Here is a 72,089-nt window from a genome sequence, read left to right as displayed (position 1 = left end):
TGCTCTCCTTACCATATGTCATCTCTCTCTCCCTTCTCCCAGGTTCATTTTTTGACAGTAACATTTCCCTACCTTGGTAGTGTCTGCTGTGGTTTGGAACTGAATGCTTTCATTAAAAACAATTGATTGGGCACCTCCTCTCTTTCCCCGCGGCTGTTTAGTGTTCAGAGGAAGGCTGAGCAGCGGAGTGATCCTCTGTGTGTGTGTGTGTGTGTGTGTGTGTGTGTGTGTGTGTGTGTGTGTGTGTGTGTGTGTGTGTGTGTGTGTGTGTGTGTGTGTGTGTGTGTGTGTGTGTGTGTGTGTGTGTGTGTGTGTGTGTGTGTGTGTGGTGTGTGTGTGTGTTTGTGTGTTTGTGCATTTGTGCAATAAGATCTTACCGATTTGACTTCAGACTCCGTTTCTCCATATCTCCAAACGTCAAATTTCAAAGTTGCTCCAAACGTCAAATTTCTCCTCTTGCCTCTTGGCTGGTTAAGTTTAGGCGTTCATTCTGAGCGGCTAAGTTAGTCTTTCAGGTTTGGGATAGGTAAAAAAAACAATAAAAAAAAACAACAACAACTGCCTATCACTTGAGCCCCCACTCCCGTACCTCATCGACCTATCAAAGCCCAAGCCTACTTCCTGGTAATAGCGTTCCCCGTTGCCTTCAGTGGCCGGCTTTTAAAGGCATCTCCCCACATCCTGGGTATCTGAAGTGGATCTTGAGAGACCTGGCTGGTGTGTGTGTGTGCGTGTGTGTGCGTACGTGTGTGTGTGTCAGAGGAGGTTGGTGGCACCTTGATTGGGGAGGATGGGCTCATGGTGATGACTGGAGTGGAATAAGTGGAATGGTATCAAATACATCACACACGTTGGTTTCCATGTATTTGATGCCATTCCATTTGCTCTCATCCAGCCATATCTTTAAAGTTACAGTGCACTTATTTTGACCAGGGCACATAGGGTAGTGCACTATTTGTGACACACCCGTGATCCTTCACAGATTAATATCCACAACAGATACTGTACTAACAGACTGGGTGGGTATTGATGACATCACTGTAGAAATATAATTACTAGAACATATACTGTACTAACAGACTGGGTGGGTATTGATGACATCACTGTAGAAATATAATTACTAGAACAAATACTGTACTAACAGACTGGGTGGGTATTGATGACATAACTGTAGAAATATAATTACTATAACATATACTGTACTAACAGACTGGGTGGGTATTGATGACGTCACTATAGAAATATAATTACTAGAACAGATACTGCAAGGTCAAACTTTGGCTAATGGTAGGTTAAAACTATTATATAAAAAGGTGTGAAGTCAGTTGGGAAACTGTTCTGTTTTATAGTGTCTGTATATTTGTGGTCCCCTTAGCTGTAAAAATGAATATTGGCAATATGCCTTACTCTAAAACTACAGATCAAAGGGCCTTGCCTGGGGCATCCTCTAGCTTAGTGCCATCAGATGTCCTTGAAACGCCTTAGCCTCAAACTATGTTTAATGAAACTATGTTTAATTGAGCAAATTCTAGCCCGAAATCAGATGACCTAATGTGGTTACACATAGTGGAGTCCAATTGAAGAAGGAAAAATATTGTAGTAGGGGCAGCTCTGCCTCCAGGGCAGAAACGGATGTCTTTGGTTAAGTTTCGGCAAGACGTGATTGGTTAGGTTTAGGCAAGACGTGATTGGTTAGGTTTAGGCAAGATGTGATTGGCTAGGTTTAGGCAATACATGTGATTGGTTAGGTTTAAGCAAGACGTGATTAGTTAGGTTTAGGCAAGATGTGATTGGTTAGGTTTAGGCAAGACGTGATTGGTTAGGTTTAAGCAAGATGTGATTGGTTAGGTTTAGGCAAGACGTGATTGGTTAGATTTAGGCAATACATGTGATTGGTTGGGCTTAGACAAGACGTTATTAGTTAGGTTTTGGCAATACATGTGATTGGCTAGGTTTAGGCAAGATGTGATTGGTTAGGTTTAAGCAAGATGTGATTGGTTAGGTTTAGGCAAGACGTGATTGGTTAGGTTTAGGCAATACATGTGATTGGTTGGCCTTAGACAAGACGTTATTAGTTAGGTTTTGGCAATACATGTGATTGGTTAGGTTTAAGCAAGATGTGATTGGTTAGGTTTAGGCAAATAAACAGGATACACAGTGTATGGAGACTTAATGGTTGGCCCTTCCTCTCATTTGGAAATCTATATGGCTTACATATGCCCACCCAGGTTAAATTAAAGGTTGGAAGGTCAATAGCCCACCCAGGTTACATTAAAGGTTGGAAGTTCATATGCCGACCAAGTTAAATGAAAGGTTGGAAGGTCAATAGCCAACCCAGGTTACATGAAAACTTGGAAGGTTATATGCCGACCAGGTTACATTTTACATTTTATTTAACCTTTATTTAACTAGGCAAGTCAGTTAAGAACAAATTCTTATTTACAATGACGGCCTACCCCGGCCAAACCCTCCCCCAACCCGGACGACGCTGGGACAATTGTGCGCTGCCCTATTGGATTCCCAATCATGGCCGGTTCTGATACAGCACAGGATTGAACCAGGATCTGTAGTGATGCCTCTAGCACTGAGATGCAGTGCCTCAGACCGCTGCTCCATTCAGGAGCTGAACTGAAATGAGAGTTGAAATGGAAGGTTGGAAGGTCTTACACATATTGTACATAATGGATCACTCATCTATGTTGTAGATTCATATTATGTTAATTAGTTCATTATTTAGATACCTGCTGTCAGGAAGTGTTCCCTTTATGAGCAATAGGGTGTCATTTGGGATGAACAAAGGTCATTATACGATCATTTAAAAAAGTTAACACTTTATTTGGACAGTCCATTTGTAGACGCTCTACAGACTATCTACAGGCTATCAGTAACATAACTATTAACCCTAACACTAAACTTAACCCTTACCCTAACCCTAATCTTTATTCTAACCCTAACATTAACCATAACCTTAGCAAGCAGTTGCTTATCAACAGATAGTTTGTTGACGGTATTACCATCTGTAGAGCATCTACAGACAGACTATCAGGACTAATAAAGTGATACCTAAAAAAATAGCTACTCAATAATTTACCAGACTATTAGTGTTGTAACTCGTAAATTACATTTACCAATTATAATGATTTATTAGAATACATTGGAAAGTTCTTTTGTTGGCCTCATTGAATAAGGTGACTTTAATTTGTAAAGGGGAAACCTGTATGTAATGACAATCGTAACCTTGATAGACTGGACTCCAGCTCCAATTAGACCTTATGTGATTGGCTCACCACTCCAATTAAAGCTAATGTAATTGGCTCCTGATGTTACACAGCATTTCAATCGCTCCAACTCAACCTCTAAGGTTGAGACATTTGTTGTAACTGCAGGCAACAGTGATTCCAGTCTGTAGAATATGGAGTATAGCTGTCAGTCAAACTGTGAAACCGAAATTAACCTGTCTGGGCCAGTGGGACGCTTGCGTCCCACCCTAATCAACAGCCAGTGGAATCGCGTCGCGCTAAATGCAAAACCTCATAAATGCTATAACTTCAATTTCTCAAACATATGACTATTTTACACCGTTTTATAGATACAACTCTCCTGAATCGAACCACGTTGTCCGATTTCAAAAAGGCTTTACAGCAAAAGCAAAACATTAGATTATGTCAGCAGAGTACCCAGCCAGAAATAATCACACAGCCATTTTCAAAGCAACTAGCATGCATCACAAATACCCAAAACACAGCTAAATGCAGCACTAACCTTTGACAACCTTCATCAGATGACACTCCTAGGACATCATGTTACACAACACATGCATTTTTTGTTCGATAAAGTTCATATTTATATATAAAAACAACATTTTACATCGGCGCATGACATTCAGAAAATCTTTTCCTTCAAATGCTTCCGATGATCAGCGCTACAATTTACAAAATTACTATTCGAAAACATTGTTAAAATGTAATATTGTCATTCAAAGACTTATAGATTAACATGTCTTGAATGCCATCTCTTTGCCAGATTTAAAAATAACTTTACTGGGAAATCACACTTTGCAATAAACGACGTGGTATGCCCAGAAAAAAAGTCTAGGCTATAAATGTTGGAGCCATCTTGGAACGATCAACCATAAAAAATACTATTGTAAATAATCCCTTACCTTTGATTATCTTTATCAGAAGGCACTTCTAGGAATCCCAGGTCCATAACAAATGTAGTTTTGTTCAAAAAAGTTAATAATTTATGTCCCAATAGTGTTAGCGCGCTCCGAAGGCTAGTGAAAATGTACCGTGTGCGTCTGACTTGTCGTCAGGAATGAGCAAAAAATATATATTTAAGTTCGTTCAAACATGTCAAACGTTGTATAACATAAATCTTTAGGGGCTTTTTCAACCAGGGCTTCAATAATATTCCATTGGGACGGTTGCATTGTCTTTCAAAACGTTTCGAAAAGGGAGAGTACCCATGGGCGCCGGCGTCACAATGGTAATGGCCCATCCCCTGTGACCAAGGTAAACATCCTCTCTTTCAGTCAATTTTGATGGTAGGAGGCTCAAACCACTTTGTAAAGACTGGGGACATCTAGTGGAAGCCATAGGAAGTGCTAAATGAATCACAAGCCCCTGTGTGTTTCAATGGCAAATGTTTGAAGTGATATCCACACATCAGATTTCAGTTTCCTGTCAGGATTTGTCTCAGGGTTTTGACTGCCATATGAGTTCTGTTATACTCACAGACACCATTCAAACAGTTTTAGAAACTGTAGGGTGTTTTCTATCCAAATCAAACAATTATATGCATATTCTAGTTACTGGGCAGGAGTAGTAACCAGATTAAATTGGGTACATTTTTTTATCCGGCCGTGCAAATACTGCCCCCTAGCCCTAACAGGTTTAATCTCAATGTTAAGTTTTGTTATCAATATTATTAATATTCTATATTAACGTAGGCATGCTTCTGACTGGTTAAGGTTTGGGTTAATACTGAAAAATGCACATTTCCAAATTTGTACCTAGCAATGGGATTGGACCCGCAATGTTCGGAGCTGTAGCTTGCGGTTTTAGCCCATCCTCACCCCAATCCCCAAAACCCTAGATCAGTGGTGTCAAACATGCCGAAGGGGGTCCAATCCATCCCGCAGGTGGTTTGAGGTGGGAAACAAAGTCAACATACTTAAAATGACTAAAACCAAATCTAAACAGTGTAGAGATTATACTTTATCTATATTCATACAGTTTATTGACTGTCCATCTCGCTAATGATCACTAGACAGTCAGGGAGAATCCAAAATTCCAAAAAATGTAATTCCTGCTCCCGCTCACCCCCCCCCCCCCCCCCGGCACTCGTGGGTGCCAGGTTGCCCTGCACTACGCCCTCCTTCCACCATCATTACAGACACCTGCTTACCCTCGTCACGCGCATCAGCGATTTTGGACTCACCTGGACTCAATCACCTGTTTATTACCTCGCCTATATTTGTCAGTTCCCCAGCTCTGTTCCCTGCTGCTGCATTGATTGTCGTCTGTCTTTGTGTTACCCAGTTTTGACACTGTTCCTGTCCTGTTGCATGTCCGTTCCAAATTAAATGTCAACTTCCCGTACCTGCTTCTCTTCTCCAGCATCGTCCCTTACAGAATGCAGCAGCCATCAAATGAAGCATCAGGGAGTGCTGGCGGTTCGGATGGTGGTGACATCGGGTTCGGGGACTGCCACTGATGGAACCGGGGGTGCCTTAGCTGGATCGTTGGGTTTCCATGCCCTAGCCGGCTCCAGAGGTTTCTTTGCCCCGGTTGTCTCTGAAGGCGCACATCCCACATCAGGCCTCACCCAGATCATCAGGTTTTATGCCCAGCCGGCTCGTCAGGCTGCTACGCCTCAGCCGGATCATCGAGCTCCCACGCCTCAGCGGGATCGACAGGCTTTCACGCCTCAGCCGGATCGTCAGGCTCCTGTGCCTCAGCCAGCTCGCCAGGCTCCCACGCCTCTTGCTGATTCGTCAGGATTTTACGCCCAGCCTGCTTGTCCAGTGCCCGTGTCTCAGCCTGCCCGCCAGTCTCGACCAGGTGGGACGCCTGGTTGCCCCCCTAGAGGGGGGGTGCTGTCACGCCTACTCACGCTCTTCCCCCCGGCGCTCGATGGCGTCAGGCTGCCACCTGCATTACGCACTCCTGAGATCATCATTACAGACACCTGGACTCAATCACCTGTTTATTACCTCGCCTATATTTGTCAGTTCCCCAGCTCTGTTCCCTGCTGCTGCATTGATTGTCGTCTGTCTTTGTGTTACCCAGTTTTGACACTGTTCCTGTCCTGTTGCATGTCCATTCCAAATTAAATGTCAACTCCCCGTGGCTGCTTCTCTTATCCAGCGTCGTCCCTTACAAAAACAACGCATAGAGGACAATTTTTTGTACATTTTGACCTCGTTGAAGACCGAATGCCGTAGGTCAAAATGAGCTTAACACCCCTGCCCTAGCTCATCACGAGCCTACTAGATGGTAACAGGCACTTGCATATGCCCCTAGTGGATGGTTGTAAGTTGCCATGGAAATATAATGCCAAGCCATGACGTAACGTCATCATTGCAATAACGCCTGGACGGCTCATGGACACCTAATCCACTGGAGTTAGGGCTCTTGTCATTCTGTTATCGCCATCTTGTATGTTGATATAAACTAATTTACTGTATGATATAATAATATACCCCATTGAGAAGACGCTTTTATCCAAATCGTCTTACAGTCATGCGTGCATTTTACATAAGGGTGGTCCCAAGGAATCGAACCAACTATAATGGTGTTGCAGGCGCCATGTTCTACCAATTAAGCCAGAGAGAACCTGTATGTGGAATGTGTTTCACATACACTTTCACAAACTCGTTCAGGCACTGTAATTGTTTATTATAAGGAAACAGCTCCCTTATCAATACTATACTTCCTTAACTAACTTTACTGACCTTTAACCCTCAATGTTGGTATTCTGACTGGCACTGATGACAGTCATGTTGGGTAATGAGAAACACTCTCCCTGTAAAATCCCTGTCACACACATACGCAGGCAGGCACGTGTACTTACACACACACACACACACACACACACACTTCCTCCATATCATATTACAGCATCTCTCCCTGATTGTAGATGTCCCCTCTCCTGTGAACTGAGCCTGAAGACAAGGCTGCTGGGATGGTTTGAATCCATCACAGCAGATCTGATAACGCAAGCTATCGGTCATGCTGTTAGAGATGTGACCTACCAGACTACAACCTAATATATAAATAATACTTTTCATAGATCATAAGTGAGATGACTCAGAAAAGACCACTAAAGGATTCTTGAAAAGTACATTTATTTTGTAACTTTTGTGCCTCAACATGATTAAACTCAGACAGCGTACGCTAATTAAAAGGAAGACTTTTAATAAGTGAGGCTTGATTGGGGTAATCGAACACTCTTTATCCTTGATTGCAGTTGTAATCATTGTCCTTGAAAATGTACACTACAGTTATTCAGCAATTCATATTTAGATTGAAAACAGACAGAAAGAGGGAAGCTTCAAACTCGTGCTGTTAAAGGCAATGTCACTTAAATACGAATTCACATGGTTCATGTTGTCATGTCAGTGTTGAACCATGAGACACACCAGTAAGATGTACGGATAGAAGATTCATCACCATACATACAGTATTACCTTCCATCAAATGGAATAAACAGAACAGGTGGAGATGTTTAGAAGGTAATTTCATCCATCTTATTCAGCTGTCAGTATTGTGTACATGCAGTACATTGTCACGTCCTGACCAGTAAAAGGGGTTATTTGTTATTGTAGTTTGGTCAGGGCGTGGCAGGGGGTGTTTGTTTTGTGTGTTTCGGTGTTTTTGGTTTATGTTCTATGTTATCTATTTCTATGTGTTTATCTAGTTTTCTATTTCTATGTTTGGTTTTTGGCAATGACCTCCAATTAGAAGCAGCTGGCTGTCTTTGTCTGCAATTGGAGGCCATATTTAGTTGGGTTTGTTTCCAGTATAGTCTGTGCACCTTACTGGACTGTTTTCATCGTCAGTTTATTTTGTTTAAGTGTTTTCTTTAATAAAGAAAGAAGATGAGCTCTTTACCCGCTGCGTTTTGGTCCAATCCTTACAACGCCTATGACATACATAGAGTTGTTACGAACCGGCTCGTAGCCCGTAGCAGCTCTCTGTACTGTAAGGGCATGTATCTAGCAGTGTAGCAGCTCTCTGTATTGTAAGGGTCTGTATCTAGTTGTGTAGCAGCTCTCTCTCTGTATTGTAAGGGTCTGTATCTAGCTGTGTAGCAGCTCTCTCTCTGTATTGTAAGGGTCTGTATCTAGCTGTGTAGCAGTTCTCTCTCTGTATTGTAAGGGTCTGTATCTAGTTGTGTAGCAGGTCTCTCTCTCTGTATTGTAAGGGTCTGTATCTAGCTGTGTAGCAGTTCTCTCTCTGTATTGTAAGGGTCTGTATCTAGTTGTGTAGCAGGTCTCTCTCTCTGTATTGTAAGGGTCTGTATCTAGTTGTGTAGCAGGTTTCTCTCTCTGTATTGTAAGGGTCTGTATCTAGCTGTGTAGCAGTTCTCTCTCTGTATTGTAAGGGTCTGTATCTAGTTGTGTAGCAGGTCTCTCTCTCTGTATTGTAAGGGTCTGTATCTAGCTGTGTAGCAGGTCTCTCTCTGTATTGTAAGGGTCTGTATCTAGCTGTGTAGCAGTTCTCTCTCTGTATTGTAAGGGTCTGTATCTAGCTGTGTAGCAGCTCTCTCTCTGTATTGTAAGGGTCTGTATCTAGTTGTGTAGCAGGTCTCTCTCTCTGTATTGTAAGGGTCTGTATCTAGCTGTGTAGCAGCTCTCGCTCTCTCTCTCTGTCTCTCTGTCTCTCTCTGTCTCTCTCTCTGTATTGTATTACGAACCGGCTCATAGCTCGTAACAAAGAGGGAGACAACACGGAGATGAAGAAATAACAAACATATATTTATTAAATAAAGTAAACTATATTCAGATATCAATGGTGTACGTAGTCAGTAGTGTAAGTGAGTGGATGCGTGCATAGATGGTGATAATACGGGATGTTGAGAGGTGCCAAAACAAACAAACAACAAGTAGCCCAAAATGCCACAACCAAAAACAACAGTGTGTCTGCGTGGAGGGAATCTCCTAGATGTATGGGGGAAAGGTGTATTTATCCCAGGGACACAGCCGAGCCCAGGTGTGTCCCATTTCGCTTCGCCCACCGTCGTCCTTTTAAGGAAGACAAGAGTAAAGAGAAAGAATTCGGCAGACAGAGTGGGAATGTCGCAGTGGTCTAAGGTACTTAAGTAAAAATACTTTAAAGTACTTCTTAAGTTGTTTTTTGGAATATCTGTACTTTATTTTACTATTTGTACTTTATTTTACTATTTATTTTTATTATACTACTTTTTACTCCATATAACGTCCCTGACACTCAAAAGTACTCATTACATTTTGACAGGAAAATGGTCCAATTCACACAATTATCAAGAGAACATCTCTGGTCATCCCTACTGCCTCTGATCTGGCGGACTCACTAAACACAAATGCTTCGTTTGTACATGATGTCTGAGTGTTGGAGCGTGCCCCTGGCTATCCGTAAATTAAAAAACACAAGAACATCGTGCCGTCTGCTTTGTTTATATAAAGAATTTGAAATGGTTTAAACTTGCACTTTTACTTTTGATACTTAAGTGAATTTAAAACCAAATATTTTTTTTACTGGGTGACTCACTTTTACATGAGTCATTTTCTAATAAGGCATCAATACTTTTACTCATGTATGACAATTGAGTCCTCTTTTTAAAAGAATGTTTAAAATATATATATGTTTTAGGCTTTTTGTGGGGGTTTTATGCCTCAATTCGTTGAGTATTTTTGTCAGTGCTCATGTAAAGTACTTTTTTTACATAATATCTGTGAGGAGATCGACGTTTATATTCCAACGTTTATGATATATACATTCTGAATAAAAGCCTTCTAAATTGTATTCAATTGAGATAAGCTTTACTACTGTAACACAAGGAGGTATACTTCAATGCCCACTATACATAGTATTTGCAGAAGATGGAGTGAAGAGGCAATGTAATGTGAAATGTGATTTGGACACATCCTGGTATGTGAGCTGCCTGTGGGTGGCCAATGCTCCTCACTGATTTCCATTCCGTTCCAAACGGTTCAGCAGAGTGGGTAAATGCTCCTACAGGCCACCTCTCATGTAAGTGTATAATGAACGTAGGTGGATAGGCTTTTGCTTCTGGCTGTTTTAGCCATTCCTCCATATCAGCAGCACACTGCCACCCAGTGGCGTTACACACCAGTTTTGTTTTAGTTAACGCCAGAGTTCATTTTCTTGAAGTGTTTCACAGTGTGTTGCTTATCTATCAATCTGTCCTCTCTGATTATTCTCCAGTGAGGGTTATCAGTGATGAACACCCTTAAACACAAATAATACGTCCCAAATGGCACCCTATTCCCTGTATAGTGCACTGCAAAATGACACTATTATCTCCATCTGCTTCACAGCGTTGCATTAAACACCACATAGCTCCATTCCAAAACTACTGTTTTTCCATATTTACCAAGACAGAACAAATAAAGGAGATAGATCAGTCACAGAGATATACAGCCTGAATTCGGTAGTGGGGGATAATTGACTACAGCTTAATGGGGAGGTAATGGGGACCTGTCCCAGACCTGCTGTTTTCAACTCTCTAGAGACAACAGAAGCGGAAGAGATACTCTGAATGATCGGCTATGAAAAGCTAACTGACATTTACTCTTGAGGTGCTGACCTGTTGCACCCTCGTACAACCACTGTGATTATTATTATTTGACCCTGCTGGTCATCAATGAACATTTGAACATCTTAGCCATGTTCTGTTATAATCTCCACCCGGCACAGCCAGAAGAGGACTGGCCACCCCCCAGAGCCTGGTTCCTTGCTAGGTTTCTTCCTAAGGTTCCTGCCTTTCTAGGGAGTTTTTCCTAGCCAGCGTGCTTCTACCTCTGCATTGCTTGGTGTTTGGGGTTTTAGGCTGGGTTTCTGTACAGCACTTTGTGACATCAGCTGATGTAAGAAGGGCTATATAAATACATTTGATTGATTGATTGATTGATTGAGGTAGAATCTGATCTCTTTTAATGGCACGTGTTGGGTTGGGTTTTCCTGGATCAAAGCCAGCGTTCACAGAAATGTGATGCAACAACTATGGGCTATAACATGAAGCTCTAAACTTGATGCTCTCCAGGTCTCCTACATATACCGCACAGGTCAGTCCCTCTGGTATCTGGTTGATAAGAACTTAGTAAAAACAAGAGCACCACTTAGTATCTGAAAGCATCGTTGACGTTGAGGAAAGATGGCAATATCACAAAAACACACAAGGCTTTGATTTCAGTAGCATCACTCAAAACAAGGTGCATCTTACAGATGATATAACTATGTTTTGAGGCCTCAGACCACCACCACCACCACCACCACCACACACAAACACTCCTTACATGTGAAATCATTGGCTTGATGTGTGTTAATGATGGTGAATATTTGTGAAGCCACCAACTCCTCAGTCAGTGACTCAGAAGGGTCATTATTTTGTTGGTACTACAGAAGCCACTCCACAGAACAGCTGTCTGTATACCACACACACGCAAGAACACACACACACACACACACACACACACACACACACACACACACACACACACACACACACACACACACACACACACACACACACACACACACACACACACCCACACACACACACACAAACACATATACAACAAAGCTGTTAATAATAAACAAAGCATAGCAGTGTGAATTACCCTGGGCAAAATTATACTTTCTCCCCTTTCCACAAAACATTAGAATCTCAGAAGTTTAGAACACCAGAACATTAGAACATCAGAACATCAGAACATTAGAACATTAGAAAAACAGAACATTAGAACACCAGAACATCAGAACATTAGACCACCAGAACATTAGACCACTAGAACATTAGACCACCAGACCATTAGAACATCAGAACATTAGAACATTTGAAAACCAGAACATTAGAACATCAGAACACTAGAACATCAGAACATTAGATAACCAGAACATTAGAACACCAGAACATTGGAACATCAGAACATTAGAATATTCGAACATCAGAACATCAAGACATCAGAACATCAGAACATTAGAACATTATATAACCAGAACATTAGAACATCAGAACACTAGAACATCAGAACATTAGATAACCACAACATTAGAACACCTGAACATTAGAACACCAGAACATTAGAACATTTGAAAACCAGAACATTAGAACATCAGAACATTAGAACATTATATAACCAGAACATTAGAACACCAGAACATTGGAACATCAGAACGTTCGAACATTAAAACATCAGAACATTAGAACATTAGAACACCAGAACATCAGAACACCAGAACATTAGAACATTTGAAAACCAGAACATTAGAACATCAGAACATTAGAACATTATATAACCAAAACATTAGAACACCAGAACATTGGAACATCAGAACGTTAGAACATTAAAACATCAGAACATTAGAACATTAGAACACCAGAACATTAGAACATCAGTACATCAGAACATTAAAACATTAAAACATTAGAACATCAGAACATCAGAACATTAGAACACCAGAACATTAGAACATTAGAACATCAGAACATTAGCACATAAGAACATTAGAACATCAGAACATCAAGACATCAGAACATCAGAACATCAGAATATTAGAACATCAGAACATCAGAACATTAGAACATTAGAACACCAGAATACCAGAACATTAGAACATCAGAACATCAGAACATCAAGACATCAAGACATCAGAACATTAGAACATTAGAACATCAGAACATCAAGACATCAGAATATCAGAACATTAGAACATCAGAACATCAGAACATCAGAACATCAAGACATCAGAACATCATAACATTAGAACATTAGAACATCAGAACATCAGAACATCAAGACATCAGAACATCAGAACATCAGCACATCAGAACATCAGAACATCAGAACATTAGAACATCATAACATTAGAACATCAGAACATTACAACATCATAACATTAGAACATCAGAACATCAGAACATCAGAAAATTAGAACGTCAGAACGTTAGAACATCAGAACATCAAAACATTAGAACATTAGAACATCAGAACATCAGAACATCAAGACATCAAGACATCAGAACATTAGAACATTAGAACATCAGAACATCAGAATATCAGAACATTAGAACATCAGAACATCAGAACATCAGAACATCAAGACATCAGAACATGAGAACGTTAGAACATCAAGACATCAGAACATCAGAACATTACAACATCATAACATTAGAACATCAGAACATCAGAACATCAGAACATCAGAAAGTTAGAACGTCAGAACGTTAGAACATCAGAACATCAGAACATTAGAACATTAGAACATCAGAACATTAGAACATTAGAACATTATAACATCATAACATCAGAACATCATAACATTAGAACATCATAACATTAGAACATCATAACATCATAACATCAGAACATCATAACATTAGAACATCATAACATTAGAACATCAGAACATCAGAACATTAGAACATCATAACATTAGAACATCAGAACATCAGAACATCAGAAAATTAGAATGTCAGAACGTTAGAACATCAGAACATTAGAACATCAGAACATCAGAACATTACAACATCAGCACATTAGAACATCAGAATATCAGAACATTAGAACATTAGAACATTAGAACATCAGAACATCAGAACATCATAACATTATTACATCAGAACATCAGAACATCAGAACATTAGAACATTAGAACATCAGAACATCAGAACATCATAACATTAGAACATCAGAACATTAGAACATCAGAACATTTGAACATCAGAACATTTGAACATAACATCAGAACATCATAACATCAGAACATCAGAACATTACAACATCAGAACATCAGAACATTAGAACATTAGAACATCAGAACATCAGAACATATGAAAGCGTTTGCCTCATGTCAATGTGGGCCTGAGGGAATGTTGTGCTAGAGCCACTCAATCAATCATCAATGAAAAATGGAAAACAAACATTTTGTTTGAAAGAAAACATTTACATTTGAATTGAATTTAAATGTATTACATTTATTTAACAGGGTCACTCAACGCCCAACTTCCAATCAACAATGCAAATCAATATAATGTCAGAGTGATATACTGTATTTGAGGTCTCTTAATGTACTGCTCTCCTCTGTATAAATGAGTGAAAAATACACTGTCTGTAAACAATGCTGTTGTAATACTTGACAAATGTAATCTATCTTGACTACCATTTAATGTAAAATGTCAGTGATAAATTGTAACTATAACCAAGCAATTTTTCAAATGAATTCTGTTCTGGAGAGACTGGGAGTCTGGGTGATTTGTGTCTGAGGGAGTAAACAACTTTGATAAATGTACCCCGATCTATTTGTCATCCCTTTTGCTCCATCATTTTCATGGTTAAATGAAGCAATTTGTTTCTCTGCAGCGCAATCTGGTCGGGGTTGATTATCCAAGCTGGTGATGTCCTCGTACGATAAAAATAGAACGCCATAGTCTGCTTCCCAAATGGCACCCTCCTTCCAACATAGTGCACTACTATCAAGCAGGCCCATAGGGTCCTATGCAGGGAATAGTCTGCCCATTTGGACGCAGTTGTATAAAGGCTAGCCGCCCACTTCATCTGCCAATAGTAGACTTTGTATTCTGCCTGCCTGGGATAATTGCATAATGTGACTTTTGCGGAGAATGTGAGAAAGCACCGTTTTAATGACAGTAATGAATCTTGTTGGAGAGGCATTGAACTGTGGCATTCATATGGTTCCAAACAGGGGCCATTTTCTCTCATCCATCACCAGCCAGTGTTAATTTAATCAACAAAAATAGTGACTAAAATATTTGTGAAACACCTACAGTTTTTTTTTAGGCAATTTACGAGACTAGAAATGACTAAATAGACCCAGAAAAAAAAGATAACTAAAAGAAAACAATAAGAAATTATCTCTGGGACTAAAATCTGACTATTAAATTGACTGGTAAATAGACTTTGGATTGAGAGCTTTTCAGTGATAAGCACAATTAATATTAGCAGCACAGATGCACAGCGCAGTTCTGTTCAGCAGTGGGAAGGATGCGACACACCCTGCACACAGCCTACATCAGCTGATGAGCTGCAGGGGAGCAAGCGATGAGTGTTGGCAGACAAGCACTCAGGCTCCGCCCCAGCTCCGCCTCTGATTATATACATCGCAGAGGCGACTGTCTTACTTCCCCGTAGCTAACCAATCACCACCAGCCTTCTAGTTAGCTACTCTTTGCCTGGTTAAGAAACACAAGCTCCGTGGCCTCCCGAGTGGTGCGGCACTCTAAGGCGCCAATACAGACCCGGGATTGTTCCTTGGCTGTTTCATAACCGGCCGTGATCGGGAGTCCCATAGGGCGGGTCACAATTGGCCCAGCGTCGTTAGGGTTATGGGAGGGTTTGGCTGTGGGAGAGCTTTACTTGGCTCATCGCACTCTAGCGACTCCTTGTGGAAGGCTGGGCGCCTGCAGGCTTACATCGGACGTCAGTCCTCCGACACATTGGTGCGGCTGGCTTCCGGGATAAGCGGGCGGGTGTTAAGAAGCGCGGTTTGGCGGGTGATGTTTTGGAGGACGCATGACTCGACCTTCGCCTCCCGAGCCCATTGGGGAGTTGCAGCAATGAGACAAGATCGAAATTGGGGATAAGAAGTGGGTAAAATAAAAAATAAATAAATAAATAAGAGCAAACACAAGATGCTTTATTAAGTTAATAAATACAATAGCAGCATTGAGTGTAATAATAAAACAACAATCTAGCTAGAGTATGTTTTTCTCTCCCTTGAGAACGTTTTTTAACTGAACGTGAGCCTGGTATAAAGCAGTATAAACCAGGAGCCTATATGAAAACATTTGGTGGCACAGAAAGAAAGGAAAAGGTATAGCAAACAACTTATTGACTAAATTAATCTTACTGTATTTTTTTCGAGGACTAGGACTCAGCAACAGGGACTCATAACTCGACTAGGTTCGTTGACTCGACTACATCAATGGGCGAAACAGTCATAAGCTCACATTCAAAGACATTAGGCCCCTTTCTACTTTTGGGTATCAATGTGGCTGAGGCGTCTGTGGAACGTTGATAACAGATGTGTTTTGTACAGTATGCAATGTGCAATACCTATGTAGACTGAATTAGGAATTTACATAGCCAGATCCCACTGGGCGCACACTGGTTGAATCAACGTTGTTTCCACGTTGTTTCAATTAAATTACATTGAACCAACGTGGAATAGATGTTGAATTGACGTCTGAGCCCAGTGGGAAAGTACTTATGTATGTATTCTACATGTTTGTCATATTTCTGCTGTTGGGAAGACAATAGACTGTTATGCAGAAAAAAGATGTTGGTAGGAAAAGGCTAGGTATGTTTGTGCACATGGAGGGCAGTGATATATGTTTACTATAGGTTAAAGAGGTCATCCAAATGTGATGTGACTAAAATGTGACAAAAATTAAAGGGCATTTAGTTTACTAAAATGGCTCACTGTTTTTGTCACAATAACTAGACTAAATTATTTTTCAAATGACAAAAATGTAACTAAGACTGAATTATATTTTAGTCAAAATGACTAAGACTAGATTAATACAAAAAAAGAGTGCCAAAATTAACACTTCATCAGCCTAAAAATTACAATGCTTTGTGGAGAGGGAGATAAGGGAGGTGGAAGAGGAGAGGAGAGCAGGATTTCACATATGAATTATGACATTAAGATGAGGAGGAGGCCTATGCTTCTTAGGGCTAGGCCCCTTTTTTCTCCACTTCCTCTCTGAATGACGTGCCCAAGGTACACTGCCTGTTGCTCAGGTCCTGAATATAATTGTTACCATTGGAAAGAAAACACTTTGCAGTTTGTAGAAATTATAAAATAATGTAGGAGAATATAACACAATTAATATGGTAGGAGAAAATCCAAAGAAAAACCAACCTGAAATGTTTTTTTTTTTTAGAGACTATCCTCTTAGTAATTCAAGAGAAAGGTAATATTGAGAACTAGCTCCCTGGGTGCAATTCCAATGGCTTCGACTGGGTGTCAGCAAACTATGTTCAAGGTTTCAGGCTGGTAACTTCAAAAACGAATAAGAAATATCAGTTTTAACAGAAGGACACAGTCTTAGAAATTTGTGTTTGCGCGCTTTGAAGACATTACACACCTGCTAAAATCAGATTACATTTTAGGGTATCTGAGGAGGAAATAGAAACATATTTTGACTAGTTGAAACAAAGTTTAGGTGTAGATTTTCAGAATCCTTTCTCTGTATGTTGAACGAGTGGATTACTCAAATCGATGGCGCCAACTACAGACTTTTCGGGATATAAAGAAGGATTTTATCTAACAAAACGACACTACATGTTTTAGCTGGGACCCTTTGGATGACAAATCAGAGGAAGATTTTCAAAAAGTAAGTGAATATTTAATCGCTATTTGTGAATTTATGAAACCTGTGCCGGTGGAAAAATATTTTGATGTGGGGCGCCGTCCTCAAACAATTGCCTGCTTTTGCTGTAATAGCTACTGTAAATCGGACAGTGCAGTTAGATTAACAGGAATTTAAGATTTCAGCTGATATAAGATAAATGTTTAAAATCCATAATATGTATGATTATTTAATTGAATTGCGCACCCTCCAGTTTCACCGGAAGTTGTCCCGTTAGCGGGACTCCTAGCCCTAATCGAAGACGTTCCTAAGGATCTTGGAGGGTAATTCACACACACGGGGAGGGAGGTGAGGGAGAGAGGGAGAGATTAAATAATGAAGTATCCTCGTTTTCATTGCACTTCATTTGACAGCTAACTTGAAAATGGTAATTAGTGCTTGAATTGCTATTATCCAACATGGTATTGGAATTATTGTGCCATAGGAAAGTTTTCAGACGCCTTGACTTTATCCACATTTTGTTACAGCCTTATTCTAAAATGTATGAAATAAAAAAATATACACCCAATACCCCATAATGACAAATCAAAACAGGTTTTTAGAAATGTATACCTCTGTAGACTGCTCACATAATAATATGGATACCGTACAAACTCTTCCTAATATAGATACCATATCCTTGTAAAAGGGACACCACACTCTGGCATCCATACCTCTGTAGGCTGCTCACATATGACTACAATAGAGAGGAGATTGCCAAATCATCCCTGTCACTCACAGGCTACTAATTAATTACACATGCACTCACACATACTGTGGCCGTATTCACATTCTCATAGCTGAGGAATTCAATTAGGAATAATGAAGTATGATTTTCCTAATGGCTAAACTGTTAGTCCTGTTGAGGATGTAGTCGTTGCCAAAAGTGCTAACAAAGCTCTGAGAAAAGGGTCTGAATACTTATGTAAATGTGATATTTCCGTTTTTTATTTTTAATAAATTAGATAAGAAATATAACCTGTTTTTGCTTTGTCATTATGGGGTATTGTGTGTAGATTGATGAGGGGGAAAACAATTTAATAGATTTTCGAAATAGGCTGTAATGTAACAAAATGTGGAAAAATACTTTCAGAAGGCGCTGTATACCATCCATTCCCCCTGTAGAATACTAATATAATATAGACACCATCCATTCCCCCTGTAGTCTAGTAACATAATAATATAGATACCATCCATTCCCCCTGTAGTCTAGTAACATAATAATATAGATACCATCCATTCCCCCTGTAGTCTAGTAACATAATAATATAGATACCATCCATTCCCCCTGTAGTCTACTAATATAATATAGATACCATCCATTCCCCCTGTAGTCTAGTAACATAATAATATAGATACCATCCATTCCCCCTGTAGTCTAGTAACATAATAATATAGATACCATCCATTCCCCCTGTAGTCTACTGACATAATAATATAGATACCATCCATTCCCCCTGTAGTCTACTAATATAATATAGATACCATCCATTCCCCCTGTAGTCTAGTAACATAATAATATAGATACCATCCATTCCCCCTGTAGTCTACTGACATAATAATATAGATACCATCCATTCCCCCTGTAGTCTAGTAACATAATAATATAGATACCATCCATTCCCCCTGTAGTCTACTGACATAATAATATAGATACCATCCATTCCCCCTGTAGTCTACTAATATAATATAGATACCATCCATTCCCCCTGTAGTCTAGTAACATAATAATATAGATACCATCCATTCCCCCTGTAGTCTACTGACATAATAATATAGATACCATCCATTCCCCCTGTAGTCTAGTAACATAATAATATAGATACCATCCATTCCCCCTGTAGTCTACTGACATAATAATATAGATACCATCCATTCCCCCTGTAGTCTAGTAACATAATAATATAGATACCATCCATTCCCCCTGTAGTCTAGTAACATAATAATATAGATACCATCCATTCCCCCTGTAGTCTAGTAACATAATAATATAGATACCATCCATTCCCCCTGTAGTCTAGTAACATAATAATATAGATACCATCCATTCCCCCTGTAGTCTAGTAACATAATAATATAGATACCATCCATTCCCCCTGTAGTCTACTGACATAATAATATAGATACCATCCATTCCCCCTGTAGTCTACTAATATAATATAGATACCATCCATTCCCCCTGTAGTCTAGTAACATAATAATATAGATACCATCCATTCCCCCTGTAGTCTACTGACATAATAATATAGATACCATCCATTCCCCCTGTAGTCTAGTAACATAATAATATAGATACCATCCATTCCCCCTGTAGTCTACTAATATAATATGGATACCATCCATTCCCCCTGTAATCCACTCACTGTCAAGTCACAAGGTGAGACCCAGATGCAGACACAGGAGGCAGATGGTTGGAGTCTTACAATGTTTATTCATCCAAAAGGAGTAGGCAAAATAATGGTCGTGTACAGGCAAAAGGTCAAAACCAGTTCAGAGTCCAAAAGGTACCGAAGGGCAGGCAGATTCAAGGTCAGGGCAGGCAGGATGATCCGGCAAGCGGGAAAGTAGTCCAGAGTCAGGCAGTGGTCAAAACCAGGAAGACTAGCAAAAGAGAATAGAAAGGAGTAAGGGAAAAACACGCTGGTTGACTTGACTAAACATACAAGACGAACTGGCACAGAGAGACAGGAAACACAGGGATAAATACACTGGGGAAAATAAGCGACACCTGGAGGGGGTGGAGACAATCACAGGGACACGTGAAACAGATCAGGTGCGTGACACTCACATAATATAGATACCATCCATTCCCCCTGTAGTCTACTGACATAATAATATAGATACCATCCATTCCCCCTGTAGTCTACTGACATAATAATATAGATACCATCCATTCCCCCTGTAGTCTACTGACATAATAATATAGATACCATCCATTCCCCCCAAATAGGAATAATGAAGTATGATTTTCCTAGTGGCTAAACTGGCGATATTAGCCCTGTCGAGGATGTAATCATTGCCAAAGGTGCTTTAACAAATTACTGAGTAAAGTGTCTGAATATTTACAGTTGAAGTTGGAAGTTTACATACACTTAAGTCGAAGCCATTAAAACTCGTTTTTTCAACCACTCCACAAATTTCTTGATAACAATCTATAGTTTTGACAAGTCGGTAACGACATGTACTTTGTCCATGACACAAGTAATTCTCCCAACAATTGTTTACAGACTATTGTTTACAAATTATGTCACTTATAATCCACTGTATCACAATTCCAGTGGGTCAGAAGTTTACATACACTAAGTTGGCCTGCCTTAAAACAGCTTGGAAAATTCCAGAAAATTATGTCATGGCTTTAGATGCTTCTGATAGACGAATTGACATCATTTGAGTCAATTTGAGGTGTAAGTGTGGATGTATTTCAAGGCCTACCTTCAAACTCAGTGCCTCTTTGCTTGACATAATGGGAAAATCAAAAGAAATCAGCCAAGACCTCAGACAAAAAACTGTAGACCTCCACATGTCTGGTTCATCCTTGGGAGCAATTTCCAAACGCCTGAAGGTACCATGTTCATCTATACAAACCATTGTGCGCAAGTATAAACACCATGGGACCACGCAGCCGTCATACCGCTTAGGAAGGAGACGCATTCTGTCTCCTGGAGATGAACAAACTTTGGTGCGAAAAGTGCAAATCAATCCCAGAACAACAGCAAAGGACCTTGTGAAGATGCTTGACCAAGTTAAACAATTTAAAGGCAATGCTACCAAATACTAATTGAGTGTATGTAAACTTCTGACCCACTGGGAATGTGATGAAAGAAATAAAAGCTGAAATAAATAATTCTCTCTACTATTATTCTGACATTTCACATTCTTAAAATAACGTGGTGATCCCAACTGACCTAATACAGGGAATTTTTACTAGGATTAAATGTCAGGAATTGTGAAAAATTTAGTTTAAAAGTATTTGGCTAAAGGTGTATGTAAACCTCAACTGTAGATTCCATAACCTTGTTGTAAAATGGACACCATACTCTGGCATCCATACATCTGTAGGCTGCTCACATACGACTAAAATAGAGAGGAGATTGCCAAATCCTCCCTGTCACTCACAGGCTACTAATTAATTACCCATGCACTCACAGGCTACTATTTAATTACCCATGCACTCACACATACTGTGGCCGTATTCACGTTCACATAGCTGAGGAATTAAATTAGGAATAATGAAGTATGAAGTATGATGGAGATCACTGTGTTCTTGGGGACCTACAATGCTGCAGAAATGTTTTGTTACCCTTGCCCAGATCTGTGCCTCAACACAATCCTCTCTCGGAGCTCTACGGACAAGTCCTTTGACCTCATGGCTTAGTTTTTGCACTGACATGCACTGTCAACTGTGGGACCTTATACAGTGAGGGAAAAAAAGTATTTGATCCCTGCTGATTTTGTACGTTTGCCCACTGACAAAGAAATGATCAGTCTATCATTTTAATGGTAGGTTTATTTGAACAGTGAGAGACAGAATAACAACCAAAAAATCCAGAAAAACGCATGTCAAAAATGTTATAAATTGATTTGCATTTTAATGAGGGAAATTAGTATTTGACCCCCTCTCAATCAGAAAGATTTCTGGCTCCCAGGTGTCTTTTATACAGGTAACGAGCTGAAATTAGGAGCACACTCTTAAAGGGAGTGCTCATAATCTCAGTTTGTTACCTGTCTAAAAGACACCTGTCCACAGAAGCAATCAATCAATCAGATTCCAAACTCTCCACCATGGCCAAGACCAAAGAGCTCTCCAAGGATGTCAGGGACAAGATTGTAGACCTACACAAGGCTGGAATGGGCTACAAGACCATCGCCAAGCAGCTTGGTGAGAAGGTGACAACAGTTGGTGGGATTATTCGCAAATGGAAGAAACACAAAAGAACTGTCACTCTCCCTCGGACTGGGGCTCCATGCAAGATCTCACCTCGTGGAGTTGCTATGATCATGAGAACGGTGAGGAATCAGCCCAGAACTACACGGGAGGATCTTGTCAATGATCTCAAGGCAGCTGGGACCATAGTCACCAAGAAAACAATTGGTAACACACTACGCCGTGAAGGACTGAAATCCTGCAGTGCCCGCATGGTCCCCCTGCTCAAGAAAGCACATATGCATGCCCGTCTGAAGTTTGCCACTGAACATCTGAATGATTCCGAGGACAACTGGGTGAAAGTGTTGTGGTCAGATGAGACCAAAATGGAGCTCTTTGGCATCAACTCAACTCGCCGTGTTTGGAGGAGGAGGAATGCTGCCTATGACCCCAAGAACATCATCCCCACCGTCAAACATGGAGGTGGAAACATTATGCTTTGGGGGTGTTTTTCTGCTAAGGGGACAGGACAACTTCACCGCATCAAAGGGACGATGGACGGGGCCATGTACTTTCAAATCTTGGGTGAGAACCTCGTTCCCTCAGACAGGGCATTGAAAATGGGTCGTGGATGGGTATTCCAGCATGACAATGACCCAAAACACACGGCCAAGGCAACAAAGGAGTGGCTCAAGAAGAAGCACATTAAGGTCCTGGAGTGGCCTAGCCAGTCTCCAGACCTTAATCCCATAGAAAATCTGTGGAGGGAGCTGAAGGTTTGAGTTGCCAAACGTCAGCCTCAAAACCTTAATGACTTGGAGAAGATCTGCAAAGAGGAGTGGGACAAAATCCCTCCTGAGATGTGTGCAAACCTGGTGGCCAACTACAAGAAACGTCTGAACTCTGTGATTGCCAACAAGGGTTTTGCCACCAAGTACTAAGTCATGTTTTGCAGAGGGGTCAAATACTTATTTCCCTCATTAAAATGCAAATAAATGTATAACATTTTTGACATGTGTTTTTCTGGATTTTTTGGTTGTTATTCTGTCTCTCACTGTTCAAATAAACCTACCATTAAAATTATAGACTGATCATTTCTTTGTCAGTGTGCAAACATACAAAATCAGCAGGGGATCAAATACTTTTTTCCCTCACTGTATAGACAGGTGTTTCCTTTACAAATCATGTCCAATTCATTGAATTTACCACAGGTGGACTCTAATCAAATTGTAGAAACATCTCAAGGATGATCAATGGAAACAGGATGCACCCGAGCTCAATTTTGAGTGTCATAGCAAAGGGTCTGAATAATTATGTAAATAAGATATTTCTGTTTTTATTTTTTATACATTTGGAAAAAAAATCCTAAAACCAGTTTTCACTTTGTCATTATGTGGAATTATCTGTAGATTAATGAAGAAAACATTTCATTTTATCTATTTTAGAATAAGGCTGTAACGTAACAAAATATGGAAAAAGGGAAGGGGTCTGAATACTTTCTGAAACACTGTATATGTTGTTTTATATTTTGTTTTATATATATATATATATATATATATATATATATATATATATATATATAGTTTTATATACTGTTTAATATATTGTTTTATATATTGTTTTAAATACTGTTTTATATATTGTTCATATATGTTTTATATATTTTTTATTAATATACTGTTTAATTTATTGTATAATATATACTGTTTAATTTACTGTTTAATATATTGTTTTTTATACTGTTTTATATATTGTTTTATATACTGTATTTTATTTTTATGTGAGACTAAGGCCCCAATTTAACCAATTGCAGTTAAATGTTTGCCAAACCTGATCTCCACTCAATGTAATATTTAAGCATTTTTCCAAAGTAACAAATGATGTAGAGGCTGGGTTTACTACACGGTGGGTTCATTCTGAAAGTTTGTGTGGTGTCTGGACTGTATTTTTTCAACTATCAACAAAAAACAACTTAGCATTTTGAAATGTTCGGAAAAATATGTTCGGAAAAACATAGTTAATTTGACTACAAAAGGAAAGGGATGATGCCCTGCCCACATTCAGGTAGACTTGGAACAACATCTCACTGCTGCAGTAAACTATTTTGTTGTTTTTAAGGAGTTCCAACTTCTGCTTCAATGAGATTGCAAGCAACACGTCAGCATTTGTTTTTGAAAAAAGCTTAGGAACTTGGCAAGGAGATCAAACGTGAAAGTCTGTGATTCGCAGGGTAGCGTCTATGCGTGAGAGATTTCATGAGAGAAGTCTTTTCATTTACCATGGAAGGAAAGGGAGACAAATCCTACCCGGCAAGGCCGACCAAATTTATTGTATTTTCATCCAAACCAAAATTTGGACAGAGCCCAGTTTTTAACCCTCATCAGAGTTTTTTGGATTACAGCCACTGAATATTAAATTGGCTGATAATCTTCCCATCAAAATGAGAAGCATTGTTTTGAACCCCAGATGGCTCCAGAGTCATACAGTACTACACTAGTTCCACAGTGGTAGCCTAGTGATGCATATTTTTTCCTACAGTGTCTTTTACCTTTGGGTTCCCCCGAGGCTTCCCGACCGGATTTAGATGACAATTCATTAATGAGGAATATTTATAAAACGCCCTCATGTAGACCTAACTTTCTTGTGAAGTTTTCGAAGACCATTAGAAAACAGAGGCTGTAATGACAGATTTATCACAATCTCTCTACTTTACCTGAGATCAATGTGCATTTCCCATAATATTGACAGTGGAAACCACAACAGAATGATATATGTTACTTTGAGATATGCAAAACATTGATAAAGGTTGTATGGCACAGTATGCTCAGAATAAGAGTATTTGTCGAACTCTGGAAACACCTGGATACCCGTTTGGCTTCAATATGACCCTACAACTATCCAAGCACAATATTTGATTATTCTGGAAGAAGTATCATAAGGTTACCCATGAATACCTGTTGGAAATCTGCAAGGGCAGGACGTAAAAACATTTTTTGAGGGAAATATGTTTCAGTCTTCTGACGAGACCTGTATTGGCTTCAAATTGCTTTCTGTGACACCCGGCCCTAGTTATATTACCCAGGGGAAAAAACCATCTCAGGGAAAGAGTTGTCACCTTCAGAGTGATCTGTCCTACTGTCTGCCTGACAAAATGCACTCTTTCTTTATCTCTCTCTTTCTCCCTATCGCTTTCACTGTCCATTTCTCACTGTCCATTTCTCTCTCACTGTGTATTTCTCTCTCTCTCTCTCTCTCCATTCTGTATAGATCAAACTGCTGCTGTGATGCTGCTCTCTCTGATTTTCAATCAATTCCAGGAGCAGAACCTTTAGCAGGTGTCTGCCTGCTCTGTCAGTCTTCAACGTTCCAACGTGATGGCTGGGGAGAAAATGGATGTTCAGCAGGGCTGGTGGGAGTTCGATTTCATTCAGCATTTACATTACATTTACATTACAGTCTACCACAGTTGCAACTATAAAAGGTCAATGCTAATACTTTTTTTCAGTCCAGTAAGATCTTGATGTTTCTATGTAGTTATGCAGTGGTTTTGCACAAAGATGTTTTCTAAGACTACAAGAAAGTCTGAAGCTGTATCATTGTGATAACACTGTCTTGTAGCTGATCCCCTATAACAGAGAGGGACTATCTGACATTGTGTTAGCACTGTCCTGTAGCTAATCCCCTGTAACAGAGAGAGACTATCTGACATTCTGTTAGCATTGTCCTGTAGCTAATCCCCTGTAACAGAGAGGGACTATCTGACATTGTGACTGTCCTGTAGCTAATCCCCTATAAACGCGAGGGACTATCTGACATTCTGTTAGCCCTGTCCTTTAGCTAATCCCCTGTAACAGAGAGGGACTATCTGACATTCTGTTAGCACTGTCCTGTAGCTAATCCCCTGTAACAGAGAGGGACTATCTGACATTGTGACTGTCCTGTAGCTAATCCCCTATAACAGAGAGGGACTATCTGACATTCTGTTAGCACTGTCCTGTAGCTAATCCCCTGTAACAGAGAGGGACTATCTGACATTATGACTGTCCTGTAGCTAATCCCTGTAACAGAGAGGGACTATCTGGTCTGGACACTCGTTAGTTTATCCATGGTGCTCAAGACATGCCCAACTTCCCCATGGTTTATCCTCTACATTGGAGGCAGCAGACTGATTCCCCATATAGTACACTATTTTTGACTCGAGGCCCATAGGGAAAACCTGCATTAGAAGGGTGTGGCCATGCCGTCTAATTACAGACAATCTGCTTGAATCTCAAGAGCCAGCGAGAGACTTGCTACATGTCCTCCCTCAAATGCAGAGAGAACAATCCTTTTGGCCTCGAGTGTGATTAAGAATTGAAAACAAATATTACAGAAATGCTTTTTCTTGTGTGCGGGTGAGTGGGGGTAATTGGGGGGTAGTGGGGTCGGTGTGTGTGTGTGTGTGTGTGTGTGTGTGTGTGTGTGTGTGTGTGTGCTGCCAGAAGACGCAGTGACTAAGACACCCTCAGCAGCACAACGAAGAGTAACATCTATTTTTATGCTAACTGAACCAAGGGGCCATTCCCCTAATTGTCAGTTTGGTCATGTCAGAGTAGTTAGCTACTTAATCAGCCAGTGATTGCATCCCAAACAGCACCATATTCCCTACACAATGCACTACTTTTGACCAGGGCTCATTGTAGTAGCCCAAAGTAGTGCACTATATAGGGAATAAGATACCATTTGGGACGTACACTGTGAAGCAACACAAACATAGACACATGCATACAAACACACCATAAGATACACACTTACACATTAACACACCCTGATCTGTTTCACCTGTCATTGTGCTTGTCTCCACCCTTCTCAAGGTGTCGCCCATCTTCCCCATTGTCCCCTGTTCATTTATAGCTGTGTTTTCTGTCTGTCTATTGCCAGTTTGTCTTGTTTAATAAAAAGTTTCCAGGACGTGGCCGATTGTCACAACCTAGCATTGGACGCTTTGCGGGAGCAATTCCGTGGGTTGCTTACAAGGCAGACTACCATGGCGGCAACCTCTCTGTAACCCGGCTGATAGCAGCACTGTCACCCCGGTTTACCGGGAACCCCGCTTAACTCCCCTGGAGCGCTACGATGGAGATTTCAGAACCTGCCAGGTTTTTCTCTCCCAGTTCTTCGTTCCCCTCGATCCGCTCAAAGATAGCGTACATTACTACGCTGATGTCCGGGAGGGCACTCGCCTGGGCCACGGCATTATGGGAGCAACAATCTGTTGTCTGCCTCAGTCTGGAGGTATTCGTGGCGGAGGTGAGAGGTTTTTGAGGCTCTGATGTCCAGGAGAGAAGCTGGAGTAACTTCCGGGAGAGAGGCTGCCCGGAAGTTACTCCAGCTTCGGGAGACCTCCTTTAGTGTGGCAGACTATGTGGTGGAGTTCCACACGCTGGCAGCGGAGGGTGCCTGGATCCCGGAAGCGCTGTTCAACACGTTCCTGCACGGATTATCAGCAGAAGTAAAGGACAAGCTTGCAGCCCGGGAACTACTGACGGATCTCGACTCACTCATCGCCTTACCCATCCAGATCGATGGATGGTTATGGGAACGTAGGAGGGAGAAGAGGTCTGAATACGGTCCCAATCGCTCACTCAAGGATCCCACCTCGCATCTGATTAACTCCGGAAGTCCCCGAGAGGTATTGGGATTCTCTTGGCTCCAGTGACACAGTCCCTCCATTGACTGGGCTACTGGTGCCATCATTGGCTGGAGCCCGTCCTGCCACACTCCTTGCCTGAAGTCAGCTCTGCCTGCCCAGGGACTTCTTCCTGGGGGCTTGGAAATTGCCCTGGACCGCACCGCAGAGTACCAGGACCTCCAGGAGGGGTTCAGTAAGACCCGGGCCACTTCGCTTCCGCAGCACCGACCGGTATCTAAAAAGGTCAAGCCTGAGGCACTGGCACGCCACTATAGGCTACTACCCTAGAAGCCGAGACATTTCCCCTCCCGTTCCAAGATCATTAGCCCCTCTGCTGTTTGTCCTCTGTTGCCCCGTACCCTCCATATTTTTCCAACCTTTTCTGTGTCTAGAGTTAAAACCATGTCTGACTGCCCCTTGTCTTCTGTTTTCAGGCCCACCCCTCTCCCTCGTCTCATCGACGGCCGACCGGCGCACATGGTGAGAAGCCTCCTGAAGCTTCGACCTCGGGGAAAAGGATTTTCCTGTACCTGTTTGACTGGAAGGGTTATGGCCCGGAGGAGAGGTGCTGGGTGTCCGCTAGGGACATCCTGGACCCAGGACTCATCCCAGCATTCCAGCGCCGACACCCTCCTCAACCAGGTATGTGCCCAGGTGTTGTCCCTGGGGGGAGGGGTACTGTCACGCCCTGATCTGTTTCACCTGTCCTTGTGCTTGTCTCCACCCCCCTCCAGGTGTCACCCATTTTCTCCATTATCCCCTGTGTATTTATAGCTGTGTTTTCTGTCTGTCTGTTGCCAGTTCGTCTTGTTTGTTCAAGTCTACCAGCGTTTTGTCTCAGCTCCTGTTTTTTCACTGGTCTCTCTTTCTCATCCTTCTGGTTTTTGACCTTTGCCTGTCCTGACCCTGTACCTGCCCACCTGACTGATGCCTGTCTCTGACACTGAGCCTGCCTGGTGTCCTGTACCTTGGCCTCTGCTCTGGATTATCGACCCCTGCCTGCCTTGACCTGTCGTTTGCCTGCCCCTTTGGTTACAATAAGCATTGTTACTTCACAGTCTGCACTTGGGTCTTACCTTGATTCTTGATACACATGGATTTTGTGTTATAGATATGTGGTATTATACAGCGGGTGGGTCTAATGCTAATTGGTTAAAACTGCATTCCAGTCAGTGTGCATTCCACAAGTTACCGGTTAATTTGTGGAATATGCTTATTTACTCTGTTCCATCAGCCCAGCCAGCCACTTTATTAACTTGATCTCCACATATTCAGCGGGGTTGGGTTAAATGCGGAAGACACATTTCAGTTGAATGTGTTAACTTGTACAATTTCCTATTAAAAAATTATCTAGACATCATCTCGCATTTCTTTAAGACCAGTGGTTCACAAACTTTTTATAGTCCCATATCCCTTCAAACATTCAACTTCCAGCTGTGTACCCTCTCTAGCACCAGGGTCAGCGTACTATCAAATGTTTTTTTTTACCATTGTAAGCCTGCCACACACACTATTCAATACATTTATTAAACATAAGAATGAGTGAGGTTTTTGTCAGAACCCGGCTCGTTGGAAGTGACAAAGAGCTCTTATAGGACCAGGGCACAAATAATAATAATCAATAATTTCGCTCTTTATTTAACCATCTTAGATATAAAACGTTATTTGTTCATCGATGATTGTGAATAACTCACCACAGGTTAATGAGAAGGGTGTGCTTGAAAGGATGCTCATAACTCTGCAATGTTGGGTTATATTGGAGAGTCTCAGTCTTAAATAATTTTCCACACCTAGTCTGTGCCTGTATTTAGTTAAAAAAATATATATTAAAAAAACACATCTTTTTGTCTTTGTATTATCTTTTACCATATCTAATGTGTTATATTCTCCTACATTAATTTCACATTTCCACAAACTTCAAAGTGTTTCCTTATAAATGGTATCAAGAATATGCATATCCTTGCTTCAGGTCCTGAGCTACAGGAAGTTAGATTTGGATATGTCATTTTAGGTGAAAATTGAAAAAAAGGTGTGGATCCTTAAGTGGGAGTTAGAGAGAATTTCGCAAGCCAAAGCTAATTAGCGTTAGCGCAATGACTGAGACAGCAATTATGCTAACGCTAGTTAGCAACTTCCTTCAAACTCTACGCAAAGACATAACAATGGTATCCACAAGTTCATCTGACTCTGGGGAATTAGGTAAAGGGTTTATTTGCTAACATCCTGAAGTAGCCTCTCCATTGAAATCATGCTGTATGGGTTATAGGCAGATGTAAGAAGCCATATTATTCTGTCTTCGGGAGATATTCATTTGCCAATTAACTCAACATGTAAGGTTTATAAGAAGAGGAAGGATTAGGGCCCAAATCCTTTGTAATTGGCTCCGTTGGGCCAAAGTTTTAGAAACAACAGGGTTGCATTCCAAATGTAACCCTATTCTCTATATGGTGCACTACTTTTGACCAGAGCCCCATAGGGAATAGGCTGTTATTTGGGACGCAGCCTTAGAAATAACAGGCTTCGGAAACAAGGCAGACTTCATTAAGGGTAACTTGACATTAAAGGGTGGGGGCCTGGGTAAGAAAGAAAACATGTTATCCAATACAGTGCTGCATAAGGTGTTGACAACAAAGTGGAATGTCAGTTTGTATTTCCGTATTTCCATGAAATCGAGCTCACTTTGTGTGCTGTATGTCATGCACGTGTTGGCCCAGTTATAGCACTCTTGGTTATGACAATCAGGACTCTGTTGGGAGTCTTTCATTGGCTCTGCACAAAGCAGATAGTTGTGTAAAGTCAGTCTGATGAGAGTCTGGATATCCTTTAAAAAGCTGTTCCTTTCCATCAGCCTCAGTCCACGGCCATGTACCTCAACCACACATCCTCGTTCTACTGCGGAGTCAACACCTACCTGAAGCTATGTGCTTCATCCAAAGTAATTCTCTTGGTCCCCGGCTTCGGTCTCAACATCTTTATCCTGACCTCGCTGATCTCCTGCCTGCTCAGCCGACGCAGTAAGATACGGAGCAACGTGGCCGTCTTCATCCTTGGCAGCACCACCTGTAACCTGGTCAACCTCAGGTGAATTTCCCCCTTACTATGTGAAGCACATTAACTACGTTTATACAGACAGCCCAATTCTGATATTTTGCCCAATGGTACACCAATTTGTGTCAAAAACAGATCAGAATTGGGCTGCCTGTGTGAACGCAGCCTTTAAGCTACTGGAAAAGTGTTAAATAAACCCAATAAATTATGACTATTTTTTATTATTAGCCTTTGGCCCCTGATTATCCACTGGAGGACCCATGGACGTTGGGCTCTGGGCGAGGGACTCTGTGAGGTCATGGTTAGTGCCAAGCAACTGACTTCCTCAGGTATTCCTTAAATGTGATGTGTGCTGTTATTGTTTTGAAATGTATAACCACTTTCTACCTTTTCACTTAAGTCACATTTTCATTTAGTCATGCATTAATGTCAATGGCAGACTAAGTCAAAATTTGACTGGAAGTTAGGATTCGCTCCTTGATATTATTTCCGTAGCCGTGGAATGCTGAATGTCAATGATTCTATATTTTGTTCGGTCTGTATTTTGTATTTTCTTGCAATAATTGAATAAAAACATCTCTTCTTCAGCTTCCTACCACTACGTCTCCTTCATCTCCTTCTCCATCTACCTGACGGTGGTGTGTGACTGTGGTCGTCTGGTGAACAGCAGGGCGCTCCTGGCTCTGGAGCTGCTCTTCCCCCTCCTCCCTGTGGGGTTGAAGGAGCTGATCCAGTGGGTCCTAGGGAGCAGGGTGGAACACCTGGACCCCGTCAACCACACATGCTTCTCCTATATCAATGATAGAGTCATGAGGGTTCTCATGCTGGTCAAGGTATTTATCAGTGTTGTTGTATTGTGGTATTTATTGATGCTACCTGATGCTATGTTGTCTATCTATCTTCCTATCTACCTATCTACATATTTATCTACCTACCTATTAATTCAAGATCGCAGTGTTCCTGCCGTTGAACCTCTATTTCTACGCTCATGTGCTGCATACGATTTTCAAGAGCGCCAAGGTGATGCACCGGAGCCAGGCAGTCAATAAGAAACTGGCCAAGGTGTTTAGTGTCATATCTCTGATTACGCTACTGGCACATCTTCCTGGTGAGTGACTGATAGCTAACTAGTCGCTTGTCTTCTAATTGACCTGATAACTAACTAGTCTCTTGTTTTCTCCTTGACCTGATAACTAACTAGTCTCTTGTCTTTTCCTTAACCGAGACAAGTTTTTTGTGGAGATTTTATCGTGTGCCTTATGTGCTGCATTGTATTGGTTAGAACTATCACTGTATTGTCTTGTATTGGTTAGAACTATCTCTGTATTGTCCTGTATTGGTTAGAACAATCATTGTATTGTCTTGTATTGGTTAGAACTATCACTGTATTGTCTTTTATTGGTTAGAACAATCACTGCATTGTCTTGTATTGGTTGGAACTATCTGTCACGTCCTGACCAGTAAAATGGGTTATTTGTCATTGTAGTTTGGTCAGGGCGTGGCAGGGGGTGTTTGTTTTGTGTGTTTCGGTGTTTTTGGTTTAGGTTCTATGTTTTCTATTTCTATGTTTAAATCTAGTTTTCTATTTCTATGTTGGGGTTTTGGTAGCACCTCCAATTAGAGGCAGCTGGTTGTCGTTGCCTCTAATTGAAGGCCATATTTACTTGGGGTTTGTTTCACTTGTGTTTTGTGGGTGGTTATTTTCTGTATAGCCTGGGAGCCTTATGGAACTGTTTTTTTGTCGTTTGTTTATTTTGTTTAAGTGTTTTCTTTAAATAAATTAAGAAGATGAGCACTTTACCCGCTGCGCCTTGGTCCAATCCTTATGACGCCCATGACACTATCACTGCATTGTCTTGTATTGGTTAGTAATATCACTGCATTGTCTTGTATTGGTTGGAACTATCACTGCATTGTCTTGTATTGGTTGGAACTATCACTGCATTGTCCTGTATTGGTTGGAACTATCACTGCATTGTCTTGTATTGGTTAGTAATATCACTGCATTGTCTTGTATTGGTTGGAACTATCACTGCATTGTCCTGTATTGGTTGGAACTATCACTGCATTGTCTTGTATTGGTTGGAACTACCACTGCATTGTCTTGTATTGGTTGGAACTACCACTGCATTGTCTTGTATTGGTTGGAACTACCACTGCATTGTCTTGTATTGGTTAAAACTACCACTGCATTGTCTTGTATTGGTTAGAACTACCACTGCATTGTCTTGTATTGGTTAGTAATATCACTGCATTGTCTTGTATTGGTTAGTAATATCACTGCATTGTCTTGTATTGGTTGGAACTACCACTGCATTAGACATATTTTCTTTTTGAAGACCTTTTCAGTAGATACTGTGATAAACCTGTATATTACATTCTGAGCGATGCAGAAACTTTGAAACTGTTGACCTCTTTCTCTGTAGGTGGGATATTCACTCTGATGAAGGAACCCACAGTGTGCCAGGAGATGGTGGAAGAGTTTCTGCTGGACCTTCCTCTCTTCTCCAGCCCCATCGTACTGCTATGTATGAATAAAGAGCTGCAGACCCACTGTGTAACACTGCTGAAGCGTAAACCTGTGTCCTGCAGCAGGAAAGACAAGACAGGGATCAAGACTGATGAGCAACACAAGAGTTTGACCATTGGAGAAACAGGGGTTACCAGTGAGTCTGGTATGTGAGGAATTGGTATTTTTTTCTTCCAAATGTACTTAATAAAAAATAATATGAAGGAAAATAATAGAAAACATGAATCCGTATGTTTTAATTACTGTCCTAAAAGTGTAGAGTTTGTAGAATGTTTGTATAATATATTTGTTACATTGTAACATATAATTGGTTAAGATTCCATTAGAAATGGTGCAACTATACAAAAGACAACCTCTTGAGAGAATCAAGTGATGAGAGAGCGCTTGCCTCTGCTACTGGTTATCCTTCAGTGGTCATATAGTGCACTCTAGTGGAAACAGATATAGACTTAATGTCCACGGGAAACCTCATGGAGTATCCTGTTCATGTTTATTTGATTGATGTGGATGAAGCGACACTATTCCTTCTAGATTGTATCACTGGGTTTTACTGCATGGCCTTTGTCAAATGTACTTCAGAAAGGGCTATGAGAGAAATTGTTATAAATACAGATTATTATACTGTATTACCATGAAGCAGTAATAATGTTCTGTTTTGGAGGCTGACAGCAGTGGTGGAAAAAGTAACCAATTGTGATACTTGAATAAAGACACTTAAATAGAAAATGACTCAAGTAAAAGTTAGTCACCCAATAAAATACAACCTGAGTAAAAGTCTGAAAGTATTTGGTTTTAAGTATACAGTACTAGTCAAAAGTTTGGACCCACCTACTAATTCCAGGGTTTTTCTTTATTTTAACTATGTAGAATAATTTTAGAAAGTAGTGAAGACATCAAAACCTTGAAGTAACACAAATGGAAATATGTACTAACCAAAAAATGTCTTAAACAAATCAAAATATTTTTTATATTTGAGATTCTTAAAAGCAGCCACCGTTTGGCTTGATGACAGCTTTGCACAGTCTTGGCATTCTCTCAACCAGCTGTGTTGTGACAACTGATTGGCCTCCAACTGCTCTTAAACGCTAGTACAACTAAATACATGCTCTTCAACCTGATCGCTGCCCGCACCCGCCTGCCCGACCAGCATCACTACTCTAGACAGTTCTGACATAGAATATGTTGACAACTACAAATACCTAGGTGTCTGGCTAGACTGTAAACTCTCCTTCCAGACTCATATTAACCTGTCTGGGAACCTGGGACGCTTGCGTCCCACCCTTGTCAACAGCCAGTGGAATCGCGTCGCGTGAAATACAAATACCTCATAAATGCTATAACTTCAATTTCTGAAACATATGACTATTTTACACCATTTTATAGATACACCTCTCCTGAATCGAACCACGTTGTCCGATTTCAAAAAGGCTTTACAGCAAAAGCAAAACATTAGATTATGTTAGGAGAGTACCCAGCCAAAAATAATCACACTGCCATTTTCAAAGCAACTAGCATGCATCACAAATACCAAAAACACAGCTAAATGCAGCACTAACCTTTGACAATCTTCATCAGATGACACTCCTAGGACATCATGTTACACAATACATGCATTTCTTGTTCGATAAAGTTCATATTTATATATAAAAACAGCATTTTACATCGGCGCGTGACGTTAAGAAAATATTTTCCCTCAAATGCTTCCGGTGAATCAGCGCTACAATTTACAAAATTACTATTCGAAAACATTGTTAAAATGTAATATTGTCATTCAAAGAATTATAGATTAACATCTCGTGAATGCAACCGCATTGCCAGATTTAAAAATAACTTTACTGGGAAATCACACTTTGCAATAAACAAGGTGCTATGCTCAGAAAAATAGGCTAGGCGATACAGGTTAGCGCCATCTTGGAACCATCTAAAATCAAATATACTATTGTAAATATTCCCTTACCTTTGATTATCTTCATCAGAAGGCACTTCCAGGAATCCCAGGTCCACAACAAATGTAGTTTTGTTCGAAAAAGTTAATAATTTATGTCCCAATAGCTCCTACTTGTTAGCGCGTTCCGAAGGCTACTCATAATGTACGAGGCGCACGGGACTTGTCGTCACGAATGTGCAAAAAATATATATTTACGTTCGTTCAAACATGTCAAACGTTGTATAACATAAATCTTTAGGGCCTTTTTCAATCAGAGCTTCAATAATATTCAAGGCGGACGATTGCATTGTCTTACTAAACGTTTCGGAACAAAAGGGTACCCATGGGCGCCCGCGTCATAGTAGTAATGGCCCTCCCCCTATGACCAACTTTCCAGGCCTCTCGTTCGGTCAGTTTCTACCGGAGAAGACTCAAACCACTTTGTAAAGACTGAATCCTAACTCACGGTGTGTTTCATTGGCAAAGTGTTGAAGGTGATTCCACAAATCAGATTTCCACTGCCTGCATGGAATCTTCTCAGGTTTTGGCCTGCCATATGAGTTCAGTTATACTCACAGACACCATTCAAACTGTTTTAGAAACTTTAGAGTGTTTTCTATCCAAATCTACTAATTATATGCATATTCTAGTTACTGGGCAGGAGTAGTAAGCAGATTAAATCGGGTACGTTTTTTATCCGGCCGTGCAAATACTGCCCCCTAGCCCCAACAGGTTTTAAGCTCTATGGGCTAGGTGGAACGCTTGCGTCCCACCTACTCAACAGCCAGTGTAATCCCGTGGCGCGTTATTCAAATTCCTCAAAAATGCAAAAACTTCAATTTTTCAAACATATGACTATTTTACACCATTTTAAAGATAAGACTCTCGTTAATCTAACCACACTGTCCGATTTCAAAAAGGCTTTACAACGAAAGCAAAACATTGGATTATGTCAGCAGAGTACCCAGCCAGAAATAATCAGACACCCATTTTTCAAGCTAGCATATAATGTCACATAAACCCAAACCACAGCTAAATGTAGCACTAACCTTTGATGATCTTCATCAGATGACAACCCTAGGACATTATATTATACAATACATGCATGTTTTGTTCAATCAAGTTCATATTTATATCAAAAACCAGCTTTTTACATTAGCATGTGACTAGCATGTGACTAGCATTCCCACCGAACACTGCCGGTGAATTTACTAAATTACTCACGATAAACGTTCACAAAAAGCATAACAATTATTTAAGAATTATAGATACAGAACTCCTCTATGCACTCGATATGTCCGATTTTAATATAGCTTTTCGGTGAAAGCACATTTTGCAATATTCTCAGTAGATAGACCGGCATCACAGGGCTAGCTATTTAGACACCCAGCAAGTTTAGCACTCATCAAAGTCAGATTTACTATAAGAAAAATGTTATTACCTTTGCTGTCTTCGTCAGAATGCACTCCCAGGACTTCTACTTCAATAACAAATGTTGGTTTGGTTCAATATAATCCATAGTTATATTCAAACAGCGCCGTTTTGTTCGTGCGTTCAAGACACTATCTGAAAGGTTAAATAAGGGTGACGAGCATGGCGCAATTCGTGACAAAAAAAATTCTAAATATTCCATTACCGTACTTCGAAGCATGTCAACCGCTGTTTAAAATCAATTTTTATGCCATTTTTCTCATAAAAAAGCGATAATATTCCGACCGGGAATCTGCGTTTAGGTAAACAGACGAAAGAAAATAAAGCATTCGGTCGACTCGGGCACACGCCTAAACCCATAGTACTCTGATCGGCCACTTGCCAAAAGCGATAATGTGTTTCAGCCAGAGGCTGCCTCGATATTGTTCAGCTTTTTCCCGGGCTCTGAGAGCCTATGGGAGCCATAGGAAGTGTCACGTTATTGCAAAGATCCTCAATCTTCAATAAAAAGAGCAAGATGAAACACAATTTGTCAGACAGGCCACTTCCTGCATGGAATCTTCTCAGGTTTTGGCCTGCCATATGAGTTCTGTTATACTCACAGACACCATTCAAACAGTTTTAGAAACTTTAGGGTGTTTTCTATCCAAAGCCAATAATTATATGCATATTCTAGTTACTGGGCAGGAGTAGTAACCAGATTAAATCAGGTACGTTTTTTATCCGGCCGTGTCAATACTGCCCCCTAGCCCTAACAGGTTAACCATCTCCAATCCAAAATCCGCTTCCTATTTCGCAACAAAGCCTCCTTCACTCACGCTGCCAAACATACCCTCGTAAAACTGACTATCCTACCGATCCTCGACTTCGGCGATGTCATTTACAATATAGCCTCCAGCACTCTACTCAGCAAGCTGGATGCAGTCTATTCAAAGCCCCATATGCCCCATATACCACCCACCACTGCGACCTGTATGTTGTCATTGGCTGGCCCTTGCGACATATTCGTCGCCAGTCCCTCTGGCTCCAGGTCATCTATAAGTCTTTGCTAGGTAAAGCTCCGCCTTATCTCAGCTCACTGGTCACCATAACAACACCCACCCGTAGCACGTCTCCAGCACGTATATCTCACTGGTCATCCCCAAAGCCAACACCTCGTTTCCTTCCAGTTCTCTGCTGCCAATGACTGGAACGTATTGCAAATATCGCTGAAGTTGGAGACTTATATCTCCTCCACAACTTTAAGCATCAGCTATCTGAGCAGCTTACCGATCGTTGCAGCTGTACATAGCCCATCTGTAAATAGCCCATCCAACTACCTACCTCATCCCCATATTGTTTCTACTTTTTTGCTCTTTTGCACACCAGTATTTCTACTTGCACATCATCATCTGCACATCTATCACTCCAGTGTAAATTTGCTAAATTGTAATTACTTCGCTACTATGGCCTATTTATTGCCTTACCTCCTTACTCCATTTCCACACACTGTATATATATTTTTCTATAGTGTTATTGACTGTACTTTTGTTTATCCCATGTGTAACTCTGTGTTGTTGTTTTTTGTCGAACTGCTTTGCTTTGTCTTGGCCTAGTTTGCATTTGTAAATGAGAACTTGTTCTCAACTGGCCTACCTGGTTAAATAAAGGTGAAATAAAAAAAAATATATTAAAAAAGGGGTGGTATACAGAAAATAGCCATAGTTGGTAAAAGACCATGTCCATATTATGGCAAGAACAGCTCAAATAAGCAAAGAGAAAAGACAGTCCATCAAATACTGTAAGAAATGAATGTCAGTCAAGCCGGAAAATAACTTTCAAAGTTTCTTCAAGTGCAGTCATAAAAACCATCACGCGCTATTATGAAACTGGCTCTCATGAGGACCGCCACAGGAAAGGTGGAGTTACCTCTGCTGCAGAGGATAAGTTCATTAGAGTTAAGTGCACATCAGATTACAGCCCAAATAAATGCTTCAGAGTTCAAGTAACAGACACATCTCAACATCAACTGCGTAAATCAGGCCTTCATGGTCGAATTGCTGCAAAGAAACCACTACTAAAGGACACCAATAAGAAGAAGAGACTTGCTTGGGCCAAGAAACACAAGCAATGGACATTAGACCAGTGGAAATCTGTCCTTTGGTCTGATGAGTCCAAATTTGAGATTTTTGGTTCCAACCACTATGTCTTTGTGAGACGCAGAGTAGATGAATGGATGGTCTCCGCATGTGTGGTCCCCACTTTGGAGCATTAAGTAGGAGGTGTGATGGTGTGGGGGTGCTTTGCTGGTGACACTGTCTGTGATTTATTTAGAATTCAAGGCACACTTAACCATGGCTACCACAGCATTCTGCAGTGATATGCTATCCCATCTGGTTTGCGCTTAGTGGGACTATCATTTGTTTTTCAACAGGACAATGACCCAACACACACCTCCAGGCTGTGTAAGGGCTATTTGACCAAGTGGGAGAGTGATGGGGCGCTGCATCAGATGACCTGCCCTCCACAGTCACCCGACCTCAACCCAATTGAGATGGTTTGGGATGAGTTGGACCGCAATCAACAAGTGCTTAGCATATGTGGAAACTTCTTCTAGACTGTTGGAAAAGCATTCCAGGTGAAGTTGGTTGAGAGAATGCCAAGAGTGTGCAAAGCTGTCATCAAGGCAAAGGGGGCTACTTTGAATAATCTAAAATATATTTTGATTTGTTTAACACTTTTTTGGTTACTACATGATTCCATATGTGATATTTCATAGTTTTGATGTCTTCACTATTATTCTACAATAAAATAAAATAAAGAAAAACCTTTGAATGAGTAGGTGTCCAAACGGTGGACTGGTACTGTACTTACGTATGAAAAGTTAAGTTAAGTTAAAGAAGAGAAGTTAAGTTAAGTTAAAGTAAAAATATGAATTATTTAAAATTGCTTTTCTTAAGCAAACCAGACAGCACAAATGTGTTTTTTTATTTGTATTACAGATAACCAGAGTCACACTCAAACCCTCAGACATCATTTACAAATGAAGCATTTGTGTTTAGTCAGTCCGCCAGATCAGAGGCAGTAGGGATGACCAGGGATGTTCTCTTAATAAATTGACCATTTTCCTCTCCTGCTAAACATTCAAAATGTAATTAGTACTTTTTGGGTGTGATTGGAGAACGTATGGAATAAAAAGTACATTATTTTCTTTAGGAATGTAGAGAAGTAAAAATCAAAGTTGTCAAAAAAATAAGAGTCATGTAAAGTACAGATACCCCCAAAAACTACCTAATTGGACTTTAAAGCATTTTTACTTCAGTACTTTACACCACTGCCAATTATATACCAAGGGTTGGCTGGCGTTCTCTAGTCACTCGTAGGCTCAGTCACTGGTATACTTTTATTTACAAAGCCATTTTGGGTTTACTACCATTTTATTTGGGCATTTTTATTGTTCAGAAATGTGGTGGGTACTCTCTTTGTTTGCTGGACTTTATCCTGCTAACTGTTACAAATGTCCAAACTGAATTTGGTAAAAGGGCTTTTATGTACTCTGCGCCATCGGCTTGGAACGCCTTACTTTTATACTGGAAGAACTTGTCCCGATTGGTGTTTTTAAATCACTGATGAAGGACTTTGAGGCTGATTCCATGACCTGTCAATGTTTTTAATTTGCTGTTTTATGATTTTGTTATACTCTTGTGAATTCTATGGTTTTTACTAGATTACTTGTAGTTTTCATGTCTGTCTGTAATTGTGTAATGACTTGGTGCTGCCTATCCTGGCTAGGACGCTCTTGAAAAGAGATTTCAAATCTCAATGAGACCTTCCTGGTTAAATAAAGGTTAAATAAAAAATAAAAATCAACAGTTGTTCATTCGGACTGGGCCTACACCTGATCCATCGACACGGATCTAAGGTCGCCTAATGGTTTAGGACAGGAATTGAGGAAGATCATCTGATCTAAGATCTGTACCTAAAGACAGCTTATTTTGCCCAATTCTACGGATGCATTGTTGGATATATACACTAGATGGTGTTGTCTACCTAATATTGAGACTTGCTCATGGTCAAGGTGTCGATTTACACTGAATGTATATAAAACATTAGGAATCCATAACCCACACAACTATACAATGGTTTCCTTGTGGTTGATACCATTCCATTCACTTAGCTACTATTATGAGCCGTCCTCCTCTCACCAGTCTCCTGTGGTGTCGATAATAAGCCACCAGTAGCCTGTGTGACCCTTGACCCTGTTAATTTCCCATGGGACCTCTCTAACAGACACAGTATACAGAATATGGTAATTAATGACCACTGTGTTGCTAACCTACATATTATGTTAACTAGCTGAACTGCAATTCTAATATTATGAAGGTACTATAGCTGGGAACACGTTGGTTTACAATATTATGAAGGTACTATAGCTGGGAACACATTGGTTTACAATATTATGAAGGTACTATAGCTGGGAACACGTTGGTTTACAATATTATGAAGGTACTATAGCTGGGAACACATTGGTTTACAATATTATGAAGGTACTGTAGCTGGCAACACATTGGTTTACAATATTATGAAGGTACTGTAGCTGGGAACACGTTGGTTTACAATATTATGAAGGTACTATAGCTGGGAACACGTTGGTTTACAATATTATGAAGGTACTATACCTGGGAACACGTTGGTTTACAATATTATGAAGGTACTATAGCTGGGAACACATTGGTTTACAATATTATGAAGGTACTGTAGCTGGCAACACGTTGGTTTACAATATTATGAAGGTACTGTAGCTGGACCCAAGTTGGTTTACTATATTATGAAGGTACTGTAGCTGGACCCAAGTTGGTTTACAATATTATGAAGGTACTATAGCTGGGAACACGTTGGTTTACAATATTATGAAGGTACTATAGCTGGGAATACATTGCTTTACAATATTATGAAGGTACTATAGCTGGGAACGCATTGGTTTACAATATTATGAAGGTACTATATCTGGGCACACCTTGGTTTACAATATTATGAAGGTACTATAGCTGGGAATACATTGGTTTACAATATTATGAAGGTACTATAGCTGGGAACGCATTGGTTTACAATATTATGAAGGTACTATAGCTGGACCCTCATTGGTTTACTGCAGTAGATGATTGGTGCAGTGCAGCTGTAAGAGAGAGAGTAGCCAAAGCACGTGAGGGACAGGAAGAAACATGGGTTACTGTCTTGTTGTGTGTTTGAGGAAGTGTCTCTTGTGGTTTTTATTCAACACACCAAAGATGTTTATACACTTAACACAAATAGAAATGCAACATTTAAAGAGTTGGTCCCATGTTTCATGAGTTGAAAGAAAAGATTCCAGAAATGTTCTATAGACACAAAAAGCTTATTTCTCTCAAATTTTGTACCCAAATTTGCTTACATCCCTGTTAGTGAGCATTTCGCCTTCCCCAAGATAATCCATCCACTTGACAGGACTGTTATATCAAGAATCTGATTAAACGTCATGATCATTACACAGGTACACCTTGTGCTGGGGACAATAAAAGTCCAGTCTAAAATGTGCAATTTGTCACACAACACAATGTCGCAGATGTCTCAAGTGGCGCAGCAGTCTAAGGCACTGCATATCAGTACAAGAGGCAACACACGCTACCCCCTGGTTCGAATCCAGGCTGAATCACATCTGGCTGTGATTGGGAGTCCAATAGGGCAGTGCGCAATTGGCCCACCATCGCCGGGGTAGGCTGTCATTGTCAAGAATTTGTGCTCTTTATTTTTTATTTATTTCACCTTTATTTAACCAGGTAGGCAAGTTGAGGACAAGTTCTCATTTACAAGTGCGACCTGGCCAAGATAAAGCAAAGCAGTTTGACACATACAACAACACAGAGTTACACATGGAGTAAAACAAACATACAGTCAATGATATAGTAGAAAAATAAGTCTATATACAAAGTGAGCAAATGAGGTGAGATAAGGGAGGTAAAGGCAAAAAAGGCCATGGTGGCGTGGTAAATACAATATAGCAAGTAAAACACTGGAATGGTAGATTTGCAGTGGAAGAAAGTGCAAAGTAGAAATATAAATAATGGGGTGTAAAGGAGCAAAATAAATAAATAAATAAATATATATAGATATAAATAATATATAGTAGGGGAAGAGGTAGTTGTTTGGGCTAAATTATAGATGGGCTATGTACAGGTGCAGTAATCTGTGAGCTGCTCTGACAGCTGGTACTTTAAGCTAGTGAAGGAGATAAGTGTTTCCAGTTTCAGAGATTTTTGTAGTTCATTCCAGTCATTGGCAGCAGAGAACTGGAAGAAGAGGCGGCCAAAGGAGGAATTGGCTTTGGGGGTGACCAGAGAGATATACCTGCTGGAGCGCGTGCTACAGGTGGGTGCTGCTATGGTGACCAGCGAGCTGAGATAAGGGGGAACTTTACCTAGCAGGGTCTTGTAGATGACCTGGAGCCAATGGGTTTGGCGACGAGTATGAAGCGAGGGCCAGCCAACGAGAGCATGCAGGTCGCAGTGGTGGGTAGTATATGGGGCTTTGGTGACAAAACAGATGGCACTGTGATAGATTGCATCCAATTTGCTGAGTAGGGTGTTGGAGGCTATTTTGTAAATGACATCGCCGAAGTCAAGGATCGGTAGGATAATCAGTTTTACGAGGGTATGTTTGGCAGCATCAGTGAAGGATGCTTTGTTGCGAAATAGGAAGCCGATTCTAGATCTCATTTTGGATTGGAGATGCTTAATGTGAGTCTGGAAGGACAGTTTACAGTCTAGCCAGACACATAGGTCTAGATGTCCACATAATCTAAGTCAGAACCATCCAGAGTAGTGATGGTGGACGGGCGTGCAAGTGCTGGTAGCGATCGGTTGAAGAGCATGCATTTAGTTTTACTTGCATTTAAGAGCAGTTGGAGGCCACAGAAGGAGAGTTGTATGGCGTTGAAGCTTGTCTGTAGGTTAGTTAACATAGTGTCCAAAGAAGGGCCAGAAGTATACAGAATGGTATCGTCTGTGTAGAGGTGGATCAGAGATTCACAAGCAGCAAGAGCAACATTATTGATGTACACAGAGAAAAGAGTCGCCCCGAGAATTGAACCCTGTGGCACCCCATAGAGACTGCCAGAGGTCCGGACAACAGGCCCTCCGATTTTACACACTGAACTCTGTCTGAGAAGTAGTTGGTGAAGCAGGCGAGGCAGTCATTTGAGAAACCAAGGCTGTCGAGTCTGCCAATATGAATGTGGTGATTGACAGAGTCAAAAGCCTTGACCAGGTCTATGAATACAGCTGCACAGTATTGTCTCTTATCGATGGAGGTTATGATATTTATTTTAAGGTTTATGTGACCAACAGATGCATATCTGTATTCCCAGTCATGTGAAATCCATAGATTAGGGCCTAATGAATTTCTTTAAATTGACTGATTTCCTCATTTGAACTGTAACTCAGTAAAATCCAAGAGAGGATATGTCAGTGCCAGGGTAGCAGATATATGGGTACACTGCATTAGCTGCCTGGCTGGTCTCTTCTCATTCTCCAGCTTCCTCCCTGTATTGGTCTACAGTGAGGGAAAAAGGATTTGATCCCCTACTGATTTTGTACGTTTGCACACTGACAAAGAAATTATCGGTCTGTAATTTTAATGGTAGGTTTATTTGAACAGTGAGAGACAGAATAACAACAAAAAAATCCAGAAAAATGCATGTCAAACATTTTATAAAATGATTTGCATTTTAATGAGGGAAATAAGTATTTGACCCCTCTGCAAAACATGACTTAGTACTTGGTGGCAAAACCCTTGTTGGCAATCACAGAGGTCAGACGTTTCTTGTAGTTGGCCACCAGGTTTGCACACATCTCAGGAAGGATTTTGTCCCACTCCTCTTTGCAGATCTTCTCCAAGTCATTAAGGTTTCGAGGCTGACGTTTGGCAACTCGAATCTTCAGCTCCCTCCACAGATTTTCTATGGGATTAAGGTCTGGAGACTGGCTAGGCCTTAATGTGCTTCTTCTTGAGCCACTCCTTTGTTGCCTTGGCCGTGTGTTTTGGGTCATTGTCATGCTGGAATACCCATCCACGACCCATTTTCAATGCCCTGACTGAGGGAAGGAGGTTCTCACCCAAGATTTGACGGTACATGGCCCCGTCCATCGTCCCTTTGATGCGATGAAGTTGTCCTGTCCCCTTAGCAGAAAAACACCCCCAAAGCATAATGTTTCCACCTCCACGTTTGACGGTGGGGATGGTGTTCTTGGGGTCATAGGCAGCATTCCTCCTCCTCCAAACACGGCGAGTTGAGTTGATGCCAAAGAGCTCCATTTTGGTCTCATCTGACCACAACACTTTCACCCAGTTGTCCTCTGAAACATTCAGATGTTCATTGGCAAACTTCAGACGGGCATGTATATGTGCTTTCTTGAGCAGGGGGACCTTGCGGGTGCTGCAGGATTTCAGTCCTTCACGGCGTAGTGTGTTTTCTTGGTGACTATGGTCCCAGCTGCCTTGAGATCATTGACAAGATCCTCCCGTGTAGTTCTGGGCTGATTCCTCACCGTTTTCATGATCATTGCAACTCCACGAGGTGAGATATTGCATGGAGCCCCAGGCCGAGGGAGATTGACAGTTCTTTTGTGTTTCTTCCATTTGCAAATAATCGCACCAACTGTTGTCACCTTCTCACCAAGCTGCTTGGCGATGGTCTTGTAACCCGTTCCAGCCTAGTGCAGGTCTACAATCTTGTCCCTGACATCCTTGGAGAGCTCTTTGGTCTTGGCCATGGTGGAGAGTTTGGAATCTGATTGATTGATTGCTTCTGTGGACAGGTGTCTTTTATACAGGTAACAAGCTGAGATTAGGAGCGCTCCCTTTAAGAGTGTGCTCCTAATCTCAGCTCGTTACCTGTATAAAAGACACCTGGGAGCCAGAAATCTTTCTGATTGAGAGGGGGTCAAATACTTATTTCCCTCATTAAAATGCAAATCAATTTATAACATTTTTGACATGCGTTTTTCTGGATTTTTTTGTTGTTATTCTCTCTCACTGTTCAAATAAACCGACCATTAAAATTATAGACTGGTCATTTTTTGTCAGTGGGCAAACGTACAAAATCAGTAGGGGATCAAATACTTTTTTTTCCTCACTGTAAATGTTAGCGAACTTCCTTATTAATAAGTGTAATTATATCTCACTTTGCTGTGTAATACAAGTGTGCTACTGGCTATTTGCTGGGGGAAAATTACATTTCCTGAGAGAAAGAAATACATGACCAAAGGTATGTGGACACCTGCTCGTCGAACATCTCACTCCAAAATCATGAGCATTAATATGGAGTTGCTGCTATAACAGCCTCCACTCTTCTGGGAAGGCTTTCCATTAGATGTTGGAATATTGCTATGTGGACTTGCTTCCATTCAGCCACAAGAGCATTAGTGAGGTCTGGCACCGATGTTGGGCGATTAGGCCTGACTCGCAGTCACCGTTCCAATTCATCCCAAAGATGTTTGATGGGGTTGAGGTCAGGTCTCTGTGGAGGCCAGTCATGTTCTTCCATACCGATCTCGACAAACCATTTATGTATGGACCTGGCTTTGTGCACGGGGGCATTGTCATGCTGAATCAGGAAAGGGCCTTCCCCAAACTGTTGCCACAAAGTTGGGAGCACAGTATCATTTACAATATCATTGTATGTGTGAGCGTTAAGATTTCCCTTTACTGGAACTAAGGGGCCTAGCCCTGAAAAACAGCCCCAGAACATTACTCCTTCTCCATCAAACTTTATAGTTTCCACTATGCATTCGGGCACGTAGCATTCTCCTGGCATCCGCCAAACCTCATCACTCGAGAGAACGTGTTTCCATTACTCCAGAGTCCAGTGGAGGCAAGCTTTACACCAATCCAGCCAATACTTGGTATTGCGCATGGTGATCTTAGGCTTGTATGCAGCTGCTCGGCCATGGAAACCATTTCATGAAACTCCAGACGAACAGTTCTCATGCTGACGCAACTTCCAGAGGCAGTTTGGAACTCGGCAGTGAGTGTTGCAACAGAGGACAGACGATTTTTACACGCTACGCACTTCATCACTCGGGGTCCCGTTCTGTGAGCTTGTGTGGCTTACCAATTCACGCCTGAACCGTTGTTGCTCCTAGACATTTCCACTTCACAATAACAGCATTTATAGTTAAACGGTGCAACTCTTGCAGGACAGAAATTTGACGAACTGACTTGTTGGTAAAGTGTGATCTTATGACGGTGCCACGTTGAAAGTCACTGAGCTCTTCAGTAAGGCCATTCTACTGCCAGTGTTTGTCTATGGAGATTGCATGACTGTGTGCTTGATTTTATACACCTGTCAGCAACGGGTGTGGCTGAAATAGTCAAATCCACTAATTTGAAGGGGTGTCCACATACCTTTGAATATTTAGTGTAACTACATTACATCAACACCGTTCTCGCTTTGCCTTGTGACTGAGACGTTTACACATCCGTCAGAACACCAAATCTCATTTTCTTTTGAATTCAAATTACATTTACAATTTTAGATAATCATGTGAAATTTCTTCCCTGTCAGGGGGTTACATAAAATCTTTCTTCGAATCAAAGAATAATTTTCAGGCACCGACAGCAAGTGTCTTCAGTTGCCTAGCAACTCAGTCTGCGGTGCGGGCTAACTTGGTGAAATGGTCTGGTTGGTTTGAGGTAAATTGGTGGGGGGGGGGGCAATCTGATTTTAAAATAGGTTGTATGTAGGAGGATAAACTCAAACTTTACAACAGCACAGTATAGTATCGGACAGTTCTCCCAATTAGGATTTGGATACCTATTGCTAAATAACATACAGATTCTATGTTTGAGATATTCCGAGATATTCATAGTGCCAGAATAGAACAGATGACTGATTGTCAGCGGATGGACATTTCCTTTACTATTGGATGTATATTGGCCATTGTACACTTTTATCCAGTAAGGTATAAAAAGGAAGATGGCAGTGTAACAGATAGAAAAATAGCTATTGCTCGAACACACATATTTGCCTAAAATAGATGTGTATCGGAGTATAATGCACATTTGTCAAGCAAGAGAAACAAAGAGGATGACAGTGGAACCTCAAAAATATTGTTCTCTCCAACATGTAGATGGTAAAACAGGCCTTCATATCCATCATACATATAGATGGTAAAACAGGCCTTCATATCCATCATACATATAGATGGTAAAACAGGCCTTCATATCCATCATACATATAGATGGTAAAACAGGCCTTCATATTCATCATCTTAGTTTACATCTCAGGCTGTAGAATTAACCGAGATTGCTACCTCTTACCATCATGTCTTAAGGCCAGTAACATTGTCTAACTGTTACCATCATGTCTTAAGGCCAGTAACATTGTCTACCTGTTACCATCATGTCTTAAGGCCAGTAACATTGTCTACCTGTTACCATCATGTCTTAAGGCCAGTAACATTGTCTACCTGTTACCATCATGTCTTAAGGCCAGTAACATTGTCTACCTTTTACCATCATGTCTTAAGGCCAGTAACATTGTCTACCTGTTACCATCATGTCTTAAGGCCAGTAACATTGTCTAACTGTTACCATCATGTCTTAAGGCCAGTAACATTGTCTACCTGTTACCATCATGTCTTAAGGCCAGTAACATTGTCTATCTGTTACCATCATGTCTTAAGGCCAGTAACATTGTCTACCTGTTACCATCATGTCTTAAGGCCAGTAACATTGTCTACCTGTTACCATCATGTCTTAAGGCCAGTAACATTGTCTACCTGTTACCATCATGTCTTAAGGCCAGTAACATTGTCTACCTGTTACCATCATGTCTTAAGGCCAGTAACATTGTCTAACTGTTACCATCATGTCTTAAGGCCAGTAACATTGTCTACCTGTTACCATCATGTCTTAAGGCCAGTAACAGTGAATCTAGCTGTGTGTGAGCCATGGAAATGCAGCCATGTCTTTGTTTAATTGTATGTGTAATTTATTAATAGGCTGCGTCTCAAATGTCACCCTATTCTCTACAGTATATAACACATTTTGTCCAGGGTCTATAGGGCTCTGGTCAAAAATAGTGCACTATATAGGCAATAGGGTACCATTTCAAACATACTCATGGAACGACATTTGAAAGGCATTTAGATGCCCATAGCGATTCTTCTTCTTCTTCCTGTCATCTCCAGGTGTCTTCTTGCTTTTCGTCATGCTTCTCTAAAACAATTCCACATGGCTTTCAGCAAATCAACTTCTCTGTGCAGCTTCCCTCCCTCTCTCCCTTCCTCTCTCCCCTTCCCTCTCTCCCTTCCTCTCTCGCTCTTCCTCTCTCGCTCTTCCTCTCTCGTTCTCTATTCGTGTATTCATTCAAGTTTCATGCTTGATGTTTACTTTGATAGGATATGCATATTGTATGGCAGGTTGGTGGAGCCAGGTTACATCACAGAGCGGAAAAAACTCAAGACCTGAAGGCCACATCCACATGCCTGTATCATATCAATGATGTTTCTGAGACATCATGACAGAGTAAAAAAAAAGCTTTTATTGTGAAGTTCACACATATCGTAGCATATAGCGAATGATCCGACATGTCTTATCAGGAATGCTATTTGAATATCCGTAGAATGTCCTGCTTCCCATTCAACGTTGGCGGGCTGCATTAGAAATACACGTGCAATCTGTGAGATGTGCCATGTCGTGGTTGATGATAAAATCTGTGAGATGTGCCATGTCGTGGTTGATGATAAAATCTGTGAGACGTGCCATGTCGTGGTTGATGATAAAATCTGTGAGACGTGCCATGTCGTGGTTGATGATAAAATCTGTGAGATGTGCCATGTCGTGGTTGATGATAAAATCTGTGAGACGTGCCATGTCGTGGTTGATGATAAAATCTGTGAGACGTGCCATGTCGTGGTTGATGATAAAATCTGTGAGATGTGCCATGTCGTGGTTGATGATAAAATCTGTGAGACGTGCCATGTCGTGGTTGATGATAAAATCTGTGAGACGTGCCATGTCGTGGTTGATGATAAAATCTGTGAGACGTGCCATGTCGTGGTTGATGATAAAATCTGTGAGATGTGCCATGTCGTGGTTGATGATAAAATCTGTGAGACGTGCCATGTCGTGGTTGATGATAAAATCTGTGAGATGTGCCATGTCGTGGTTGATGATAAAATCTGTGAGACGTGCCATGTCGTGGTTGATGATAAAATCTGTGAGACGTGCCATGTCGTGGTTGATGATAAAATCTGTGAGACGTGCCATGACGTGGTTGATGATAAAATCTGTGAGATGTGCCATGTCGTGGTTGATGATAAAATCTGTGAGACGTGCCATGACCCATAATTCCCCGCGCCAGGACAAGACGGAAGAAAGAATCGGCCGCAAGAGAACAATGTTTTGGCTATAAAACTTCAAAGGAAAAGAACAAGGGAAGAAAATACTAACTTTTAAAGAATGTCGCAGTCATATGTAGGGACATATGCAGGATGTTACCCTCCACAGCATGGCCTTCGCTCCAGATCAAAACTCCAAACCTACAACCTAATTTTGGACAAAATTACCAGGAGGGATTACTGCTACCAAGGATTCATTTTTTCCAAGCTATACGGAGGGTGCTCTGGCAAACAAACAGCAGAGACCTGAGGACACCATCCAACCTGGAACTGAATGAGTAGTGTTTGGTCTGATACTATTTTGAAAGCCAAGAAGAAGAAGAAAAATGAAAATTAAAGTACATTACAATGATATATTTTTCTTTATGGGGACTGAATGCTGAGTTGAGGCTACCAGGCTTGCTAGGGCAGACCAGATATAACTTCAGTTAGCACTGAGGTGTGTAAAGTGAGAGGTGTTGAGGCCTTTGGACCCAACAAGTGACAGGAGTCTCACGCAGCCTTCTCCACCCAAATCCAGAGGCCTTTGAAGCCCCCTCCCGCTGTTCAGAGACCATCCATTGGTATTTTCTACAATAAATCTTCCTCCAGAAATAAAGGCTTCTCCCAAGTGAGTGTGACACCTACTCCCGTTGCCCGCTGCACTGCTGCTTGGATTCCACCTGGCGAGCTATTCACCGTCTGCCCTGGCCTGTCTCCCCCTGTCTGGTACAGGTACCCCCACCACACTCCACCCTCTCCCCCGAGGTTACGCTCCACCCTCTCCCCCGAGGTCACTCGCCCCAACACACACTGTTGGGGCGAGTGACTCTGAACTTACAGCCCCAAGTCGTTATGTTTTAAAAAATTATTGTGCATTTTGCTATTTTGCTATTTGCCTCATGACTTCTCTATGCATTGTTGGCTATGAACTTTCTTGTTTACCCAACCGTGGGACAGACTATGTTTGTTCCCACACTCGAGACAATGACTCTCTATTGGTTACACAGACTTTTGGCCTCCAATCCTCTTCTAACCACCTCTCGCCGGCTTTGTATTCATGTTAACTGATGAAATTGCTGTACAATATAATCTTGTTGCCATTTAATGCACATTCAAATGTCATAAATCAACACTGCAGAGCTCTCCCTGTCCTCTGCTGTGCCTTGATTGTATGACTGCTGATGATATCTGGAAATGTGCAAGTACTCCCTGGCCCAACTACTGTTGCTAGCCCTAATTCTGACTTGTGCTCTGATATCTGCTTCACTGATTTATTCTCTCGTAAAAGCCTGGGTTTTCTGCACGTTAACACTAGAAGCTATTACCTAAAATGGATCAATTGAAAGCGTGGGTTCACAGCACCAATCCAGATGTGTTGGTCAATACTGAGATGAGGTTAATTAACTTTTTACGGCTGAAATCCCATAAACGGGATCGATATGACAGCAGCCAGTGAAAGTGCAGAGCGCCAAATTCAAAACAGCAAAAATCTCATAATTAAAATTCCTCACACATACAAGTATTATACACCATTTTAAAGATAAGATTCTCATTAATCCAACCACAGACTCCGATATCGGAAAGGCTTTACAGCGAAAGCACACCAAACAATTATGTTAGGTCAGCACCTATTCACAAAAAACATACAGCCATTTTCCAGCCAAAGAGAGGAGTCACAAAAAGTAGAAATAGAGATAAAATGAATCACTAACCTTTGATGATCTTCATCAGATGGCACTCATAGGACTTCATGTTACACAATACATGTGTGTTTTGTTCGATAAAGTTCATATTTATATCCAAAAATCTCGGTTTACATTGCCGCGTCATGTTCAGTAATGTTTTGCCGCCAAAACCGCCGGTGACTTTGCAGAGAGCCACATCAATTTACAGAAATACTTATCATAAACTTTGATAAAATATACAAGTGTTATGCACAGAATTAAAGATACACTTCCCCTTAATGCAACTGCTGTGTCAGATTTCAAAAAAGCTTTACTGCGAAAGCAAACTTTGCAATAATCTGAGTACAGCGCTCAGATATCAAAACAATCCATACAGATACCCGCCATATTGGAGTCAACAGAAGTCACAAATACCATTATAAATATTCACTTACCTTTGATGATCTTCATCGGAATGCACTCCCAGGAATCCCAGTTCCACAATAAATGTTTGCTTTGTTCGATAAAGTCCATCCTTTATGTCCAAATATCTCCTTTTTGTTCGCGCGTTCAGTCGAGTAATCCAAATGCACTGTGCTAGCGCAGTTCAGACGAAAAGTCAAAAAAGTTATATTACAGTTCGTAGAAACATGTCAAACGATGTATAGAATCAATCTTTAGGATGTTTTTATCATAAATATTCCATAATATTCCAACCGGACGATTCCTTTGTCTTCAGAAATGAAAAGGAACACACCTAACTCTTGATTGAGCTCATGTCATTTTCTCAGTCATCTGATTCCAGTGGCTCTTATTCTCTCCCCATTCACAGTAGAAGCATAAAACAACATTCTAAAGACTTGTCATCTAGTGGAAGCCTTAGGAAGTGCAAAATGACCCCACAGACACTGTATACTGGATAGGTAATCACTTGAAAAACTACAGGATTTCCAACCTTCCTGGTTGGATTTTTCTCAGGTTTTTGCCTGCCATATGAGTTCTGTTATACTCACAGACATCATTCAAACAGTTTTAGAAACTTCGGAGTGTTTTCTATCCACATCTACTAATAATATGCATATCTTAGCTTCTGGGCCTGAGAAGCAGGCAGTTTACTCTGGGCACCTTCTTCATCCAAGCTACTAAATACTGCCACCCATCCATAAGAAGAGTGTGTTGAATACTGATGTTAACCTTTCTGGTTATAACCTTTTTCGGAAAGACAGATCTTCCAAAGGTGGGGGAGTGGCAATCTTTACCAAGGATCACCTTCAGTGCTCGGTTGTCTCCAGCAAGTCTGTCCCAAAACAATTTGATTTGCTGGTTTTAAGCATTCAACTTTCAAATACCTCTTTGTTGACTGTTGCTGGTTGCTATCGTCCTCCATCAGCACCGGCCTGTACCTTACCTGTCCTAACCTCTCTCCTGGCTCCTTACACTAAGTCTGAATTTGTCCTGCTAGGTGACCTGTCACACCCTGATCTGTTTCACCTGTCCTTGTGCTTGTCTCCACCCCCCCCCCCCCCTCCAGGTGTTGCCCATCTTCACCATTATCGCCTGTGTATTTATACCTGTGCTCTCTGTTCGTCTGTTGCCAGTTCGTCTTGTTTGTCAGGTCAACCAGCGTTTTGTTTCTCAGCTCCTGCTTTTCACTCTCTCTCTTTTCTCGTCCTCCTGGTTTTGACCATTACCTGTCCTGACTCTGAGCCCGCCTGCCTGACCACTCTGCCTGCCCCTGACCCTGAGTCTTCTTGCTGTCTGGTTCCTTTGCCCCTACTCTGGATTACCAACCTCTGTCTGCCTTGACCTGTTGATTGCCTGCCCCTGTGGTTACAATAAACATTGTTACTTCTACAGTCTGCACTTGGGTCTTACCTGCAACCTGATATTACAAACTGGCCATGACTGACCCAGCAGACTTGGACTAGCTCCACAACGCCATCTCCTCCTAAGGAGCCCTCATTGGTAGATACAAGGAGTCGCTTTGAGGTCTGATGGAAGGGTTCCATGACATGGCCGAACGTCACGACCTAGCATTGGACACTTTGCGGGAGAAATTCCATGGGTTGCTTACTAGACAGCCTACCACGAAGGTAACCTCCCAGCCCCTTAGCAACCCGGCTGGTAACAGCGCCATCACCCCAGTTTCCTGAGTACCCCGCTTACCTCCCACGGACCGCTACGACGGCGATTCTAGATCTGCCGGGCCTTTCTCTCCCAGTGTTCCCTCGTTTTTGAGCTGCAGCCTTCTTCATTCCCCTTGGACCACTCGAAGATTACATTATTACGCTGATGTCCAGGAGGGCACTCACCTGGGCCACGGCGGTGTGAGAGCAACAATCCGCCTTCTGCCTCAGTCTGGAAGTATTCATGGCGAAGGTGAGAAAGGTTTTCGAGGCTCTGGTGTCCGGGAGAAAGGCTGCCCGGAAGTTACTCCAGCTTTGGCAGGACTCCCTCAGTGTGGCAGACTATGCGGTGGATTTCCGCACGCTAGCAGCGGAGGGTGCCTGGAACCCGGAAGCACTGTTCGACACGTTCCTGCATGGATTATTGGAGGAAGTAAAGGATGAGCTTGCAGCCCGGGAACTACCGACTCACTCATCGCTTTAACCATCCGGATCGATGGTCGGCTACGGGAACGTAGGAGAGAGAAGAGGTTTGATTGCGGTCCCAATCGCTCACTCAAGGATACCACCTTGCATCTGATGAACTCAGGAAGTCCCCGGAGTCTTCGTCCCCGGAGTCTTCGTCCCCGAGAGGATCCGAACTTCCGCGAGTTCCTCTTGGAACCTCCGAAGACTTGTGATTGCCTCTTCCCGAGCCGATGCAAGTCGGCAGGGCTAGCCTGTCACTAGCCGAATGCGTACGTAGACTTAACACCCAGAGTTGTCTCTATTGCGGTACTGCCGGTCATTGTGTGTATACCTGTCCCTTTAAGAGACCTAGCTCGTTGGTAGGAAAGAGTACTCTGGTGGGTGTTAAGGATAATTTTGCTTCTCCCCCTGCTCGCCCCCTTCTCCATGCCACCCTGCTGTCGGGCGACCAGTGCAAGTTTCTCCAGATACCCATCGACTCAGGGGCCAATGTGGGTCTTATGGACATTACCCTGGCGTCCGAGCTGGGCATCTCTACTCAACCCCTCTCCATTCCCATGGATGTTGTAGCGCTGGATGGGCACTCTATACCACCCCCATCAACCTACGAGTGTCGGGGAACCACAGCGACATGTTCCAATTTCTGCTAATTGAGTCTCTGCAGGTTCCTGTGGTATTGGGATTATCTTGGCTCCAGCGACACAATCCCTCGATTGACTGGCTACTGGTGCCATCATGGGCTGGAGCCCGTTCTGCCACGCTCATTGCCTGAAAGCAGCTCTGCCTGCCCCAGGATGTCTTCTTGGGGGCTTGGAAATTGCCCCGAACCTCGCCACCATTCACGCAGAGTACCAGGACCTCAGGGAGGGGTTCAGTAAGGCCTGGGCCACTTCGCTTCAGCAACACCGACCGGTACCCAAGGAGGTTAAGCCAGATGCCACTATAATCCTGCGGCTAAACCCTGTCCAAAATCATTAGCCCCTCTGCTGTCCGTCCTCTATTGCCACGTACCCTCCGTATACGTCCCACTTTTCTAGATCTAAACCCATGTCTCACAGTCCTTTGTCTCCTCTTTCCAGCAAGGGGTACTGTCATGCCCTGATCTGTTTCACCTGTCCTTGTGCTTGTCTCCACCCCGTCCAGGTGTCTTCCTTCTTCCCCATTATCCCCTGTGTATTTATACCTGTGTTCTCTGTTTATCTGTCGCCAGTTCGTCTTGTTTGTCAAATCAACCAGCGTTTTGTTTCCTAGCTTCTGCTTTTCCCTGTCTCTCTTTTCTCACCCTCCTGGTTTTGACCATTGCCTGTCCTGACTCTGAGCCCGCCTGCCTGACCACTCTGCCTGCCCCTGAGCCTGCCTGCTGTCCAGTACTCTGGATTACCAACCCCTGTCTGCCTTGACCTGTCATTCGCCTGCTCCTGTGGTTACAATAAACATTGTTACTTCAACACAGTCTGCACTTGGGTCTTACCTGAAACCTTTTATTACCTAAACTGGGACATGCTTAAACCACCTGACCAAGTCCTAAAGCAATGCGACTCCCTAAATCTTACTCCGATTATTACCAATTCCACAAGGTATGACTCCAAACACCCAGAACAGGCTATTTTCATCGATATTATCCTCACAAATAATCCTGATAGTTATCAGTCTGGTGTTTTCTGTAATGACCTTAGTGATCACTGTTTTACAGCCTGTGTTCGTAATGGCTGCTCAGTGAAACGACCTGTCCTGATTTGTCATAGACGCTTGCTAAAAAACTTTAATGATCAAGCCTTCCTTCATGATCTGGCCTCTGTAAAATGGTATAGAATCAGCTGGATCCCCCCTGTCGAAGACGCTTGGACCTCCTTTTTTTATATATATTTTCTGTGGTATTGTTAACAAACACACCCCCATAAAGAAAATAAGAATTAATGACAGGTTCAGCTCCCGGTTCGACACTGATCTTGCAGAGTTACTCCACCTCAAGAATTGCATTTGGCGAAAGGCTCGGCACATCCATACTCAAGCTGACTGGCTATCGTTCAGGCAAATGAGAAATAAGTGCACTCAGGCTATTCGTAAGGCCAAAGTTAGTTACTTTAAGGAGCAGTTATCGCTCTGTGGGTCCAACCTCAAGAAGTTCTGGGAAACGGTTAAAGACCTGGAGAATAAACCCTCCTCCTCACAGCTGCCCATGTCCCTTAATGTTGGTGATATGGTTGGTACTGACAAGAAGCACATGGCTGAGCTCTTTAATCACCACTTCATTAAGTCAGGATTCCTATTTGACTCAACCATGCCTCCTTGCACGTCCAACATTTCCTCATCTCCCATCCCTTCTAATGCGACTAGCCCCGATGCGCCTCCCTCTTTTCCAACTGCCCTGCTACAGATGTTCTCCCTGCAGGCGGTCACAGATTCTGAGGTGCTAAATGAGCTCCTTAAAATAAACTTGACCCCAAACAAACATCTGGGTCAGATGGTTTAGACCATTTATTCTTTAAGGTTGCTGTCCCTATCATCGCCAAGCCCATCTCTGACCTTTTTAACCTGTCTCTCCTCTCTGGGGAGGTTCCCATTGCTTGGAAGGCAGCCTCGGTTCGTCCTTTATTTAAAGGGAGAGATCAAGCTGATCCTAATTGTTATAGGCCTATTTCTATTTTGCCCTGTTTATCAAAAGTGTTAGAAAAACTTGTCAATATTCAACAGACTGGCTTTCTTGATATCTATAGTATTCTCTCTGGTATGCAATCTGGTTTCCGCTCAGGTTATGGATGTGTCCCTGCATGGATGTGTCCCTGATGTCACCATTGCCCTTGATACTAAGCAATGTTGTGCTGCTATTTTTATTGACTTGACCAAAGCTTTTAATACAGTAGACCATTCCATTCTTGTGGGCCAGCTAAGGAGTTTTGGTGTCTCTGAGGGGTCTTTGGCCCTGTTTGCCAACTACCTCTCTCAAATAGTGCAGTGTATAAAGTCAGAACATCTGCTGTCTCAGCCACTGCCTGTCACCAATGGAGCACCCCAAGGCTCGATCCTAGGCCCAACGCTCATCTCAATTTACATCAACAACATAGCTCAGGCAGTAGGAAGCTCTCTCAACCATTTATATGCAGATGATAAAGTCTAATACTCAGCTGGCCCCTCCCCGGATTTAGTGTTAACTGACTTGCCTAGTTAAATATAGGTTAAATAAATAAAATACAAATGTTGTGGTTGATGGTACAATCTGTGAGACATGTCATGTCGTGGTTGATGGTAAAATCTGTGAGACGTGCCATGTCGTGGTTGGTGGAAGATGAAGAGAATAGAAGGTCTATTCCACATTCAGACCAAACCTGGGTTCAAATACTATTATAAATCTTTCAAATGTTTTTACCATTTGCCTTAGCCTGCCTGGAGTTTCAGATGGGTGGGGTTTGCAGGCAAGCTCAATAAAGAACATACAAAGTATTTTAAATGATTTGAAATAGCATTTGAAATCCCTCTCTCTTCATCTGTCCCCGTCTCTGTGCTCTTTAAAGGTTTTTTATATCAAATAGGGTATGTTACAGGTGCATACCTTTCAACATAAGAATACTAGGAGAGATGGGGACCCATTCAAATAATATTTGAACCCAGGTCTTATTCAATCACTAATATGTCATGGTTGGGATGATTGGAATGAAATGATGCATAATGCTACCCACCAATAGAACATGAAACTCATTCTTCATGTTCTACATGTTCCACTGCTCAAGTATGTTCAGGTGTTTCCTCCCATTGATTTCTAATCAGGAACAAAATTTAGAGTTTTGCAGATGGTGGGACTGTCTGTCGAATGTCATACAAAAGAGGTTGCTTTTCCGTTATAAAATGTTTCAATATATACTGTATGCAGCCATTCAGTTTATGTGGTATCCTGTCATGAATACTAAGGTGGTAGAGCACATTTCCACTTAGTTTGAACCCCTTTTACGCACTATTCAGTGTGCAACACAACTTCTCTAGTAGTTGGACAGAAATCATTTACGCTGCTTATAGGGGATTCCTTCATGAAAGTATTGAGTAGCTCATATTGTGTCTGGCAGATACTCTAAAATAATTTCAAATGGTTCATATACTTCATAATTGAGAGCTCTCTCTCTTCCCCTCTCTCCTTCCCTCTCTCTTCATCTGTCCCTCTCTCTCTCTCTCTCTCTCTCTCTCTCTCTTCATCTGTCCCTCTCTCTCTCTTCTTCTGTCTCTCTCTCTCTCTTCATCTGTCCCCCTCTCTCTCCTTTCCTCTCTCTCTCTTCATCTGTCCCTCTCTCTCTCCTTCCCCCTCTCTCTCCTTCTTTCTCTCTTCATCTGTCCCTCTCTATCTTCATCTGTCCCCCTCTCTCTCCTTTCCTCTCTCTCTCTCTCTCCTTCCCTCTCTCTTCATCTGTCCCTCTCTCTTCATCTGTCCCCCTCTCTCTCTCTCTCTCTCCTTTCCTCTCTCTCTTTTCCTCTCTCTCTCTCTCCTTCCCTCTCTCTTCATCTGTCCAACCTCTCTCTGCTCTCAAAAAATCACTTTGTCACATAGCAACGCATCATTTCACACACTACATTTTTTTAAAGTGGGGGGGGGGGATTATTCATGTGGATCCTCTGCATTATTTAAAAGTTGATGAAGAGAAATACGAGGTCCTATCTGTTACCATTGTAACGCCCCCAATATCTCTCTGGGTTTACTGTAAGGTTCATATTTACTAGGGTGTATCCCCAAAATGTCACCCTCTTCCCTATGGGCCCTATGGTCAAAAGCAGTGCACTATAGGGAATAGGGTGTCATTTAGGATGCAGTCTTAAGGGTCTTGGCTTCATAGGATATTATAGGACATTGTCATGGGTGAGAGATGACTGTTGATCACACGTCAAAGGGATTACAAAGTACCTTCGTGGCAGTAACAATGATAGAAGATGCCGTTCAGGGAGATCCTAAAACTCTTCACTTGGGATACACAATACTACTGTAGTACTATAGTAACGCTATACTAATTGTGGAATTATGCCACTACTGTGCCTATGGTCTTCACCCCAGAACAAACAGCAGGTCTATCTTTAATACCAAACAATTACACTCCATTGGACAATTTGAAGTTGAAGAGAACAGTACGCTCTGCAATCTGCAGAAAGACAACAAACTATTCATAAAAACTATCCCAACATAATGATCTCCTGTTGTAATGAGGGTGAATGAAAGCTACTGAAAATCTACCTGCAATACCAGCTGCTTCCTTTACAGTTAACCAGATGATTCAGCTAGCATTACCGAACCTGTGAGTTGGGTAGTGGAGCTGTTCTTTGTCTGTACAGAAGGATATAGAGAAGAGAGAGATATAGAGAAGAGAGAGATATATAGAATAGCAGAGCAGATGGAATCTTTGCAGGTGGTAGATGCTAGCTTGTGTTCGTGGGAAAACAGCAGAGAGGAGAACTGGAGCACAAACACACACACACGCACACACGCACACACACACACACACACACACACACACACACACACACACACACACACACACACACACACACACACACACACACACACACACACACACACACACACACACACACACTACAGCAGTCTGTCTGCTTACCCCAGCCTCAGTGGTAGTCCTGATACCGCTGTTTGAGGGTGATAAATGGCAGTGTGAAGACAACGCTAATCAAGTTGCATCCCAAATCCCATCCTATTCCCTATATAGTGTAGTACTTTTGCCTAGGGCCCCTAAACAGGGTGCAATTTGGGACACAGACCAAGCCTACGGTTCAACACTTTGGTGTCCACTGGATCCACATGTAATTATTTCATTCAATTTGGTTTCAACACAGAAAATATATTTTAATAAAATCTTAATAACATTGTCGGGCCCTTAATGATTTAGAGCTCGACGTTTAAAGTGTGTGCCTGTACGACTGCATGGGTGTGTGTGTGTGTGTGTGTATGTGTGTATGTGTGTGTGTGTGTGTGTGTGTGTGTGTGTGTGTGTGTGTGTGTGTGTGTGTGTGTGTGTGTGTGTGTGTGTGTGTGTGTGTGTGTGTGTGTGTGTGTGTGTGTGTGTGTGGCATATGTGAGCTGTAAACAAGGAAAAGCTGACCTTTCACGGCAATGACCATTGTTGAAAATGATTTTGCTTCCCTTTACAGCACCTCAGCATCACTACACCATCTAACAAACCTCAGCATCACTGTACCATCTAACAAATCTCAGCATCACTATACCATCTAACAAACCTCAGCATCACTATACCATCTAACAAATCTCAACATCACTACACCATCTAACAAACCTCAGCATCACAATACCTTCTAACAAACGTCAGCATTAATATACTAACAAACCTCAGCATCACTATACCATCTAACAAACCTCAGCATTACTATACCAACAAACCTCAGCATCACTGTACCATCTAACAAATCTCAGCATCACTACACTTGTCACCCCCAAAGCCAATTCCTCCTTTGGCCGCCTCTCCTTCCAGTTCTCTGCTGCCAATGACTGGAACGAACTACAAAAATCTCTGAAACTGGAAACACTTATCTCCCTCACTAGCTTTAAGCACCAGCTGTCAGAGCAGCTGACAGATCACTGCACCTGTACATAGCCCATCTATAAATAGCCCAAACAACTTCCTCTTCCCATACTGTATTTTTTATTTATTTATTTTGCTCCTTTGCACCCCAGTATTTCTACTTTGCACACTCATCTACTGTCAAATCTACCATTCCAGTGTTTTATTTGCTATATTGTATTTACTTCGCCACCATGGCCTATTTATTGCCTTTACCTCCCTTTTCTCACCTCATTTGCTCACATTGTATATAGACTTATTGTTGTACTGTATTATTGACTGTATGTTTGTTTTACTCCATGTGTAACCTCAGCATCACTATACCATCTAACAATGCTAAATAGATCAGAGATTACACTTTCATCTCTTCTGTGCCCAAAATGGCACCCGATTCCCCGTATAGTGCACTACTTTATGACCAGGGTCCATAGTGCTATTTGGGATGCAAGCCTTTGTCTCTACATGAGGAATGAAACACCATGTCCTCTCTCTCTGTCTGGGAAATTACCTTGAAGATTAAGTTCATGTAGAGCTGATCATTCTTTCTACAACTTAAATTGACTCCATCTTGCTTTGGTTTTTAATTGTATAGGCAATTAGGACTATGTGGAATGAAATACCATGTCTACTCTATGGGAAACTAATTTAAGAGGAAGCTTACATTAATCATTCTTTCTGTAAGTTAAAATGGATTGGTTTCTTTTGTAATTTAAATGTGTTTTTTTAAATCCTGTTTTTCTTTATAATTGTAATGGCCAATTATGACTAATGAGCCCGACAGAACATTTACTGAACAACACAAAGTAGCATTTTAACTTTGTAGACTAGTGCATGTATGTACGTTCTTGTATAAGGGCACAAGGCGAGACCCAGATGCAGACACGGGAGGCAGATGGTTTGAGTCTGTGATATTTATAAAAAATCTAAAAGGGGTAGGCAAGAGAATGGTCGTGGAGAGGCAAAAGGTCAAAACCAGTTCAGAGTCCAGGAGGTACAGAGTGGCAGGCAGAATGATCAGGCAGGCGGGTACAGAGTCCAGAAAACAGGCAAGGGTCAAAACCGGGAGGACTAGCAAAAAGAGAATAGAAGCAGGAGTACGGGAAAACACGCTGGTTGACCTGAAAAACAAACAAGACCAACTGGCACAGAGACAGGAAACACAGGGATATATATACCAGGGAAAATAAGTGACACCTGGATGGGTGGAGACAATCACAAGGACAGGTGAAACAGATCAGGGTGTGACAATACAGCCCCCCCCCCTCCCCCCAGGGGCGCCACCTTGTATCCTACCTGGGTGCATACCTGGTTGAACGGGGTGTCGGTGGAGGAAGTCGGCGATGAGGGCTGGATCCAGGATGTCTCTAGCGGGAACCCAGCACCTCTCCTCTGGGCCATGTTACAAAATGGTGCTGGAAGAAATGGCAGCAGTTTTACGGGCGCCCAACCAATTGTGCTATTATGTGTTTTTTTCGCGTTATTTGTAACTTATTTTGTACATAATGTTTCTGCAACCGTATCTTACGGCAAAAAAGAACTTCTGGATATCAGGACAGCGATTACTCACCTCGGATTAGACAAACAAACAATAAAGCACAAGACATCCTCCAAACACCCGGCAGGGCCGACATCGACATTATTTGCAAGTGGAAGCGACGCAGGTACAGAGGACAAAGAGCCGGATGCCTGGTCAGGACCCGAAAAAGGTGAGTGGGAAAGCTGCCGTTACCATCGATACTACTCGCCAACGTGCAATCATTGGACAATAAACTAGACGAGGTACGATCACGAAAATCCTACCAACGGGACATCAAAACTGTAATATCCGATGTTTCGCGGAATCGTGGCTGAATGATGACATGGATTTTCAGCTAGCGGGATACACGCTGCACCGGCATATTTGTAAACAACAGCTGGTGCACGAAATCTAAGGAAGTCTCTAGATTTTGCTCGCCTAAGTAGAGTATATTGTGATAAATTGCAGGTCACACTACTTGCCTAGAGAGTTTTCAGCTATACTTTTACTTACCACCACAGACACATGCTGGCACTAAGACCGCACTCAGTCAGCTGTATAAGGAAATAAGCAAACAGGAAACCACTCACCCAGAGGCGGCACTCCTAGTGGCCGGAGATTTTAATGCAGGGAAACTTAAATCAGTTCCACCAAATTTCCATCAACATGTTAAATGTGCAACCATAGGGAAAAAAATTCTAGATCACCTGTACTCCACACACAGAGAAGCGTACAAAGCTCTCCCTCACCCTCCATTTGGTAAATCCGACCACAACTCTATCCTCCTGATTCCTGCTTACAAGCAAAAATTAAAGCAGGAAGCACCAATGACTCGGTCTATAAAAAAAAGTGGTCAGATGAAGCAGATGCTAAACTACAGGACTGTTTTGCTATCACATGTTCCGGGATTCTTCCGATGGCATTGAGGAGTACACCTCATCAGTCACTGGCTTTATCAATAAGTGCATCGAGGACGTCGTCCCCACAGTGACTGTACGTACATACCCCAACCAGAAGCCATGGATTACAGGCAACATTCACACTGAGCTAAAGGGTAGAGCTGCCGATTTCAAGGTGTGGGACTCTAACCCGGAAGCTCACAAGAAATCCTGCTATGCCCTGCGACGAACCATCAAACAGGCAAAGCGCCAATACAGGGCTAAGTTTGAATCATACTACACCGGCTCTGACGCTCGTCTTATGTGGCAGGGCTTGCAAACTATTACAGACTACAAAGGGAAGCACAGCAGCGAGCTGCCCAGTGACACGAGCCTACCAGACGAGCTAAATCACTTCTATGCTCGCTTCGAGGCAAGCAACACTGAGGCATGCATGAGAGCATCAGCTGTTCCAGGCGACTGTGTGATCACGCTCTCTGTAGCCGACGTGAGTAAGACCTTTAAACAGGTCAACATACACAAGGCTGTGGGGCCAGATGGATTACCAGGACGTGTAAATGCTATTCATTGACTACAGCTCAGCGTTCAACACCATAGTACCCTCAAAGCTCATCACTAAGCTAAGGATCCTGGGACTAAACACCTCTCTCTGCAACTGGATCCTGTACTTCCTGATGGGCCGCCCCCAGGTGGTGAGGGTAGGTAGCAACACATCTGCCACGCTGATCCTCAACACTGGAGCTCCCCAGGGGTGCGTGCTCAGTCCCCTCCTGTACTCCCTGTTCACCCACGACTGCATGGCCAGGCACGACTCCAACACCATCATTAAGTTTGCAGATGACACAACAGTGGTAGGCCTGATCACCTTCAACGACGAGACAGCCTATAGGGAGGAAGTCAGAGACCTGGCCGGGTGGTGCCAGAATATCAACCTGTCCCACAACATAACCAAGACTAAGGAGATTATTGTGGACTACAGGAAAAGGAGGACCGAGCACGCCCCCATTCTCATCGACGGGGCTGTAGTGGAGCAAGTTGAGAGCTACAATTTCCTTACTGTCCACATCAACAACAAACTAGAATGGTCCAAACACACCAAGACAGTCATGAAGAGGGCACGACAAAGCCTATTCCCCCTCAGGAAACTAAAACGATTTGGCATGGGTCCTGAGATCCTCAAAAGGTTCTACATCTGCAACATCGAGAGCATCCTACTGGTTGCATCACTGCCTGGTACGCCAACTGCTCGGCTTCTGACGGCAAGGCACTACAGAGGGTAGTGTGTACGGCCCAATACATCACTGGGGCTAAGCTGCCCGCCATCCAGGACCTCTACACCAGGTGGTGTCAGAGGAAGACTCCAGCCACTCCAGTCATAGACTGTTCTCTCTACTACCGCATGGCAAGCGGTACCGGAGCACCAAGTCTAGGACAAAAAGGCTTCTCAACAGTTTTTAGCCCCAAGCCATAACACTCCTGAACAGGTAATCAAATGGCTACCCGGACTATTTGCCTTGTGTGCCCCCCCAACCCCTCTTTTTATGCTGCTGCTACTCTCTGTTTATCATATATGCATAGTCACTTTATCTATACATTCATGTATATACTACCCAATTGGGTCGACCAAACAGTGCTCCCGCACAGTGGCTAACCGGGGTATTTGCATTGTGTCCCACCCACCACCCACCCACCACCCTCTTTTACGCTACTGCTACTCTCTGTTCATCATATATGCATAGTCACTTTAACCATATCTACATGTACATACTACCTCAATCAGCCTGACTAACCGGTGTCTGTATGTAGCCTTGCTACTTTTATAGCCTCGCTACTGTATATAGCCTGTCTTTTTAATGTTGTTTTATTTCTTTACCTACCTATTGTTCACCTAATACCTTTTTTTGCACTATTGGTTAGAGCCTGTAAGTAAGCATTTCACTGTAAGGTTGACACCTGCTGTATTCACCGCACGTGACAAATAAACTTTGATTTGATTTGATGTGAACCCTCCCAGTCAACCAGGCACTGGAAAGCACTGCCCCGTGGTCGAACACCCAGGAGATGTTTTATTGTGTATGCCTGATGGCAATCAATGGCAAGGGGAGGTGGGGGGGTGGGCCAGGGGACAGAAGACAATGGACTGAGAGACAAGGGGCATAATTCTAGACACATGGCATGTAGGGTGAATACGTAGGGTATGGGGTAAGAAGAGACAGACAGCAGTGGAACTAAGGACTCTAGAGATGGGAATCGGACCAATGAAAAGGGGGGAACAGTTTGCAGGACTCTACCCGAAGGGGCAGGTCCCATGTGGACAGCCATACCCTCTGCACCATATGGTAGCTGGGAGCTGGAGTCTGGCAGCGGTCCGCTTGTTGACGATACCTGGAGTTGGTCTTGAGAAGTGCTACCCGAGCTCTTCTCCACGTACGTCGACAGCAGCGGATGAACATCTGGGCCGAGGGTACGTTGACTTACGCTTCTTGTTCTGGGAAGAGTGGAGGTTGATACCCCATGGAGCACTCAAAATGGGAGAGTCCCATGGCTGAACAGGGAAGGGTGTTCCAGGCATACTCCACCCAGACCAGTTGTCGGCTCCAGGTAGTGGGGTTGGCTGAGACCAGGCATCTTAGGGTGGTCTCCAGGTCCTGGTTTGCTCGCTTCGACTGGCCGTGTGACTGGGGATGGAATCCGGAGGATAGGCTGGCTGACACCCCAATAAGGGTGCAGAACGCCTTCCAGAACTGAAACGAGAACTGAGGACCCCGGTTAGAAACCATATCCACCAGGAGTCCATGGATCCTGAAGACGTGCTGCACCATGAGCTGGGCCGTTTCCTTGGCAGAAGGAAGTTTGGGGAGAGGGATGAAATGAGCGGCCTTTGAGAACCGATCCACCATCAGACGGGGAAGCCCAGTGACAAAGTCCAGAGAGCTATGAGACCAGGGACGATGAAGGACTGGTAGTGGCTAAAGAAGGCCAGAAGGAATTTGCCGTGGAGTCTTGTTCTGGGCACACACCGTGCATGCGGCGACAAAGGCAGAGACGTCAGGAACCATTGTAGGCCAGCAGAATTGTTGTCGGAAGAATGCTAGGGTATGGCGGGAACCGGGATGACAGGTCAGCCTGGGGGAATGAGCCCATTCCAGGATCTGGGACCGGACTGAGTTTGGGACAAACAGCCGGTTAGCCGGGCCCCCTTCAGGTCCAGGCTGGGAACGTTGTGCCTTGCGAACCAGGGTCTCAATACCCCAACCCACTGAGGCTGCAAGGCATGAGGTAGGGAGAATGATTTTAGAGACTGAGGGTGTGGCAGAGGAATTGTAAATGCAGGAGAGGGCGTCAGGCTTCACATATTTGGACCTGGGCGGTAGGAAATGGTGAAGTTAAATCTTGTAAACAAGAGAGCCCACCGGGCCTGCCTGGAGTTAAGGTGCTTGGCTGTACGGAGATAGTCAACATTTTTACGACCGGTCCAGACCAGGAATGGCTGTTCTGCTCCTTCCAGCCAGTGCCTTCACTCTTCCAATGCCATCTTGACCGCCAGGAGTTCTCGGTTGCCTACATTGTAGTTCTTCTCTGCAGGATTGAGACGATGGGAAAGGAAGGCACAGGGATGAAGCCTTTGGTCCTGGGCAGATTGCTGGGTCAGAATGCCCCCACTCCAACATCAGAAGCTTTCAACCCCTATCACAAGTTTACGGGACGGGTCTGGATGGATGAGGATGGGTGCTGTGGTGAACCAATGCTTCAGGTCCACAATGGCTCTGTCAACAGCTGGAGACCATGTGAATGGTACTTTGGGAGAGTTGAGTGCAGAGATGGGGGCCGCCAGGGTGCTGTAACCCCAAATGAATCAGCGGTAGAAGTTAGTAAAACCCAGGAAACTTTGCCACTGCACTCTGGACGTAGGTTGAGGCCAATCCACCGCTGCTTTCATCTTTCCAGGATCCATCTGGACATTCCCCTCAGCGATGACATATCCCAGAAAGGAGATTGTAGAGCGATTGAACTCACACTTCTCGGCTTTCACAAATAATTGGCTCTCCAGGAGGCGCTGAAGGACCTGTCTGACATGAAGAGCATGTTCTTGGGCAGACCGTGAAAAAAAACTGGATGTTGTCAAGGTAGATGTACACAAAACGGTTTAGCATGTCCCGGAGCATATCATTTACCAGAGCCTGGAAGACAGCGGGGGCATTGGTGAGTCCAAACGGCATGACCTGGTACTCATAATGTCCGCTGGCTGTGTTGAATGCTGTCTTCCAGTCATCTCCTTTGCATATCCGAACCAGGAGGTAGGCATTCCGAAGGTCCAGCTTAGAAAAAAATGGTGGCCTCCTGGAGAGGTTCTAAAGCTGAGTAGAGGAATGATAGGGTGTAACGATTCTTAACCGTAATGTCATTCAGGCCCCGGTAGTCAATGCACGGACGCAGGGTCTTGTCCTTCTTCTCCACAAAGAAAAACCCTGCACCGGCAGGAGATGCGGACGGATGGCCCCAGTAGCCAGAGACTCCTCTATTTACTCCTCCATGGCCTTGGTCTCTGGCCCGGTTGAGAATATAACCTACCACGAGGTGGTGTGGTGCCTGGGAGGAGATCAATGGCACAATCATATGGATGGTGCGGGGGAAGAGAAGTAGCCCGTGCCTTGCTGAAGACCTCCAGGAGGTCGTGGTACTTTGTAGGGATGGCAGAGAAAGCCGAGACTTCACTTAAGCCCTGAGGAGGCTGTCTGCATTTGAGGTAATGGGAATGGAAGAACGGACTCCGACCCAGGATTGAACGTGTGGTCCAGTCAATAACGGGGTTGTGTTTTTTGAGCCAAGAACATCCCAAAACAGGAACATGGAGAGACTCAATTAGGAGAAGCTGTATAGCCTCACTGATTTCCTGAACCTCGCAGATTAACAGGAGCAGTGCTGTGGATAACTCTACCAATGGAGCGGCCGTCCAGTGCTCTAGCGTCCATGGGAACAGAGAGGAGTTGAGTGGGGATACCTACTTCAGAAACTAGGGTATCGTCCATAAAACTCTCGTCCGCCCCAGAGTCAATGAGCACCCGGAGAGATTTAGACTTGTCTCCCGACAGCAGTATCACAAAAAAAGGGAGTGCGGTTGATGGGATTTAGAGGATTGCCAGTCTGGCTCACGAGAGTACTTGTACCTACTACAGAAATAGGTCTTTTAACTGGGCAGGTGACTATATAATGTCCCGCAGCCCCACAGTACAGACAACTGTTGGAACTTAGCCCATGTGAACGTTCCCTAGACGATAATCTAGCTCAGCCCAGTTGCATAGCTTCCGGAGTATCTGACTCACCTGTAGCCGATGATTCTCGAGGGAGCTCGGGTGTCTTCGGATCCTCTCGGAACAACAGCCTTCGGGGACTTCCGGATTCCTTCGAAAGTGATTGTGGATGCCATTGTGGATGAATGCGTGTGACCTAGGCCAGACCTCCTCTCACCCCTGTCTTCCCTTAGATGTCCATCAATTCTAATGTTGAGGGCGATGAGGGAATCGTGGTCCACGGGTAATTCCCGAGCAGCTAGCTCATTTTTTACCACCTCCGATAATCTGTGAAGTAAGGTATTGAAAAGAGACTCCGGATTCCAGGCACTCTCGGCGGCCAACGTGTGAAAATCAACAGCGTAGTCTGCCACACTACGGGAGTCTTGACATAATTAAAGAAGTTTCGAGCCGCCTTTCTCCCAGATACCGGAGAATCAAACACCTTCCTCACCTCTGCCATGAAATCCTCCAGATGACGACAAATGGCGGATTGTTGCTCCCAAAATGCCATAGCGCAGGAGAGCGCCCTTCCCAAAATTTGCGTAATAATATACGCTAACTTCGATCGGTATGAAGGAAACGAAGATGGCTGTAGCTCAAAATTAAGAGAGCACTGAGAAAGAAAACCATGGCAGGTACCAGGATCCCCAGAATGTCGCTCCAGAGGTGGTAAGCAGGGTTCTCGGGGAGCAGGGGTAGGCTGTACAAACTCACCACTAATAGGGAAACAGTTACTGGGTGGTTGGGGGTTCGCAGAGGTGGCAGGCTGCTTATGAGCTAACTCCCTGATTTGCTCCATAATAGCCTTAAACCCTTGGTTGTGGCGTTCCGTCAGGGAACGAAGCCCATCCAAAATGTCCTGTAGTAACTCTGCAGTAACTCTCCCTGCAGGGAGACAGCGTGGCGTAGCTGGTCCAAGTCTGCTGGGTCTGTCATGGCCAGTTCGTACTATAAGGGCACAAGGCAAGACCCAGATGCAGACACGGGAGGCAGATGGTTTGAGTCTTTGATAATTATTAAACAATCCAAAAGGAGTAGGCAAGAGAATGGTCGTGGACAGGCAAAAGGTCAAAACCAGTTCAGAGTCCAGGAGGTATAGAGTGGCAGGCAGGCTCAAGGTCAGGCTAGGCAGAATGGTCAGGCTGGCGGGCACGGAGTCCAGAAAACAGGCAAGGGTCAAAACCGGGAGGACTAGCAAAAAGAGAAAAGAAGCAAGAGTATGGGTTAGGGTTATAAACATGACTTAGCATGTAGGCTGATAGGGTTAGGATTGTAAACATGATTTAGCATGTAGGCTGATACGGTTAGGGTTATAAACATGACTTAGCATGTAGCCTGATAAGGTTAGGGTTATAAACATGACTTAGCATTTAGGCTGATAAGTTTAGGGTTATAAACATGACATAGCATGTAGGCTGATAGGGGTAGCGTTATAAACATGATTTAGCATGTAGGCTGATAGGGTTAGGGTTACAAACATGACTTAGCATGTAAGCTGATAGGGTTAGGCTTATTAACATGACTTAGCATGTAGGCTGACAGGGTTAGGGTTAGGGTTACAAGCATGAATTAGCATGTGGGCTGATAGGGTTAGGCTTAGGGTTAGAAACATGACTTAGCTTTTCGGGTGATAGGGTTAGGCTTAGAAACATGATTTAGCATGTAGTCTGATAGGGTTCATTTGTAAATTTTTATTTGAATCCTGATTAGCTGACACCGTAACGTTAGCTAATCTTCCTGGGGTCAAACGGGATAAGACATTACAAACATTTAACAAGTAGACAATACAGACAATTAAAATACCTGACAGGAAACACATTTAACATTCAGTTGATGCTTTCTTTTTCCTGTCCAGTCATATGGTCTTTAGCATTAGATGTTCTTTCTATTTCCTGTCCAGTCATATGGTCTATCACATTAGATGTTCTTTCTATTTCCTGTCCAGTCATATGGTCTATCACATTAGATGTTCTTTCTATTTTCTGTCCAGTCATATGGTCTATCACATTAGATGTTCTTTCTATTTCCTGTCCAGTCATATGGTCGATCTCATTAGATGTTCTTTCTATTTCCTGTCCAGTCATATGGTCGATCTCATTAGATGTTCTTTCTATTTCCTGTCCAGTCATATGGTCGATCTCATTAGATGTTCTTTCTATTTCCTGTCCAGTCATATGGTCGATCTCATTAGATGTTCTTTCTATTTCCTGTCCAGTCATATGGTCTATCACATTAGATGTTCTTCATTTTTGGGGATTTACTTTTTGCCTGAGAAATATGGATTGGTAAAGAGTTCCAGCTATGGCTCTATATAAAACTGTAGATTTAAGGAGATTTGTCCTTGGCTTGGGTTGTCTTAGCTGCCATGAATTTGCCTGCCTGGTTTGGTGGTCATGTGTGTTGCTAGTATGTACTAACTGGTCTGAAAAATACTGTGTTTTTTTAAAAAATATAACATTCCTAAAGAAAATCAGAAGACTGGATAGTAATATGTTTTCAATGTGAAACCATGAGAGATGCATTTGGATAATATTCATACTGATTCATACTCATAGCAATGAAGAGCTAATCTGGCAGCCCTGTTTGGAGCGATTTGAAGCTGTTTCCCATCTTTCTTTGCTGCAGATGACCATATAACTGGACAGTACTCTAAGTGTGATAGATCCAGAGATTGACCATATAACTGGACAGTACTCTAAGTGTGATAGAACCAGGGATTGACCATATAACTGGACAGTACTCTAAGTGTGATAGGACCAGGGATTGACCATATAAGTGTGATAGATCCAGAGATTGACCATATAACTGGACAGTACTCTAAGTGTGATAGATCCAGGGATTGACCATATAACTGGACAGTACTCTAAGTGTGATAGGACCAGGGATTGACCATATAACTGGACAGTACTCTAAGTGTGATAGGACCAGGGATTGACCATATAACTGGACAGTACTCTAAGTGTGATGGGACCAGGGATTGACCATATAACTGGACAGTACTCTAAGTGTGATAGGACCAGGGATTGACCATATAAATGAACAGTACTCTAAGTGTGATAGGACCAGGGATTGACTATATAACTG

The sequence above is a fragment of the Salmo salar genome, chromosome 09, assembly GCF_965601325.2.
Source record: "Salmo salar chromosome 09, fSalSal1, whole genome shotgun sequence".
Lineage (NCBI taxonomy): Eukaryota > Metazoa > Chordata > Actinopteri > Salmoniformes > Salmonidae > Salmo > Salmo salar.
Note: the sequence above shows the minus strand (reverse complement) of the source record.